Source organism: Clarias gariepinus, chromosome 14 (assembly GCF_024256425.1).
Source record: "Clarias gariepinus isolate MV-2021 ecotype Netherlands chromosome 14, CGAR_prim_01v2, whole genome shotgun sequence".
Taxonomy (NCBI): domain Eukaryota; kingdom Metazoa; phylum Chordata; class Actinopteri; order Siluriformes; family Clariidae; genus Clarias; species Clarias gariepinus.
Window position 1 is genome coordinate 1513564 of NC_071113.1, and position 72089 is coordinate 1585652.

At 39.5% G+C, this 72089-nt stretch overlaps 3 protein-coding genes and 1 pseudogene across 5 annotated transcripts; all 4 read right to left on the reverse strand.

Annotated features, from left to right (window-relative positions):
- Window positions 1-12621: 12621 nt before the first annotated feature.
- Window positions 12622-25883, reverse strand: LOC128541582 (protein phosphatase 1 regulatory subunit 1B-like). 3 transcript variants are annotated; one of them, XM_053512065.1, is made up of 6 exons: window positions 25548-25883; window positions 22204-22221; window positions 18979-19062; window positions 16326-16401; window positions 13685-13780; window positions 12622-13206 (listed from the first exon to the last, which is right to left on the reverse strand). In XM_053512065.1, exons 1-6 carry the CDS (start codon window positions 25635-25637, stop codon window positions 13067-13069), a joined length of 504 nt encoding a protein of 167 aa, XP_053368040.1. In that variant the 5' UTR covers window positions 25638-25883; the 3' UTR covers window positions 12622-13066. The 3 variants fall into 3 exon arrangements, with proteins under 3 accessions (XP_053368040.1, XP_053368041.1, XP_053368042.1); XM_053512066.1 differs by lacking the exon at window positions 22204-22221; XM_053512067.1 differs by lacking the exons at window positions 18979-19062; window positions 22204-22221.
- A 15201-nt stretch (window positions 25884-41084) lies between these two features.
- On the reverse strand, window positions 41085-47777 carry LOC128541243 (succinate receptor 1-like; annotated as a pseudogene).
- An 11839-nt stretch (window positions 47778-59616) lies between these two features.
- Window positions 59617-63696, reverse strand: LOC128541244 (succinate receptor 1-like). Its single transcript, XM_053511586.1, has 3 exons — window positions 63610-63696; window positions 63301-63489; window positions 59617-60546 (listed from the first exon to the last, which is right to left on the reverse strand). The coding sequence occupies exons 1-3, from the start codon at window positions 63694-63696 to the stop codon at window positions 59617-59619; spliced, it is 1206 nt and encodes a 401-aa protein (XP_053367561.1).
- A 1599-nt stretch (window positions 63697-65295) lies between these two features.
- LOC128541246 (succinate receptor 1-like) lies at window positions 65296-67594 on the reverse strand. Its single transcript, XM_053511589.1, has 2 exons — window positions 67499-67594; window positions 65296-66225 (listed from the first exon to the last, which is right to left on the reverse strand). The coding sequence occupies exons 1-2, from the start codon at window positions 67592-67594 to the stop codon at window positions 65296-65298; spliced, it is 1026 nt and encodes a 341-aa protein (XP_053367564.1).
- Window positions 67595-72089: the final 4495 nt, after the last annotated feature.

Sequence of the window (72089 nt, forward strand, 5' to 3'; positions counted from 1 at the left end):
ATCTTTAAAAATCTACAGAAGAATTCACAGAAGACGAAAAAGTCCAAGACACAGATGAGACTGCCCCAAAGAGAAGCACTTATGAATCTGCTGTAAATCAGTGCTCCTATTTGAAGTAATCTAATTGTGATTCCTGTTGAATTTGCTCAATGTTGGCCAAAATTAAATTGAATTATTAACTGACAAAATGGACAGTTCTTTGTTCAGGTCAACTCAAATCACCCCAACAAATAGCACTTACCAATTTATTTTAGAAGGTCAGCACCATTGTTGGGGTATCAGTTTTGACAATAAAACAGACTCCTTTGTAGATTCTTTTGCCTTATTTCCCACTGAATTGTGTCAAAATTTACCAGTAGACTTTGTCAAAAACTTTGCCCTGACCCTTAACCAGTTGTATACTAGTTCATTCTGAAGAATTATGGCTTACCAATGTTTCATTTAAATGCTCAGGGTCAACCCACATTTTGAGGTGGTTCACAGTCCAACCCACACCATTCACACAATAGAAGTGATGATGGGCTATTACTCCATGGTAAGGAACCAGGTGATTCACACATTGATACAGTTATTACTCTGGATTGGATGTAGTTCAATTTTGGTTTCTTTGTGGTATTGGCACACCAAAACTTTTACTAGTTTGATCATGCATTTTACTGACTAAATGTGGAATAGTTTATCCATGTTTTATAAACTTGTAATATGCTGTTCAAACCTAGGCAAGTAGCATGCCTGCAGATCCACACTTTGTCTTTTGCAGTGGAAATTCGTTGAAAGTTGCCCCAACTTGCTTGCACTTACAGTAAAAATGTAGTAAATGTGCAACAATTAGGGTAACATTCAGTGATACAATGTAGAACACACTTAATTTAGTAACATTTGAAACACAGATGATACTACCCAAAAGAGGACCATATCCTGATCTTGTGAAATATGAGCTTTACCTTAAAGGAATCTAAACCCATTGTATTGTGCAAAGCATTATAAGCCTGGCTCTGTAAAAGTTGTACATTTTTCATTCAGTTGCTTAAATCACTAAAAACTACCCCAACAAATATCACTTACCAAATTTTTCAGACAGGTCAGAACCATTGTTAGGGTATCAACTGTGATAATGATGCCAACTGCTAAATAGTTTTTTTTTTTGAAGTTTCACATTCAATGAGTAGCCTACAAAAAAAAAAGAAAAAAAAAAAAAAATATATATATATATACTCACCTAAAGGATTTTAAAAAAATTCTATGTTGAGCTAAGGTTGAATAAGATAATATCTTTGGGGCCAGGTGTAAGACTATGGTTCAGAAGATCCCAGGTTCAAACCCCACACCCAGCAAGTTGCCACTGTTGGCACAGCCCTTAACGCTTAGATGTGTAATGATATAAAAATGTAAGTCACTCTGGATAAGAGTGTCTGCCTAATGTAAAATAAACAAAGGAATATATTACTTAGAAAATCACTTTTCCCATGAAACCACCCACATTCATACTTCTATGGATAAACATGTTGTGTCATGGCATCTCTCCACCAGCAGAGGTCCCCCTCCCCCTTCTTAACTGTCACATTTATTGTAAGAAAGAAGATATAGATTTTTTTATAACAATGTAAATTAAATAATGTGTAATAACACATTCAATTAAAATAATTTAAAGACTAATTTAAAGGTTGCATTTAAATTAATATTGTTGCGTTTTTCACCGCTAAAAAGGAACTTGGAGAGACAAGTGAGCTTCCCTGCTGCCCAATGCAAATGGCTGGGAGTACTTTATTTTGCACAGCACTAGATAACATAAACAGCACATTCAATTTAGCCTCAGCACAAATCAACATTCAATAGAACACACACCTGAACACACACACACACACCCCTGGCCGAAGCCACTAACCCAAACACCTTTCCCCAACAGGGTGAACACACAACAACCCCTCCCGCAAAGCATGATGGTTGCCAGTCGAAACCCTGCCTACGCCACAATATGAATGCCAAGTTGGTGCCATACGTCTCTCTAGTTAAGTAAGAAATATTTTTATTTCTGTTAGGTTTTCTTTTATGTTTGCTTAACTAAAAGATTTAGATTAATAATTAAGTAATTCTGGGTTTTGTTTTGTTTTTTCAAACCAACATCCTTAAGATAAAATATGAAAATGAATTATTCTGCACATCACAAAGCCAATTATTTTAGCCCCTTAGCAATAACTTTGCTGTAGTCGGTATCATCATTTTGATATTAATATGACAATATAAAAAACAATTATTTACCTAATTGTTGCGTTAGACTTTTGGTGCACCTTTCTACCTAGGTTTTCTACCTAAATACAGTTAAAGTACAGGACATGTAATACAGTTATGTCTACATGTCTTTGGAGCAGGCCAGGTGCATAAAGTACTAAAAGTTATTTTAAAAAGTTCAGTGAGGTAATGAGGTAGTTTTACCAAAATATCAGATAAAAAAAACAGAAAAGCTCCAAACTGAGCACCTCAGAATTTTCCATGATTTGAAGCTCCTGTTGCATGTAATGAAAAGCACTGTACAATATAAACATAAAATGTTATTATTAAAATATTGAGTTGGCTGTTTGTGTCATGTCTATATCAGATTCACTGTTAAACTCCACTGTCCAGAGTACAACACAGCCTGTGAGCGTGGCTACTGTGGACTGTAACTATACTGTAGAGTAGATATACTGTATACATGTTCCAGATTCTCTCAACAGAATAAAGTCTAACTCTTCTTGCTATTTAACTGTTTAACTTTAAATATTCTAACATTTTAATATTCTAGCTAAACTATGAATGTGAACTTTTGATGTGTTATTTTCACCTGACCAGCAGCCAGTGAAGAAGCTGGAATGACCTTTCCTGTATATGCATTACTGTATTCTATTCTATCAGTTCTATGTACTTTTGCTATTTATCAATATTATTAAAAGACATTAAATACACTTTCTCTTGCAATTTCTTTTGTTTTTGTTTAGTCATTTATTTTATACATTCTACAACAATACTGGGGATTTCAAAACTATAAAATAACACATATGGAATTAGATATTATGTAACAACAACAACAGTAAGAGTCAGTGGTTATTTTAAGACACAAAGGTCTGCTGTTCTGAAACAGGTTTTATAAGAACAGTATTGTGTCGAGTGCGTTTGTAAATCCCATCAAGCTCCATGATGAAACTGTCTCTCATGAAGACCTTCCCAGGAAAGCGAGACCAAAACTGAGCTCTGCTGCAAAGGAGAAGTTCATTTAGAGTCACCAGCCTCAGAAATCACCAATAAACACCCAGAACCTCAGATTAGAGCCGTTATGAAGCTTTACAGAGCAGAAGTAGCAGATATACATCTCAATATCAACTGTTCAGAGGAGATTATTGTGTATTTTGGATAAACGCCTTTAGTATTGTTTAACAGTGTAAAAAGAAATATCAGTAAGATCAGGAACGTTCATGGAGTTAGAAAGTGATTTTAAACTTTCTTTTGAGTAGTACTGTATAATCCATTTATTTATAGTAAGTCAAGTCAAGTAGGCTTTTATTGTCATTTCAACCATATTTATCAGTATTTATATTGTATATAATATATTTATATATTGGATTTATCAATCCAGTCCCTTTGTGCTGAGGAGACGGATGGCTTGTGGGTAAAAACTGTTACAAAGTCTGGATGTGAGTGCCCAAATTCTTCGGTACCTTTTTCCAGATGGCAGGAGTGTGAAGTGTTGGAATTTGTGGAACAGCGTGGCAATGGTTTGCTTCTTACCTAGAAGATAGATCATATGAGGTAACATGGAGGGGATCTACATCTGCCCCACGTAGACTCTCTACTGGTGTCCCGCAGGGCTCAGTACTTGGTATTCTTCTGTTCTCCCTCTATACCCGGTCTCTTGGTAAGGTCATATCATCGCATGGATTTTCATACCATTGTTATGCAGATGACACCCAACTTACTCTTTCCTTTCCTCCCTCTGACACTCAGGTTTCCACCCGGATCTCAGCATGTCTGGCAGACATCTCATCCTGGATGGCTGCTCAACAGCTGAAGCTTAATCTCAGTAAAACCGAACTGTTGTTTATCCCTTGTGACTCATCCCCATGTCAAGACTTTGTGATATCCCTGGACAACAACCAAATCACTCCTTCAGCCACCGCCTGCAATCTTGGGGTAACCGTGGACAATCATCTGTCATTTTCCCCACACATCGCCAACCTTACTTGCTCTTATAGATTTCTTCTTTACAATATAAATATCAGAAAAATTCGCCCATTTCTTTTTTCACGGGCTACTCAGGTGCTTGTTCAGTCCCTTGTTATTTCAAGACTGGACTACTGCAACTCACTCCTGGCAGGCCTGCCTCTGTCCATGATTCGTCCTCTGCAACTGATCCAGAATGCAGCAGCACATCTCGTTTTTACCCTTTCCAAGTTCTCCCACACCACCCCACTTCTCCGCTCCCTGCACTGGCTTGCTGTAGCTGCCCGCATCAAATTCCAAACGCTGATGCTTGCCTACAAAGCTAAAAATGGCCCAGCACCCACTTGACTCTCTGCTCTAATCACACCATGCACTGCACCATGTTCCCTCCGATCCTCCAGCCCTGCTTGCCTCATCCCACCATCTCTCAGGGATCGAGGGCAGCATTCATCCAGGGTCTTTTCTGTTCTGGCACCTAGGTGGCGAAATGAACTTCCTCTTGATGTCCATACAGCAGAGACTTTGACTATCTTTAAACGATGACTTAAGACGCATCTGTTTCTCCAGTACTTGGACTAACCCCCACACAGGTCACACACACACACAAATAAACACACACAAAAAAAAAAAAAACTCTTTCCTGTTGTGTTGGACTAATGGCACTTAGTTATTAATCTAGTTAACCCAGTGTAAGTATGTATCCAATGATGTAAACATTAAAGCACTTTTTGTAAGTCGCTCTGGATAAGAGCGTCTGCCTAATGCCTAAATGTAAATGTAAGTGAATGTGAGAGGGGTGTGTCTGATCAGCCACAATGCTGGTGGCTTTGCGGATGCAGCGTGTGGTGTAGATGTTTGTGATAGAGGGGAGAGAAACCCCGATAATCTTCTCAGCTGTCCTCACTATCCGCTGTAGGGTCTTGCGGTCTGATATGGCACAATTCCCAAACCAGACAATGAAGCAGCTGCTCAGGATGCTCTCGTTTGTCCCTCTATAGAAGGTGGTGAGGATTTATGGCAGAAGCTGGGCCCTCCTCAGCCTTCTCGGGAAGAAAAGACGTTGTGCTTTCTTGTGCCGAGAGCTGGTGTTGAGAGACCAAGTGAGGTTCTCCTCCCGGTGGAGACCGAGAAATTTTGTGTTCTTGATGATCTCTACAGAAGAGCCGTTAATGCTGAGCGAAGAATGATCGCTCCGTGTTCTCCTGAAGTCAACAACCATCTCTTTTGTCTTATCGACGTTCAGAGACAGGTTGTTGTCTTCACACCAGTCCGTTAGCTTCTGCACTTCCTCTCTGCACACTGACTCATTTTTGCTGATGAGACCCACCACGGTGTCATCAGCAAACTTGATGATATGATTGGAGCTTTGTGTCACTACACAATCATGAGTCAGTAGCGTTAACAGCAGAGGACTGAGCAAACAGCCCTGGGGGGCCCCAGTGCTCAGTGTGGTGGTGCTGGAGGTATAGTTCCCAATCCGCACTGCCTGAGGTCTTTCTGTCAGAAAGTCTAGGATCCAGTTACAGAGGGATGTGTTCATGCCCAATAGGCTCAGCTTCCAGATCAGGTGTTGGGGGATGATTGTATTGAATGCTGCACTGAAATCTATGTACAGCATTCTGACATAAGTGTCCTTCCTGTCAAGGTGTATCAGTGCCAGGTGGAGTGTAGTGGAGATGGTACGCAAACTGCAGTGGGTCCAGTGAGGGGGCAGCAGGGTCGTGATGTGTCTCATGACGAGCCGCTCAAAGCACTTTATGATGATGGGTGTAAGTGCAACAGGGCAGTAGTCATTGAGACAGGACACAGAAGACTTCTTTGGCACAGGGATGATGGTGGTAGTCTTGAAGGATGTGGAAACGACAGCGCTGCTCAGAGAGATGTTCAAATTCAAATTCAGTCATACACAGTACGAAATGTAGTGAAATGCTTACACGACCGATAGTGACCTTAAAAAGAGAATTACAGCTTATAATAAGTAATAAATATGAATAAAAGAAATACGATAGAAAAATTAAATTAAAAAAATGTAACTAGGAAAAATAGAACTAAAAATAGAAACTGAAAATAGAAATATACTGTACAAATAGAAATATAATGGTGTGCAAATATGCATAGAAAAAGTGTCTTTGTGCAATGGTTATTAAAGTGTCTTTGTGCAATGGTCCAGAATGTAAATGTAAACATGTAGTGTAGATGTGAAGGTAGATGTGCGTGGAATTGTCCATAGTGTCCATAGATGTATAAAGATTAATTGATTGATTGTGAAAAGATTGTGTTATTTCTGCATAGTGGTGTGGTTGAGAGACCTTATCGCCTGAGGGAAGAAGCTCCTCCTCAGTCTCTCTGTGTTGGCCCTCAGGGAGCGGAATCGCTTCCCAGACTGCGACAGAGTGAACAGTCCATTGTTGGGGTGGCTGAGGTCCTTCACGACTTTCCTGGCCTTGGTCCAGCACCGCTTGGTGTAGATTGAGTGCAGGTCAGGGAGCTTGGTGCCGATGATGCGCTCAGCTGATCGCACCACCCTCTGTAGAGCTTGTCTGTCCTGCATGGTGCTGTTCCCGAACCAGGTTGTGATGTTTCCCGTCAGGATGCTCTCTATGGTGCAGGAGTAGAAATTTCTGAGCACCTTGGAGGGCAGTCTAAAGTCTCTCAAGCATCTGAGGTTGTACAGATGCTGCCGGGCCTTTTTTACCACGGTGTTGCTGTGACAGGACCATGCCAGGTCATGCGTGATGTGAACACCGAGGTATCTGAAGCGGTCCACTTTCTCCACTGGGCTCCTGTTGATGATGGGGGTCTGGTAGTTCCTCACCTGCTTTGTACTGAAGTCCACTATCAGCTCCTTTGTCTTGCTGACTTTCAGGAGGAGATTGTTTCTCTGGCACCAGTTCTCCAGATTTCCAACCTCCTCCAGGTAGGCCGTCTCATCGTTGTTGGTGATCAGGCCCACCACGACAGTGTCGTCAGCAAACTTGATGACGGTGGTGGAGTTGGTAGTGGCCACGCAGTCATAGGTGTACAGAGAGTACAGCAGGGGGCTCAGAACACAACCCTGGGGGGCTCCAGTACTGAGAGTGATGAAGGCTGAGACATGTCCGCCCATCCTTACTGCCTGTGGTCTGCCAGTCAGAAAATTGGAGATCCACTGACACATGGATGAGCTGAGTCCCAGGTGCTCCAGCTTGGTGGTAAGTGTGGAGGGAATTATGGTATTAAATGCAGAGCTGTAGTCGATGAAGAGCATTTTCACATAATTCCCCCTCCGAGTGTCCAGGTGAGTGAGAGATGTATGAAGGAGATGTGAGATTGCATCGTCCGTGGAACGGTTTGGACAGTATGCAAACTGTAGTGGGTCCATTGTGTCTGGTAGTGAAGAGATGATGAAGTCTCTGACCAGATGTTCAAAGCACTTCATCACTACTGAGGTGAGGGCTACAGGGCGATAATCATTGAGGGAAGCAGGATGAGGTTTCTTTGGGACAGGAACAATGATGGACTCTTTGAAGCATGTGGGGATCACCGACTGAGATAAAGAGATGTTGAATATCTCAGTGAACACAGGTGCTAGCTGGTCTGCGCAGGCTCTGAGGATACGACCTGAGATGCTGTCTGGTCCTGCTGCTTTCCTGGTGTTCACTCTCTTGAAGGCTCTCCACACGTCGTGCTCGGTGATGATGAACGCGTTTCCGGTGCTGGCAGTGTCATCCTGTCTGCAGCCGTTAGCGCCGCTAGCATTAGCATCACTAGCGTCTTTAGCTGCAGCCTCGAAGTGTTCAGCTCGTCTGCCAGAGTTGCGTCCACGCGAGATCTCAGAGCGTCGCGGATGGTTTTATCCACCCACGGCTTCTGGTTGGGAAACGTTCTAATAGTCTTTTTCTCCACGGTATCATCCGCTAGTTTCCCGATGAATCCCACAACCGCTTCCGTAAACACGTCATCGAGTGCGTCCTGTAACCAGCCACCGATTGGTTCGTCCAGCTTCCTCTGAACCGGAACTTCCTGTTTCAGCCTTTGTTTGTATTTTGGCATGAGGAAGATGGCGGCGTGGTCGGATTTACCAAACGGTGGGCAAGATTGTGGCTTGTAGCCGTCCTTGACTGTTGTATAACAATGATCCAGTGTCCTTTCGCCCCTGGTGGGGCAGGTGATGTGCTGATAAAAGTTTGGCGCTGCACGTTTGAGGTTGGCACTGTTAAAGTCCCCCGCTACAATAAGCGCAGCGTCCCGGTGTTGTGATTGTTGTTGTGTGAATGCCTCATGCTGCTCGCATAAGGCAGTGTCCGTGTTCGCTTGTGGTGGAATATAAACGGCGCTGATTATGACCGATGTAAACTCCCAAGGTAGATAAAAAGGACGACACATGATAGACAGTAGTTCCAGATTTGCTGTGCAGGAGAGTGAGAGGAACAACGCTCGCGCTGTTGCACCAGCTGCTGTTCACCATTAAACACACGCCGCCTCCGTTTGACTTCCCCGAGTCCCGTGTCCTGTCCATGCGGTGAACTGAGAAGAACTCGGCCGGCTGGATGGCGTGGTCCGGCACCGCTGGGTCTCGGTGAAGCAGAGGAGATTGCAGTCCCGTATGTCTCTCTGGAACTTTATCCTGGCCCTGAGGTCATCGAGCTTGTTCTCCAGTGACTGGGTGTTGGCGAGCAGGATGCTAGGCAGAGGTGTGCGGTGTGCACAGGCTCTTAGCCTGTTCCTGACGCTGACTCGTTTCCCTCGGGGCCGCCGCTTTGCGTTGCGTCCTTTGTTCTCCCTTAGGATCTCACTCGGCCAGCTCGGATCCGGAGTTAAAAACGTCGAATTGTGAGTACATTGTATACCAATAGGAACAAGACTGTCTCTATCATAACTAATGTACTCCATGGTGGTAATTTGACTGGTTTTAAAACGCTAAAAAATAACTTAAAGAACAAAAACAAAGAAAAGGTGGTTGGAGCAGTCGTGACGGCAGCCAACCTCACCGGCGCCATCTTGAATCAAGATGTTGAAAAATTAAATCAAGAAGAAAAAAAAAAAATCAAGATGTTGAAAAATTAATAGTTAGAGATACTATTAATATTTATTAATAGTAATTTCTATTAATAGACATTAATAATACAATCCTGTGCAAAGCCTAGAGTAGCCTAGAGGTTTATTGACTACAACACACTACCATCTGAAAGCTACTTGGGTTTATTTTTACACATGTGCACACCAGACCCATATTACACCCAAACGTACTTGCAGTATTGACACTATACTCATGTTTGCAGAATATATACTCTGTGCATTTTCTCCCAATCGATACCAAGCCTTGATTTCTGCATAGTGACCTGGTTTGAATTTTTTTCTGGTTTCCTCATATTGTCTTGCCCTTGCCTAGTTCATGATGTTTGAAGATTACCTGACTCTAACCTCCATTCTAACTATAATTAGACTATAGAATAACTATAAATCCATACCTACTTTGTACAGCTTTTTTCTTTTTGTTCTATATTTCTTTATATATTTTTTTATATTGTGTATTTTTGTTGTACAGCTACTTTATTTTAACTTAAATTTTATATTTCATTTTATTCTTCCTAGTTAAATTTACCTGTTATTTTATTTATCATATTTATTTCTTATTCATAGTCTTTTATTTTAAGATCACGAGTAGTTGTCTAAACATTTCACTCCATATCGTACTATGACTGTGTATGTGACAAATAAAATTAGAATTTGAATTTGAATTCTGAATTATTATTATTGTACTGTATTGTCTTAGCCACTTGCATCTGACCAGAGCAATTAGGATTTAAATTTGTGAGCTTTTCTTCAGGCAACAGAAAAGTCCCAGTGAGAGAATGACTGTTTCTATAAGACATGAGTGTTTCCACAGCTTTAAAGTTTCCCTTTGTTGGGCGTGGCTTTAATGTTGACACTTTCTCAGCCAGTTTTGCAAGCATATCAAGTTTCATTGCTTTCGACACACTGAGATCTCCCTGAGATGACAAAGTCTAGCCTCAGTGTCAACATAAACTGTGGGAATGTTTCATATTTTTGCCCACTAATGAGTTCTAGCTAAAGAGCAGTCTGATATGATATCAGTGTATCTAAGCTGCTTGTTTCAAGTAATTCAGTTGTCGCAGTTTTTGGTACAAGCTATATCACGCTTGGCTTTACAGATGCTTAAAGAGAGCCAAGGTTTCACAGTTTATGTTTAAAGTCAGGACTTTGGTACTGAAAGATGAGGCTGTAGATTGCTCTGAAAGTGCTTTTAAGCCAGGCAATCAAATATTCAGAATGTTCAGCTCATGTTCTCTTCATCCACTTTTTTGACACAAAAAGCTAAAGCTATCTGGGCAAAAAAAAAAAAAGATAATTAGCTATTTAGTGGGACTGATACCGACTTTAATTTGACAATTTAGTAAAAAAGATGATTCTTGGAAAATGTAAAAAAAATAATAATCTTATAATGATTTTCAAACAATGGAGATTTTGTACTTTATAAAACATTAGAAATCAAAAGTTGCTATAAACACAGGCTTAAAACATGTTTAAATAAACAAAGGTTCTGACCTTCTGATCTTTTTTTTTCAAGATGGCAGAACGTGTGAGTGCAGCAGCTTTTTTGCGTCTAAAAACATACCTTGTTCCACCATTATGTTCATTACATGGAGTATTTTGTTGTGTAGGCAAGCAGACTGGCAATCTCTGCTGTTTTACTTACCAACGTCTGCTCATCCCAGAATAAAGGATGATATCTGATAAAGACAAGCCACCCAATCATATTCACAGAAACATGGCTTCAGACAAACCTGATTTGCTTATGCAGCTTGCTAGATTAATATGTTTTCATGCTGATAGAAATGCTGAATTATGCACAAATGCTGCTACATCAGGTTTGAGTCTTTGTTTGCCACTGGAAGAGTTTTTTAGTAGTAAATTAAATGCTGACCGTTTAATCTACCATGGGAATTCATGGCTGCAGTTATTGTTGCAAACACTAAATGAATACTTGAAGAAATAAAGGAGTCTGTAAGTTCATTACTAAATGGCTTCTTTGTCATTGTTGGTGGCTTTATTCATTCGTCCTGCCTATGTTTCATAACAAGCAACTAAGAATATTTCCAAAGGATGCTACTTTAGCTGTATAATACTGACTGTAAAGCTGAAGATGTCACAGACTACATTAACAAATATAACCTGTGGTGGTAAGAGCCAAGCAGAGACCATGGCTCACATCTGAAGTGGGACATTTGCTTGGAGCTTGTGATGGTGCGGTCAGCTCAGGTGACGTGACATCATTCAGGACAGCAAGATCTCTTGTATGATCAGAGTGATAAGAGGATTTTGATACAAGCATGTTCTCCATTCCAAATCAAAGACTTAAACTTTTTAATCTTTATCGTTGGTTAACAATGACAACCAATAAAAGTAAAGGCTGAAAAAACTAAAGTCAAAATTATTTCGACTCACAACTTATTTCTTACTATATTATTACTTTGATTTAAGCAATTAAACAACTTCACAGCAATGTTTGCCATCACTTTGACCTCAGCCTTCATGCTGTTGACACCCTTGTCCACTCTTTCATCTCCTCTTTACCTGACATTCTCCTGTTTCTGTGCCAGACCTACCTGCTTTAGTTAATCCTTAATACAACCTACAGTTTTACCTTACACAGCACTAAATGCTCTTCCTGTGTTTTTTTATTTATTTATTTGTTTGTTTGTTCTTAATGTTATAAAGTGCCCTTGGGTAAGAGAAACACAGGAACCGCTATCCGAGGGTGTTGTGACCTCGCACACCTTGTGACCGTTCGGACACTTCTGCCCACACTGTGGACACTCTGCAAAAACTTGAGTTTGAGGTTTTAAATCATCCTCCCTATAGTGTTCATCTCACTCCATCTGACTTTCACCTGTTTGGTCCCCTGAAAGCAGCAATACAAGGACAAAGTTTCACTTCTGATGAAGAACTGAAGACAGAGTTACATTCGTGCTGACAGCTCAGATTTGTAATGAGGAAATATAAAAGCTTGTTGATGGATGAAGTGTATTGAAAAGCAAGGAGATTATTCTTTTTTTTTTAATCTGTATAATCTGTTATTTATTTATATAGCGCTTTTAACAATGCTCATTGTCTCAAAGCAGTTAATGTACAGTTAGTGTATAATCAATAATCAGTTTTTACTCTACAAAAAATCGTTTGTTACCTTTTTCTAAAAAGGGTACATTATAGACATCCTGTGTGTTATGTATTGACTGAATCTCATACCACAAAATCTCAGGAGGCTGAAGCCCAGCGCACTGCTTTAAGGCATAGACTAATGAGGACAGATCTATTTAGAATGAGTGTGAGGACCTGTTTCAAACTCTTAACATAGGATGAGGGGAACATATCGAGGCCATTGAAGTAATAAAACAGGTAACATAAAACTCTATGCCAAATTGATCAAGTTACTTATTAAGGACTTTATTAATGTCATAACATAAGTGGTTTATGGATAAAGACCTCAGGCATCGATGTGTAAAATAACATTCGAATGAAATAATCTCATAATACACAGTTTTTTTTGTGTGTAATAATCTGTTATATTCCTAATAAAATTAAAGTACCTCTTCACTTTTGAACCTGATGTACAAAAGGAAATAAATCAAGGCATTAATATACATTTTATTAACATGTGCATATTTTACAATAACCTTGATCCTTTATTGACACCATATTAACTTCTCTTTCATCACTTCCTCATATACTGACCTTCAAAAGGATCTTTTTCTCTTAATCTCTCCCTCTCGCTCTGTCTAAGATCATTTTAGCCTCATCTTATAAAAATATGTTTCTTCTCATAAAATCCTCATATAATTCTATGAAAGCTTCGTGTCTGATTTCTACCTCATTCGTCCCCTTTTCCCCCACTCTCCCCATTTTTCATGCTTTCTGCTCTTAAGTTCTCTGCATCCACTTTTCCTTTCTCCTCTTTGGCCGATCCTCCAGAGCATGATGGACATTCCAATTTGATTTCATTTGGTGGATCTGTAGACGAAACACACAAAATACACACAAACACAAAGGTAAAATTTGGCAAATTTTAGCCCCAGAACTCAGTGATGACCCTGAACACTATGTCTTCAATATAAATCTATACATTTTCAACATAACAAGTTCATGTTTAAGAGGACATGTTTAATTTTTTCCATTTTGTTGCAGACCAAGCTGCAATGTTCGATATGTTAGGCAGTAAGGCATAAAAAAAAACATGTAAGGTGTATTCCTCCGTTACAATATATTTAATATTACCTCACATCCTTCATCGTCACTGTTTAGTCCTCTGCCTTTGCTTGTAATTGCCATGTGGTTGACCACAGAGTTGTATTTAGAACTCAGCAGAAAGGCATTATTACTAGCCATTTAAAAGTCCGTTTAATATATTTTAATATATTGTTTGTTAGATTTTTGCAACACTGTTGCGACAAAATAAACTCACTATTTTAGATTTACCAAAAACTCTCACCTCCAGGAGCATCCAAGGAAACCTCTTCACTGTCTGATGATTCTAAAGAAGGAGTTTCTGAAGTTTTGATGTGAGCTTGTGCCATCTTTTGGACAGCTGCGAAATAAACAGAAAATATTTCATAAGTTACCATTACAGGGGGTTACATGCTGTTCTGGTGTTCATGTTGTAGTGTTCATCCCAAAAGTTGAAATATTTATCTCATACTTCACAGTGAACTCTGTGTATTAAAGTGCAGTAACTCAGCCTTTAAAAGATTTGAACCCAATCAGGCTTCATGTTAATTTGCATATCCCAAATTCTTATACTGGATGTAAATATTAATTTAGTTTCTTTATTGAGGGAAAAGCCCCTTAAAATGCTCCATCTCATTTTTGAGGGGGACCCTAAGATTAATATATATGCAAACTTAATATATATACAAACTCAGACGATCTCTTATAGTAAAACCATTCTTTCAAACTCACCAAATTTTCCTGAATTGCAATTTGTTTTTATGTGTGTGTAAAGGGAATTTTACTTATTGTATTGAAAGATTCACTTTGTAGCCAGCTTTCATTTCAACACCAAGCACCTGATATTCATAGCTATTTATATAACCAATTTGGGACCACCATTTAGCCTAATCTGCATATCTTTGGACTGTGGAGAAGACTGGAGTACCCAGAAGAAACCCACCAAGCACAAGTAGAACATGCAAACTCCATGCACACAGAGGTGGGAATCAAACCCAAACCCTGGTGGTGCAAGGCAACAATGCTAACCACTACACCACCATGCCGCCTTGCTTGCTAGGATAAACATTCAACTAGATTCTTCACAGAGTGAAAGAAAGCAGTGAACATTTAGTTATAAAGTCAAAATACCTATCTACCACATGAAGTGGTTCCATAAGCTCCAGATGAAAGATGTTGTTTCTACAAAGGACACAATTCCCTTATATAACTGGAATCCCCTGGAAAATATTAAAACAGCTCCTATTCAAATGGAAAGGAGTAAAAAGGAAGACTAAGTTGCATTCTAAGGATGTTAGAGATACAATTATTAAATTAAGAAATAAGGTGTATTGGTGTATGAGGTGAATGTGATATCCAAGATGTTGGACTACCCAGTGAGCATTTTTGGATCAATAGTAACAGGGTGGATACTGAACCACACCACTTAAACAATAAAAGACAAAACTATCACTTAATCCTCGGTGCAAAAACAAAACAGAGACTAGTGAGGAAAGCCACAGTGAGACTACGGACATTGTTAGTGGCTGAGATTGGAGTAAAGAGTCACACAACAACCGTTCCAAGAGCTCTGCATTACTGAAGACTACATTAAAGGTTAAGAAAAAGAAAATAAATCATCAAAAGGATAACACGAATGAGCACAAAGGAATCTGGAACTTTCAGGTTCCAAACTTGAGGCCAGAGCAAAACAAGACTGGTATAAAACCATGGTCCAGATTGTCCTATTGTCCTAGTGTTCAAAAACACTAGAAATGGCAGTGGTGAGTTCATCTTTTAAGATGAAGGAGGAGCACAGGGTGGCATACAGTATAAGAGTGTAGGAAGGTGCACACAGGTGAATTATATCCTCCTTTGCAGGGGATGCAATGTGAAATAGAGTAGAGACTGTAATGTGGAGAGAGGGGATGGTGTATCTAGAAAGCATAGGATGGTGGTCTGAAAGATGACTTTGGAGGTGAAGAAGAGGAAGAATGCTATGGTCTGTAATTCAGAGTGGAGAGTTTGTAGTCACTGAGTGGTGGTAAAGATGCGCTGGACACCTACTTTAGAAGTAGTGAGTAAGGAAACTAGGAAGGTACTTGGTGTGATATATGGATGGAGGAAGGAGGACAAAGTGACTTAGTGGTGGAATGCATGGATGGAAGCACAGGGAAGCAGAAAGGAAGAGGCTGGTCAAAAAGAATTGGAATTGTAAGAGTGGTGTAGAAAGTATCTGGAGGTATGAGGAGATACAAGGTGCACGGTGAAGAGAGAGGTGGGCAAGGCTATGTAAAAGCTGTATGGCATGCTTGACGAGAGGCTGGACACAAAGGAAGAAAAAAAGGACTTGTACTGATTAGCTGAGAGGAACCGAGCTTGGAAGGACATGGTGTTAGGGTGGATGATAAAGGATGCAGATGGAAATGAGCTGACAAAAAGTGTGTTGAGAAGCTGGATGGAGTATTTTGAGGAGCTGATGTGAAGAGGAGAGTGCAAGCAGGGTGGTGTGAATGGAGAAGAGTGGCAGGTTATGTGGACTATAAGCTATCTATAAGGTACATAAGTGTGTGTGTGTGTGTGTGTGTGTGTGTGTGTGTGTGTGTGTGTGTGTGTGTGTGTGTGTGTGTGCTTGTCTATCATCGCTTTCATTTAGAAAATCATCTTTATTTTCCTCTCAGTGAAAGGTCAGCTTTTTTCATCACCAGGTAATGAAAGAACAAAGATATCTCTGTGTCTATTTGTGTGTGTGTGTGTGTGTGTGTGTGTGTGTGTGTGTATGTGCTGTTAATATTTTAGCTACACTGCTGCCGTTGCCCCCAATCAGAGCCATTTTTATTAGTTTGAAACTAATAAATATATTATTTATTATAGTCATTTCATTCGTTTAATCATCACTGAAATGACATGAATAGATATTTTCTTACCTTGAAGTGAAGGTGGCTGATAAACATTTGTGTCCGCATTGTTGGCTTTTGAAACACCATTTTCACAAGCAAACAGCTAAAATATAAAAGGTAAAATAAAATGTATAAATATCACCTTGTTTCAATAGTGACTGTATTAATAATTACCATAATTAATTATTTGACACAAAAATAAAAAATCTACCACAATCTATATTTTAAACAATACTGAAGACTTCAAAAAGTATGAAGCAATATATATGCAAATAAGTGTAAATAAGTGACAGGCTGTTGTTACTTTAAATCATGAAGGTCAGTCCATGCAGAAAATTACAAGAACATGTGTAGCATATTCAACTGCAGCCGCATGCAAACATGGTGAAACTGACTAGGAAGAGGACCAAGACCTACTTCTAGATAGGATAAAGATATTTTTATATAGACGTTCATGTCTTAAAATAACAGCTGAATGTTTGTTTTTGTGACTTAATTATCAAATTCCATATGTTTTATATCCTAGTTTTTCTAAAAGGTAGAAAATAAATCCAAACGTGTGTACAAACTATTGAACACTAACATGTACTGGTATTGTACATCTATATAACTAGAAGTTTTAAAAGGTTGGTCAGAACTCGCTCTTTTAACGATATCTTTACATTTCATACATTGGAAGCCTTGGAGGTCTGTCTGTCTGTCTGTCTGTCTGTCCGGCCAATTTTGTCACAGCATCACGCAAAACTGGTTCGTAAGAATTTAATGAAACTTTGCCAGTCCTTTAGTATTTGTCTGAAGTTAAATCTGTGCTAAAGATAAATTAAATCAAAATGTTGAGTTAAAGGGACGTTATGAGCAGTTTTAGGCCAGATTATCTCACAGCAGCGAACACAATGCTTTTGCCCCTCAAAGTGGGCGTGGCTATGCGCGTCACTCAACAGAGCCAATCAACATAACAGTTATGGTAAATACACAGAGTATGAAGAACATAAAGAAACAACTGAAATGCCCCTACAAAGCACTCACATCCTCCTGAAACACAAACAAACGGACAACACAGCATGGCTGACTCCAAAATTAGCTTAAACTAGTTTCTTATTAGATAAAACATGGGGTCAGTAGAGTTTATTCAGCAGTCCGAGGTGAGGGCGGTTAAAATAACCAAACTGAAAGGGTTATGTGCTTAAATCGAGATGTTGAGGAAAAGTGATATGAATAGCAATGTGTCTGATGTAGTAATTTATTTTAGGAGTGTATTTGTCTGACAATTGAAGAAATATAACTTATTTTAAGCATAAAATACTCAACCACACAAAATTTTGTTTCTATGTATGTGGGCTTCAACCTGAATAATAATATCATCAGATTATTTTATCTTTACGGTTTTTACTATTTCTACAAAACCTTGACCCGTTAATGATGCATACTAGTCTTTAATAGAAGCCTCCAAATTTGAAGCACAAGGTTTTTTCATTCAGTTTGTTAATTGCTAACATAGAGTCAGAAATATACATACACTCACATTTAGCAGATGCCCTTATCTAGAGCAACTTACATTTCTACCTCATTATACATCTGAGCAGTTAAGGGCCTTGCTCTAGGACTCAACAGAGTCAACTTGGTGGTCATGGAATTTGACCCTGGGACTTTTCATACTGTAGTCCAATGCCTTCACCACTGAGTTACCCCAATGAGCTAGCACTTAAACTATTGCTGAAACTGGTGCTGAAAGACTTGAAATATCTTTTTTAGATTTTTGCCAATCCCAAGTCCTCTTGGTTTCCTTCTACTGGTGAATAACTATAGCTGGTAGCTTCTCTGTGCATAATAAAAAGGTTTTGTTTAATAGTACTTATTGAACTAACTGACACACAGTACAATGGTAAAGTCCAAGGAGCTCAGAGCAAATGTGAGAAAAATAATAGCTCTTGAAGCCATTTTTAAACTTTCACAAATTCCAATATTAGTTGTAATTAGGTATGATACCCACTTTGCTTAGGTCTGGACTAAACTGTCACTCTCAGCAACAACCCAGGAACCACCCAGAAAAAGGCATGCCATGAATTAGAAGCTGCTGAAACACCGGCGTCACTGTTTACATTCAAGCCAGTTTAACATCATCATGGACTCAAACGCTGCCATACAACATGCTCAAGCTCAACTAAAGTTTGCAGCTAACTACACAGATTTTATTAAACAAAAGCCTTCTGGAGGAAGGTGTTGATCAGAGGAATATTTAAATTAACAAATGTGAGGCATTCAACCCCAGTGTACTAATTGTTAACCGTGATGGTGACAGCATCATGCTTTGGGGCTGTTTTGTTGCCACTGGAACAGATAAATCTGGCTAACTTTAAGCTTTAGAAAAATCTCAACCATGTAGAAGATTTGTGGACCATAATGTGGGTCCATGCAAGGAAATCAACTAAATTAACTGAAAAGTATTAATTCTGCAAAGAGTGGTCCAACCATATCCAACCATGATTCTCCCAGAAGCTTCATGATGCTGCTTAGGTAAATCCAAAACTGTCTGCTTAGGCAAATTTGTGTAGGAACATTTATTCAAACATTCTGACAAGGATAATTAGACCATGTATGCTATTTATACTGCTGATAACTTTTTATTCAAACATTATGTAAATTTGCTGCTTTTTTTTTAGTGTGTGTGTGTCCATTTCACCAGCATGCTGGGGTGCTCTTCATCTGGAGATGGATGATCTGTCATGCGGAACAATGTGGCTGGTGTTGGTCTTCGGCGCCGAATCTGATTGTAAAACAGAAATCGTTTGCACCATTTCAAATTGTTAGTGCACACAAACAGTATGATATGATATGATATGATATGATATGATATGATATGATATGATATGATATAATATACAAGTGGTTGACATGCTCTTAAATTATGTATTTGACATATGTGCTACAATTAGCATCTATTTAAAAAAATGTACAGGCAGGATATTTTTAAATCATTATATGCACCTTTTAATGTTTTTTTTTTTTAAGAACTTCTCATTGTCTACGAAGACATTATGTGGGGTTCTATTTTCATCAGCAAAAAACAGACTTCCTTTTTTTAAACAGTTTTTCTTGTTTTTCTTTTTTAAATTGATGTTGTTCGTGACTTGGCTTGGCTTTAACTTGGCACAGAGTGGCACAGTGAGGAAGCAATGCAATAGAAGTTAGAGGGGATTAGCTGGAGTCTAAAATCCATCAAATATGCAAATGCAGATCCCGAGTAATCCAGAAAGAGTGGATGAAATCCAATCAACATGTTCGTACATCACATAAAAGGTTAGCAAGATATTAAAAATGAGAGTGATGCATTTAATCAGTGTTAAAATTTGTCCTAAATCCATAATGATGTCTTGTGTAACTACAGTGTCGGAAGAGAGAACAGAAGGATTACTTGGGCTGTTATTTCACTTCTGTGTGAGTTTAGACTCCGGATGACTTTCATTTGACATTGTCCCTTGGCTCCAGACGCTATTAAGCCTGGTGAAACAGAAAACCACTCTGGGTCTTATTAAACCTATCTGCTGGCTCTGTGCTTTAGACACGCTGTATTTAACGGCACATGTTGTTAACCAGGTTTTTAAAAAAAATAATAACTTTTAGTTCACACAAAGTTTAATCTTTTAGATTTTAAGACGTGGCTGCCAAGGGCAACACCAAGGCAACTACTTCTATTTAATATATCACTTATGTAATACACTGTTCTATGTATACGCTAACTCCTCTGCAACACATATTCTCACAATGAGCACCAAGCGCAGTGTCCATTTTTAGACACAGCCACAGCTCCTGTTCTATACCACTTAACGTGTTAGGTTCAAATAAGGATTTAGATTTTAAAAATTAGATTAAGCCCTTTTTTTTTTTTACTATCACAAATGAGTTAAGTGTAAACTCCTTAGAAACTCCACTTAAAACACCACAGTGCCCACACACAGGGACTTTAGTTTAAATCATAAATTATAAAGATGTCACGACCGACCTCAAACTGTACAGCAATGTGATTGTACAGTATGATACAATAAAAATAGACACAGATATACTGTGTGTGTGTGTGTGTGTGTGTGTGTGTGTGTGTGTGTGTGTGTGTGTGCGGACATGTTTATACAGTGATTCACACCACTGTAGGCAGTTTAGTGGTGAAAGACAAGTTGTTCTTGTGCTTTCCAGTAAAAAAACAAAATCCACTCAACTGTTTCTGGCAATAAAGTCCCAATTTTTAATTATTTTTTTTTAAAATGAAGATTAATACTTAGAAGTAGCAGTGATGGGGATTAGCAGTCATAAGGATTAGCAGTAATGAAGATTTGTTTTAATAGTGATTAGAGGCGATGAGAATTACTAGTTATTGGGATTAGTTGAATTGAGAAATAACAGAAATTGGGATTAGTGGCAATAAGTAATAAGTTTTGAGGAGGACTAGTTGAATTGGGACTGGTGATTAGTGGTAATTAGGATTAATAGTCATGGAGATTAGTTATTATGATTGACAGCAACAAATATTAGTTTTATTAAATATTAATTTCAAAATATGTAATCTGTTATTAAAACAGTATTCATAGGGATTAGTTGTACTTATTACTTTAAGTAAAACTGGGGATTATTGGTTATTATAATTATCAGTAATGGACATTTATTGTTGTTAGTCTTTCGGCTGTTGCCATCAAGGGGTCGCCACAGCGGACCATCCAATCCACACATCAACTTGGTACAGGTTTCACGCCAGATATCCTTCCAGATTCAACTCTCCCATTTTATCTGGACTTGGGACTGACACTGAATACAAAATACTACATGCCAGACCAGAAACCTACCACTGAGCAACCAGTGTGTGATGGACGTTTGAAGTCATAGGAAATAGTAGTAATAAGAATTAGTGATTAGAAGTACATTAGATCAGTTGCAGTGGCTTTCAGGAAGTACTGAGGATTACTAGCCATTATTCATACTGAGTAGGACTGTACAGTACTGTGGATTAGTAAGGATTGATATGAAGATTTTCTACAGTAATATCGTGTCGCCTCTGATCACTATTAATACAAACCTTCATTACGGCTAATCCTTATTGCTGACAATAGAGCGGTGTGATTAAATTGATTATGTAAATTTATTGATCTTTAGATTCAGAACATCTTAACTTAAATATGTTAAATATTCCAAAATTGACAAATTCCTTCCTTTTTTTTTTACTACAGATTTGGTAAAAACTATGAACCGTTTGCATCTTTTGCCAATTTTTGGCAAAATCCTCCAATTTTACAAGATTATCGCTGCTTCTTCTTTTTCATCTTCTTCTCTTGAGTAGGCACATAATGCATTACGACCACCTGCTGGACTGGAGTGTGGAGTAGAAGATTGGCAGAAATATTATTGCTCTTGTTTGAGGCATGACATTTAAACAATTAACAAAGCATCTTACATAGCATGCTAATGTTTATTAGTCACTTTTAGCTATTTTTAATATTCTAAAACCTGTAATAAATATAAGGTCTTGAGACAAATCGAACACCGAACAAACCAGCTAGTGAATCAAATTCTACTGAAAATAACAATGTCCAAAAATCTGCGTTTGGTTTACCGGACTAGAATGTACCGAGGTGAACTATTTGTTCTTCTTTATCCAAGAAATCAAATTGCCTAGAAAATATGACAACAGTCCTATAATCCTGAAGGTCATTACAAGGGCATGTGGAGGATACCTCAAGCTGACTGAATGTTACTAAAACCAAACCACCTTGTTAAGATCTCAGCATTCTAGGTAATGATACATAGAGAGGAAAGGTATAGTTTGCGAATTAGCTTTGTTAGCGATGTGTTATATGTTTAAACATAGCATTTATTAATGTTTATTAATGTTTATTAATGTTTATTAGATGAAATGTTATACCATTGCAACAATAATATGCTAAAGACGAACATGAATTACAATTTATGAGTTACACGTGTAAATTACAGTGTACAGAGTGTCTCACACACACACACACACACATACACACACACACCATTTAAAGATGCACTTAACTGTAAATGCATTTGTGCACTTCGGCCTTAAACTCATTAATATTAGCCGTGACATTTGAGACACATGAAGCTGCTGAAAGTGCATGGTGTATTCATCATGAACAATGTTTAAAGTTTGAGACCTCGCATCCAGGGGGGTCGGGGGCCCTCCAACTCCATATAAACACTCTTTTATTAGCATCCTCTTTGGCCAGGCCTATTTATATGGTAATGCTCCTTTTTGTCAAGCGGACACACACACACAGACACACACACACACACACACACACCATATACTCCTAATGTGGTATTTGGGTCACTTAGTACCTTAACAAATTCATTAATATTCACAAAACATCCACTTCGACACTAAACTCTAATGATGTGAAAATAAGTTGCTAATAAGTTTCGGACCGTTCCCTTATTTTTATTTTTTTCATTATCATCATCATTGTCGTCGTCATCATGATTAATTGTGTTTAATCAAGCACACACACACAGATTTTCTTAATCTTCTGCATTTATTTTTTTTTATTATGTAATCTCTCCAGCCTTATCTACCCTCCACTCATCCACCTTTTCTCTATTTATTCAGCATTCTATAATCCCACCATCCATTCCTTCCTTCATCTCCTTTGTTTATGTGTTCCTCTTCTCATCTCCCAGCTTATTGGGTCGTAACGTGACGCAGCACCTGATGCTGAACTAGTTTCTCCCCTCACACCCTTACACACACACACACACGCACACACACACATTACATAATCTGTTGTCAGGCAGACTGAGACATAACCCTCTCTTTCACTAGAGTTTAATAGGCACAATTCTACATTACATTTCTACATTATAGGGTTTAGGGAGTCTTATTACAACACATTTCTAACAATTACTTTAAAAAGACTTTAACAATTTGTAATAAAATTTTATGTTGTGGAATGTTTATGAAACATGAGAAGACAAAAGAAACACACACACACACACACCTTGTCATTTTGTTGAGAAATTGTGTATTACAATGTGCACCCTAAAACACTTTCAGATTCGTACTACAAATGTTTTTTTTTTTAATATATAAAATATATAACTCATGATAGATATATAGTTACTACAGGCAATAAATAAATATAACATACTTTAAGAGTATAAACACTAACAATGACATGATATAATTTTCCATTTAACTGAACGCAGAGTTTTTCAGTCAGGTTATATTTCAAATCAAACTACAGGGTCAGATTGTGTGGCTCTGTGCGGCAGAGTGAAATAATAGTAATAATGTTATAAATTTCCTGCTGACTTTAACCAACTAGTTACTATTTTAAAGCAGATGTTTAAAGCAGATGTGTTGGCTCTGTCAATCATCAGGTATGGTCTAAAAGCCAACACATCTGCTTGAAACATCTGCTTTAAAATGCACGGGAATGAGACTAAAGTAGATAGTAACTAGTTGGTCTCCTTTATGAGGTCACATGGATGAGGCATCTAATTGGCTTGTCCTGGCCAATACAAAAATTTAATATGCACAGAAAGCAAGGAAATACACACACACACACACACACACACACACACACACACACCAGAGACCTATGTGAAAGTCTAAAAATGACCAAGAACTAACGAATTAGTTTGTAATTCTTGTTGTAATTAAAATTGTAATAGTTTTGTAATTCATATTTTTATGATTAATAGTTATTTAGATGCCCTCAACAATCTTACTTAGAAATATATAATGTATATAATGGTTTTTACATGTACACAGTATAAATAGAGAGAGAACTTACTAAAGAGAACTAAGTACATTTACAGACTGAATTTACTGTTATTAAATAGATCTAACATATAGAAGCTATGTGTGTATAGGAGTGTACAGACCGGGTACCTAGTGGGGTGGAACTGGCTTATGACCAAATTTGTGGAGGCTGTGGTATCAGTAGCTATAAGTCAAAAACTGTTCGTATTCGTAATTTTTTTTCTCTTGACCTTTTTTTTTTCCTGGAGACAAACTTTTGCTTATATGATGGCATGATGGCTTAGTTGGCCTTGCACTTACAGGGTTGAGGGTTTAATTCTCGCCTCAGGTCAGTGTGCATGGAGTGTGCATGTTTTCCCCAAGCTTGGATTTCCTCTGGATACTCTGGTTTGGTCCCACAGTCCAAAGACATGCAGTTTGGGTTACTTGGTGTTCACAAAATTGCCCATTGTGTGTGTGCCTTGTGATGGATTGGCACTCTGTACAGGGTCTCCTGGGATAGGATCCAGGCCCCCCCACGACCCTGTACAGGATAAGCAGTATAGCAGATAAATAAATGAATGAATGAACTTTTGCTTATGCTGTCACGGACTACACTAGTACAATCCAGTGTATAGTACGATCTCAACAGAGATTGCCAGGAGAATAAGAACATGGCATTCCTCCTTTTTAATGAACCAATACAAGGGTAAGGCAATATAAAAAATCTCAAACATGTATTGTTCGTCAGACTATCAGGAAGATAGTAAATATGTTTAGTATAGATAGTTGGCCCATGCCTGTGTTTTAGTAGCTGGTAGTCCGACCAAAGTGATTTTTTTCTGTAGGGTTGAGCAGAAGGGTTAAGATGAGGGGCAGAGAGACCATCTGTGGCTTTTATAATGACTTTTTAAAATAAATAAATAAATTGCTCAAATGAATTCGTATGAAACAACATTGCATTGACTTTGGTAACTATGGTGAGATTTGCACTTGAATGCACTACCTAATGTTGAATTAATCCATCAAACCAATTTTAATTTATATCAACCTAAGCAATGTTAACTTTTAAAAGCGTAATTTTTAAGGACAAATGTAACACAAGGAATTAAATTAATATACAATACGCTCAAGATTTGTTCTTGTTATTGTTCTTGTTGGAATTAAATTAGTAATACTAAAAATGTAATAGAAATGACAAATAACAATGAAATCAAAATATAGAGACATTGAACATGGTTCTTTATAACAGAGAATCTGATCACAGATTTTGAGCCCAATGGATTTTCACATACAACATACATTTTCACACTCGCACAAGCGAATCTGCTGCTATTTTTATCCACTCTGTGCCGGTTGTAGTGTGAAGTGAGCTCTTTGTTTTTATATAACAGAAAATGTGCTGTCAGCTCACTTCCACCTCACGATGTGACACTGTTTTCATATCACAATTTCAGACTTGGTGTAATCTAAACCATTAGAGTAACTTATACTTTTCTTACCATCTCCACTTGTCTTGGGTCGAGCTGAATCGGACCTGCGGAGGGAACGGAAAACTGGATCTTCCTCCCTTCTTTTATCTCTCCCTCCATTTCAGATGGTAAAAAAAACCCAAATCTGGTTATATCCACTCTCCGATAAACAGGTCTTTCAATGACGTCCTGAGATCGAAAAGCTACTTTAGTCCTGTGTCTCTTCTCTCAGCACTTACAAACTTACAAACAGCCTAATGTTATTTTCTGTGGGCTCAGTAAGACCTCTTTTTCTCTCACTCTCTGACACACTCCAGGTTGTGGAGTAATATGCCTTTTTACTCCCCCATAGAGAGAGAGAGAGAGAGAGAGAGAGAGAGAGAGAGAGAGCTTAATAAAGGGATGCTGGGATAGAGGAAGAAAATGGGTGGGGTGACAGCGAGACAAACCAAAAGAGAGAGAGGCAAAAAAGAAGGGACAGAGAGAGGCAGGGGTGACAAATTGAGATTAAAAAAAAAGTAGCGAAAATGAGGGAGGGTGAAATGAGAGAAAGTCTGGGACTGATAATAAGATGCTGGTGGTTGTCCTCACAGTGTCCTAGATATCTTCACAAATGGGGGTGGGGAGTCTTGGGGAGGTGTCTTAATATCTTGGCTTGGATTAAATCTAAACATGGAATAAAGGAATATAGGATAATACCTGCTTTTGATAAAGAAACTGTAGCTTTTAAGTTTAATGTAGAAATATTTTGAAACATGTAGGAATATATCCTGCTTTAAGCTCCAAATTGCTTCACTTGCCACCACATGCCGACACACACCCAAACACAATATCTGCTCTGTGCAGTTCCTTTTGCACTGATGTGACACACAGTAGTAGTTTAGGAATACCACAGGCATACAGTATTTAAGTATTGGCTTATATTTTTTACTGCAGTATGTCCACTAGCACAGTGTGTACTGTATGAAAGCCATCATACAGCACCGTAATGGCACTCTTTCTCTTTGATCCAGGGAAAAAAGGAAAAGAAAGAAAAAATCTTTACTGACATTTAAACCAAAATGTCAGCAATAACACGGGTTCATTCTGGACACATTGCGAACGTAGCTGCATTTCTGAACATACAAAGCCTACAAAGCAGTGTAAGGATTGTTTTTCCGAATTCAATTATTGTAATTTTTAATTTAAAAAATATTTTGTGTATTATTTATATGGCACGGTTTATACATGTTTTACATTTTAAATTAAATCAACTGAAAGAAGGCGAACTAACTACAAAAGCTTTACGTAAAAAAAAAAAATCATAAAAACATAATTACAAACCCAAATTTCCAAATAAGTTGGGACATTGGATAAAACATAAATAATAACAGAATACAATGACATGCAAATTCTTGTTGACCCATATTCAACTGAAAAGACCACAAAGACAAGATATGCAATGTTCAAAATGATAAACATGATTGTCTCTTGCAAATTTTCAATCATTTTAAATTTTCTGATGGTCCAAAGGAGCTGGGACTGGGGTAACAAAAGACTGGGAAAGTTGAGGAATTATCCAAAAACACCAGTTTGGAACATTGCACAGGTGGACTAGTTAATTGAAAAAAGGTGAGCTTCATGGGGTATAAAAGGAGGATCCTTTAAAGGCTCAGTCACACAAACAAGGATGGGGTGCAGTTCACAACTGAGTGATCAAATAGTCCAACATTTAAGGAACAATGTTCCTCATAAGACAATTGCAAAGAATTTAGGTATTTCATTAACTACAGTCCATAATATCATCAGAAGATTAAGACAATCCAGAGAAATCTCTGTACGTAAGTGGCAAGGCCAAAAACCAACATTGAATGGTCATGGCACTGCATTAAAAATAGGCCTCATCAACATCTAAAAGTGCAAGTTAAAACTGTACCATGCAAAGCGCATGCCATACATCAACAACACCCAAAAACGTCACCAGCTTCTCTGGGCTCAGCTCATCTGAGATGGACTGATGCATAGTGGAGAAGCAAACTGTGATCTGACGAGTCCACATTTAAAATTGTTTTTCGAAATCATGGAAGTCGCATCCTTCAGGCTAAAGAAGAAAGGGAACATCTGGATTGCTATCGGTGCAAATTTCAAAATCCAGCATTTGTGATGATATGGGGGTGTGTTGATACCCAGGGCAAGGGTTAATTGCACATCAGTGAAGGCACTATTAATGCTGAAAGGTACCCTCAGGTTTTGTAGGAAAATATGCTGCCATCCAAGTGACGTCTTTTTTAAGGTTGTCCCTGGTAATTTCAAAAAGACAATACCAAGCCACAATCTGCATGTGTTACAACAGTATGGATTCATAGTAATAAGTAAAAAGGTGTGGGTACTAGAATGGGCTGCCTGGCGTCCAGACCTGTCTCCCATTGAAATTGTGTGGCACATTATAAAGCGCAAGTATGACAAAGCAGACCTTGAACTGTTAAGCAACTACTTAAGTTATAAATCCAGTGTCAAGAACTAACCTGAGGTGAGCAGAAGACGTAGCTTTAGCGGTTAGCTCTGTGTAGCGTGACTGGCAAACCCAAACGCGGAGTGACACGAATAGGCAGGATAATCACACTGTTAAGTCTAAGGACTCTCACGATTAGGAAATAAGGGAAAGACACAATCTAACCCGCATCCTATAAATACACACTCAGTAAGAAAGCTAAGCCAAGAAAGTGAGTACTCACAGTTTGATGACCGTAACCGAGGCGACATCGGGCAACTCAATGACTGAGCGTTGTACTGTGGTTTGTTTACTCCTTTTATACTTCCTGGTTTGCGACCGCATTACTTCCGGGTCCTAGTGCCGGTCGCGTCTTGAGTGTGCATGACAGTACCCCCCTGTCCAGGACCGGCTCCTGACGGTCCTGGGGTGGAGGATACCCGACGACGGTAGTCTCAAATGAGTTCGGGGTCGAGGATGAACCGGGCCGGAATCCAAGACCGTTCCTCATAAATCGAGGGTGATGCGGTATGGTCCTATGAAGCGAGGTGAAAGTTTCTTGGATTCCGTATGAAGATGAAGGTTCTTTGTGGATAACCATACCTTGTCACCTACTCTGTACAAGCGCCCCGGAGGGTGTCGACGACGGTGTTGAGTAGTGTATTAATGATTGGCCTGCTGGATCGCGAGGTTGGCTTGGTTCCAGAGCTGTTGACACCTACGGACCAACTGTTGGGCCAATGGTACGTCAACCTCCGGTTCTTGATGGGCAAACATCAGAGGTTGGAAACCATAGCATACCTCAAATTGGCTTAGGTTGGTGGCAGATGAGACATGCAGGTTGTGAGAAAGTTCTGCCCATATGAGGTAGCGGGCCCAGGAGCGCTGGCGATCAGCCACAAAACACCTTAGGTAGCACTCCAGTTGTTGGTTGGTCCGTTCCGTCTGACCATTAGTTTGAGGATGGTATCCAGATGACAGACTACTGGTGGAATTGATCAGACGGCAGAAGGCCTTCCAGAACCGGGCGGTGAACTGGGGCCCCCTGTCCGAGACGATGTCTTTGGGGAACCCATGCAGGCGGACTACGTGTTCCAGTGTTAGTTCAGCGGTGGTTTTGGCTGATAGGAGTCCGGTGAGGGCCACCACGTGCACTGCCTTGGAGAACCGGTCAACAATGGTGAGGATGGTGTCTTTCCCTTCGGAAACCGGCAGGCCCGTGATGAAATCCAGGGCGATGTACGTCCAGGGCCGTCGAGGAACGGGAAGTGGTTGGAGCTCTACCGAGGATGGTTGATCGATGTCCTTGGCCCTGGCACACACCGGGCACGCCTGAACGAACTCAATGACGTCCCTTCTCATTGAGGGCCACCAGAACGCCCGTTGGATGAATGAGAGGGTCCTCCGTGTCCCTTGGTGTCCGGCGACCAATGAGGAGTGGCCCCATTGGAGGACATCTGATCTTACATTCTGGGGTACGTAGAGTCGTCCAGGCAGCACGCCTGCCGGCCCGGTCTCTGCAGCCTGTGCCTGGCGGACCCTTGTCTCTAAGTTCCATTGAAGAGGTGCAATGATCCGGGAAGAGGGAATGACAGGCACGGGATCTGCCCGGTGAAGGTCTTCGTCGTACTGTCTTGATAGTGCGTCGGCCTTGGTGTTCTTGGACCCTGGGCGGTACGACAGATGGAAGTCGTACTGTTCAAAAAAGAGAGCCCACCGTGCCTGTCGTGGATTGACCTGCCTTAGGTTCCTGATGGTGATGAGGTTCTGGTGGTCAGTCCAGACGATAAACGGCTCACTGGCGCCCTGGAGCCAGTGACGCCATTCTCCATGGCCCACTTTATGCCCAGAAGTTCGCGGTCCCCTACCCCATATCGCTGCTGAGTGGGGTTGAATTTCTTGGAGAAGAAACCACACGGGTGTAGTTTCTGGACTGGACCTCATTGGGAGAGAACGTGCCGAAGCTCTGCCACCTCGCGGCGCAAGGCCGCGATGTCTTGGAAGCTCCGACGCAGAGTATCGAGCTCTCCGGTTAGCCGATTGATGAGCGTGGCATGCTGATCCACCACATCGCATAGGCGCGCATACTCCGCTGGGTTCACCGCGAAAGGCTCAGTCATTCTGTCAAGAACTAACCTGAGGTGACCAGAAGACGTAGCTTTAGCGGTTAGCCCTGTGTAGCGTGACTGGTAAACCCAAACGCGGAGTGACACGAATAGGCAGGATAATCACGCTGTTAAGTCTAAGGACTCTCACGATTGGGGAGTAAGGGAAAGACACAATCTAACTTGCGTCCTATAAATACACACTCAGTAAGAAAGCTAAGCCAAGAAAGTGAGTACTCACAGTTTGATGACCGTAACCGAGGCGACATCGGGCAACTCAATGACTGAGCGTTGTACTGTGGTTTGTTTACTCCTTTTATACCTTCTGGTTCGCGACCGCATTACTTCCGGGTCCTAGTGCCGGTCGCGTCTTGAGTGTGCATGACATCCAGCAAAAATAGAAAAGAATTCGATCTACTAAGCTTTAACAATAAATGTCCTCAGTTCCCAAACCCCTATTCTATCCATTACTCTAGGAACCATTGTATTCCAACAAGGGATCATGGAGGCCAATGGTGACCATTGTATTTATTCCCATTTGTATGACTATGGTAGGACGTCCGGTCAATACTCACACGCACATCCACACACTACTGGCAATTTAAGAACGCCAATTAGCCTAATGTGCATGTCTTTGGGTTGTGGGAGAAAACCGGAGTACCAGGAGGAAAGCCATCAAGCATGGGGAGAACATGCAAACTCCAGCACCTGGAGGTGCAAGGCAACAGTGCTAACCATTAAGCCCCCATATCCACATAAACACTTATTGAGTGTTGTTAATAGGAAAAGTGATGTAACACAGTGGTGAAAATACCCCTGTCCCAGCTCTTTTGGAATGTGTTGCAGGTATCAAATTCAAAATAAGTGAATATTTGCAAGAGACAATAAAGTTTGTCAGTGTGAACATTGTATATCTTGTCTTTGTGGTCTACATTAATAAATGAACATTATAAAAATATCTGTTTTTTTTGCAGGACTTGATTCTTCTGTTATTGCACATGTACTGACTTTTTATATATAATTCATAACATTTAGGCATTTGGCTGACAACATATTGTATACATTTTTATATATTTCCAACCATTGAAAGATTTCAGTCTCAGTCAATTCAATTCAAATGTTTGTATAATTTGTATAATGCTTTATCAATGGTCAGATAGAAGCTGTACAGAATTAAACAAAAAATATGGTAATGTGTATGAAATGTGTGAGAAAATATGTATGAAACAAATGAAATCACCAATAAAAGTTTGTGATCATTTGGTGCATCGTCCAGTTCATGAGTTGAAAAATATTTTGTTTTGTTTATAAATATGAAGGGTGTGGTTAAAAAAAAAAAAAAAAAAACTGCTGATGAGAATGAGACAGCTGTTTTTTTTTGCTGACTTGTCTTTTTTCACTAGGGGAAGATGATAAGGGATCTTCGTTCCCATGTCCTGTACGTTCATCGCCGTGTTATTGTAGTGTACATGTAAAAAAAAACATCAGCACTTTTTTTCCATTTAACAATATAAAACTTGAAATATTTTACATAGACGTTTTGGAGTGATAGAGTGTACCTTCAGCTGCCCACTCAACTTAAACTGGACTTAAATCTTGAAAGTGCTATTTTCCACATTTCACTGATAAAATACCAAAGTCTTACTGAATGACTAAAGGTCAGTACCGACATCATCTGTCATTTTATGTAACTTTATTTAAGTTATGTGGTCACCATAATGTGAATTTGTCACACAGGAACAACTCATTTAAAAATGCATAACAGTGATCTTAGAGACTACTTGAAATAAAAATAAAAATAGATTAATTAAAATTATGCAATAAATATAAGTAACTAAAAAAAACAAACACATACACAAAAGAAAACAGGAAATTCATATAATAAATGTAAAAAAATTGGAGGGAGGGGGGTTATAGGAGGGAGGGGACTTGGTGTATCATCAAATTCAAATTCAAATTTTATTTCTCACATACACAGTCACACACAGTACGAAATGTAGTGAAATGCTTACACGACCGCCAGTGACCTTAAAAAGAGACCTTAAAATGAGAAAGGTCTCTACAGCTTAAGAAAGGGAAGAAAGGGAAAAGTGGACAAGGAGAAAAGTGGACAAGGAGACTTGGTGGTGGAACAATGAAGTCCAGGAGTGTATACAGGGAAAGAGGCTAGCTAAGAAGAAGTGGGACACTGAGAGGACTGAAGAGAGTAGACACGAGTACAGGAAGGTGAAGGTAGAGGTGGCAAATGCCAAACAAAGAGCATATGAGGACTTGTATGCTACAGTAGATTGGACAGTAAGAAGGGAGAGGTGGATCTGTACAGGTTAGTGAGGCAGAAAGATAGGCAATGGGTATGGTTATGATTCTTTTCAAATAAAGATCAGCTGTTCTTTTTTATTAAATTTTTTAGATTTTTCTGGTCATCTTCAATGTTTCTTCACACTGCAGGTGCTTACAAAGTATGTACAGTATTGATTAGACAGGTATTAATCAAAAAAAGGTGTACAAAAGGCTTTCAGAAACATTAGATGTACCATAAAGCACTGTGGGGCAAAATAGATAAACTAAAGGCATTTTTTGTGGAAAAAAAAATGTAAGGAAAAAAAGAAGGAAAAAAAAAAAATATATATATATAAACATTTTTTTTTTTTTTTTTTAGCATGCAAGCCCAGCCAAAATGTGCTAAAATGGCTTATGGTCTAATGAAGTGACAATTGATCTTTTTGAGGCAGAATTTTGGAATAATTTGATTTAAAAATAAGATTGAATTAAGAATAAGAGAAATAAGAATAAGAAACAACACCCTGCATGGTGGTCACGACATTGTGCTATTATTCTGCTTTTCCTCAGTGTAGGTGCATGTTATTCACAAGTTCTGACGCGTGTCTTTAGTTACACAGTGTCACTGACGACATCAGACGTTTCGTTGATTTCTTTGTCTCTTGTTTATTTTCAACATCAAAAACAACGGTTGTTACAGTTTCTTGCATAAATCCACTGTAGTCACGACAAGTCGCTTGCTGTGTTCTGTAGCTTCGATAGATTACAGTTATAACAACTTATTTTACTGTATTCCTTTTAGCTTACTGTCTCACGGTCAAAAGCTTGTGTGCTCCACACCTTTCTGTATCCTTCCGTGTCTTAACAAGAACTACAACTAACGTGCGTGATAGACATGGAACTGCATAACTGTGGGATGATGTCACAGAACAACCCATGAAATGATGTCACAATACAAATTATATGTATGATACTTAATGCTTAATGCTTAACTAATAAACTGAAATAAGATAAACATAACAACAAATCACAAGAATGAAATATGGCCCTTACATTTCCAGCCCCTTCCTGACAGGCAGGAAGACTGGCAATTACACACATTTTTTGTTTTGTTGTTTTTTCTTTTTTTTACAATTGGGCCACGACATTTACTATTGGATTAAAATTTGAATTAACTTTCTTAACACTTTAGAATTAACTTTCTTAACACTTTAGACATTTGTTAACGGTTTAACTTAAGGTATTCATATCGCTGCGTACCAAATGAAAGGAACATGACTACTTTATAAGGTAATTAACAGTCCATTTCACATATGAGGCACAGCTTATCGATGGGTCTTTCCAGGGTACTGGTTTTAGTTTTGACCAGTACACGTCTCACAAGTCCTTTTTTATCAGGGAACACTTTCGTGATCCGTCCGACGACCCATGAATTTCTTGGAGAAGACTCATCAATTATTAGAACTACGTCTCCAATCGAGAGGTTTTTTCTCACCTGAGACCATTTTTGGCGCTCCTGAAGCAAGGGCAAGTATTCACGCACCCATCGCTTCCAGAATAGGTCGGCAAGGTACTGAATTTGCTTCCACTTGCGACGTGCGTAAATGTCCTCTTTTTTGAAAAGACCAGGAGGCAAGTTTGGCTGTTTTTTCATCAGCAGCAGGTGGTTGGGTGTCAGGGGCTCCAGGTCTGTGGGATCGTCTGTAGTGGTGGTAAGGGGACGGTCATTTATTATAGCTTCCACCTCACACAGGAATGTGTGCAAGCTCTCATCGTTTAGTGTTTGTTCTTTTAGTACGGACCTCAAGATTTTTTTAACTGACCTTATCTGCCTTTCCCATATTCCACCGAAGTGAGACCCAGCAGGAGGATTAAATATCCACTGTATCCCCTTTTGCATTAGGACGCCTTCAATTTTTGACTGATTCCACTGTTGGATTGCTTTACGCAATTCAGTCTCAGCGCCTATGAAGTTTGTTCCATTATCACTTCTCATAACTGACACCTGGCCTCTTCTGCACATGAAGCGTCGAATAGCATTTAAGCAGGAGTCTGTATCTAATGACTGCGCGACTTTAATGTGCACGGCTCTTGTTGTCAGACAAGTAAACAATACACCATATCTTTTAACATTACTTCTACCCCGTTTGACCTCGAAGGGTCCAAAATAGTCTACCCCTACGTTAGTGAACGGTGGGTGATCTGGTGTTATTCTATCGCGTAGCAGTTCTGACATTTTTTGTTCACTATTCTTCGCTCTGATCTTTCTGCATGTCACACAACTGGACAGAAACTTTCTCACAAGGGAATTTGCTGTCGGAATCCAGTATTTCTGCCGCAATTTTGAAAGCATATAATTCCGACCTGTTCGTGAGTGTTTCTTAAGATTAGGGTTGTAATGTGTGAGTCTTTGGGTATAATGACAGGGTGTTTTGCATGCTCAGGCATTGCAGACCTACCAAGACGTCCTCCAACTCTTAGCACTCCATCCTGCAGTACTGGATCTAGTTTGGAGAGACAACTGTTTCCTTTTACGGAAGCATTACCCTTTTGTAACATGGAAATTTCGTCTTTGAATTTTTGGTTTTGAACAAACTTAATGACTTCGTTTTCTGCCCTTGATAAGTCCTTAATTGTTAGAGACTTATGGTTTTCTGTTATTGAGTTGTTTGCCTGTCCCTTGATCCTTTTTGTTGTCTGTTTTAGCATATCTTTAACGCAAAGAATCCAGGCAACGGATCTTTTTAACTTATACCAGTCAGAGTGATAGTTAATCAGTTTACTCACGGCATCTGTGCTCTCTGTAGTTTTTACGAGATTCACTAAGGCTGAGTGTTTAATCTCAATGTCATCCTCTTTCGTCGACAGATCGTGAATGTTTTCAGGCCATTTACTCTCTGGTGTTTTAAGAAAGGGGGGACCATGGATCCAATTGTTGTTTTTCATGAATTTTTCACAGGAAACTCCTCTGGAAGCAGCGTCAGCTGGGTTTTTTGAAGTGTTGACGTACCTCCACTGCTGTGGCTTGGTTAACTCTCGTATGATGGAGATCCTGATAGCGACAAAGGTTTTAAAGCGAAGTTTTTCATTAACAATGTATCTCAAGACAGTTGTGCTGTCGGTCCAAAACACAGAGTCCAGCAGTTCTATTTCCAGTTGACCTTTCAACATTTTGTCGTTGTTTACGGCAACCACTGCCGCTGTCAGTTCCATTCGGGGGATAGTAGTTTGTTTCAAGGGCGCTACGCGAGAATTCCCCATCATGAATGCACAGTGTGTGAGTCCATCAGCATTTACTAACCTAATATACGAGACAACTCCATATCCCATTTCACTTGCATCTGAGAAGTGGTGAAGTTGTGCTGTAGTTGTGACTCCAAAGTCAACTGGTTTTACGCATCTTGCTACACTAAACTCAGACAATTGATGCAACTCGTGTAGCCAGGCTCTCCATCGTTTTATAAATTGTTCGGGAATGTCATCGTCCCAAGCGAGTCTCTCTTTACATAACTGCTGCATTAAGATCTTAGCTGGCAGTATGACTGGTGCAAGGAAGCCTAAGGGGTCATAAATTGAACTAGTGACTGACAAGATTCCTCTTCTAGTCACAGGCCGCTCTTTTAAACTAATCTTGAACTTGAGCGTGTCTGAATTAACACACCACAGCACCCCTAGAGCTCTCTCAACAGGGAGTACGTCTTTACTCAAATCTAAGTCCCTCATGTCTTTAATTCTCTCACCCTCAGGGATGGAAGCTAGCAATGTACGACTATTACTTGCCCACTTGGTAAGGTAAAACCCTCCACTTGCGCACAGTTTGGTGAGATTACTATATAGCGCAACTGCTTGGCTATGACTAGAGACAGACTTCAAGCAGTCGTCTACATAAAAGTTTTTAAGTACTGTGTTGACTGCCTCGGCAGATGCATTGCTGCAGTTTTCTTCTGCTGTTTTCCTAAGGGCGAAGTTAGCTACACTTGGAGATGATTTTGCACCAAACAAATGAACAACCATTTTATACTCAACCAAGTCCTGACTCATGTCTCCATTCGGCCACCACAGGAAACGCAACAAGTCTGTGTCCTTTTCCGGAACTCTGACCTGATAGTACATGGCTTCCACATCTGCCATCATGGCAACGTCTTCTTGTCTAAAGCGTGCGAGCACCCCAATGAGTGAGTTTGTCAGGTCGGGTCCCTGCAGAAGCTCGCTATTTAATGATATTCCCTGATAGCTGGCAGCACAGTCAAAGACTACCCTTAGCTTTTTCTTTTGAGGATGGTACACACCATGGTGAGGTATGTACCACACTTGCCCGTCTTGTCGACTTAGGTGGGGTGTGGGGACCTTGACTGCGTGACCCTTTTCAAACATGTCGTTCATGAAGTTTAGATACTCTTTGTGAAAGGAGCGGTTATGCTTAAACTTCCGTTTGAGGTTCAGTGTGCGCTGCATGGCTACGCTTCGGTTATTGGGCATTTGAATAGCTGCTTTCTTAAATGGGAGACCGATGTAGAAGTGATTATCGGTAAATTGCAGGGAGTTAGTTACAGAGTCTAAAAACTGATAGTCCTCTTGTGACAACTCAGCTTTGTCATCACAGTTCCGTTCAGGAAAATCATGGTTGTACTGTTGTATCAGCATTTGTTCCACACTTTCGATGGAGACTCTGTTGACTGCAACGCTCACTTGCTCATTGTCACATGTGCCTTCCTCGACTGACTCTCGAAGAGGTCCATTTATGGTCCATCCGAGAGCAGTCTTTACTGCATATGGCCCATTGTGCCTGCTGTTAATTACTCGCCATGGTTCTAGGAGCCTGTGCTCTTTGTTACCTATGAGAATTTCAACTCCAGCATTAATGTAAGGCAGTTTTACTTCGCTGAGGTATGGCCACTTATCAATGTCGTGCTGTTGTGGAATATTTTCCACTGAGACTGGGATACTCTTTTGTGTGAACACTTTGGGGAGTTCAACAAAGGTGTTTTCTTCCAGACTGCTAACCTCTAGGTCAGTAAGCACGTAACTTTCTACTTGTTTTCTCGCGTTCATGGTGCTTAACATGATGTCAATTTTTTTACCTTGTACGTTTAATCGCCTTGCTAATGACTCTGTACAAAAGGTAGCAGAGCTACCTGGGTCCATAAAGGCGTATACTTTTACTGTCTTGTTGCCTTTCTTGGACTTTATTTTAACAGGTACTATGGAGAGGATACAGTCATCTCCCGCCTCGATACACGCACTCGTTTCGTGACTCGCTGCAACAGGCAATGTTTGAACTGGTTCGGTTTCGTCAGCCTTTGCGATCGCTTGAGCTGTGTCTTTTGCTGCAATGTGTAGCATGCGAGGATGTTTCTTTGAGCACAACTGACATGTAATTTTCTTCGTGCAGTCTTTGCTTAAGTGTCCTTTTACTAAACAGCCAAAGCAGAATCCATTCTTTTTTAAAAAGTCCAATTTGACCTTATATGTCTCATTGTTAAATTGGTGGCATTCATCTAGGGTATGATCTTGCTCACAGGATGCACAAGGTTTAGTAAAGGCACTAATAACTAATGCACCACTACTCTTTACTGTAATTGAGTCTCTATGATTTTTACCAACCTGTTTTACGCCGGTCGCAAAGCTGCTGCCCCTCTTTTCTTCAATTTTTTGCTTAAATCCTGGAGCGGATTTGCTGCTGTGTTTTTTACCACTAGTCGAAACGTTCAGATCTCCAAAAAGTGGGTTGGACATTACCTTTGCTTCTCGTTCTACGAATTTCATCAGCTGCACAAACTTAGCTCTTTCCTGATTGCGCTCCTCGTACTTGTATACGTGGCTTCTCCATTTTTCACGCAATTTGTAGGGCAGTTTTGAGGCAACACCTCTCAAATTGGTAGCATTGTCTAGCTCATCCATGTAATCGATGCTTGACATGGTATTGTAACATTTTACTAGGAACAGGGAGAAAGTTTTTAGCGACTTTCCGTCCTCTGACTTTATTTCCGGCCAGTTGAGTGCCTTTTGCATCAGCGTTGTAGCGATTATTGTCTATTTCCGAAATTGTCATGTAACAGTTTCATAGCCTCTGCGTAACCACGATGTTCTGGCATGAGCTGGCAGCTTCTCACTAGGTCCTTAGGCTGTCCTTCAGTATACTGCTCGAGAAAGAACAGCCTTTCATGATTGCTATCAGTTTTGGTTTCGATGGCATGTTTAAAAGCTCTTACGAAGGACGTGAACTCAAGAGGGTCACCATAGAATGGAGGAACGTTGCACGGAGGTAAGGAATGTTGCCTCTGACTCTTTGCAAACATTTCTGTAAGATTTGCCTGAAGTGGCATCCTACCCTGAGGCTCCACTATGTCAGTGTTGTAAAGTGAGTGTTCGTTACCTTGGGTGGGCCGTTCCATTAGGGTGCTTGACATTATGGGTTTGGCACTTACTGGCATGCTTAAGTGGGTTGCTCGGAGGCGTGATGGCAGCTCGAGGTATTCCGTTGCCGAACTGTGGTTGCAGTGGTCGTTTTGCTCTGGTTCCGGGGGGCATGCACCACTCGTTTCGACGACCACGCTCCGTCTGGCAGGATGTTGTTTTTTGCGGTTCTGGTAAGAATTTAGTTCAGCATCGGCCATTGCAAGCGCCGTTTCCCTCTTCCTCAACCTTTAATCGTGCTTTCACCAGCTCCAGCGCCTGCCGATCTCTCAAAGTTGCTGCTTTAGCCAGCAAAGCTGCTCTGTTGGCTTCTGCCTTTTTTAGTCAAGCTTCGGATGCTGCTGACGTTAAGGACCTCTTGGATGCTGCTGACGTTACGCTTCCGTGCCTTTGGGGGGCGGGCGTCTTACGCTCCGCCATTGACACACTGTCGTTTGGCGAAACTCCATCGTCACCTGTTTGAGACAACTTAAAGCGATTACTAGTGTCCGCGATCCACGACTCCACTCTTACCATGAATTCTGGGCAGCGCGTTAATCTAGGGTGAAACCAGTGGTGCTGATCGGTTTCACGCTCTTCGTCCTTTGCGCACGATCGCACTGTTACATTACTTTCAATAAAGTCATTTAGCAGCGCTTTGTATTGGCGGCGCTTGGCTTTAACGTCATGCAAATTACAAGCATTGTCCATAAGCGCCTCTAGTTCATTGTATAATACAGTCAACTGACTCCACTTGCCTTCTCTGGCGCTCTTCAGTTCGTCGAGCACCATCACCTGCTCAGATTCGGCGATAGCGGCGTTGTCCTCGCCGTGTGACATGGTGAAGTTTAAGGCAGGCAAGTCCTCTTCTCGCTTTCGGTTTCGGTTGATGCGCGTTTTTGAAGTCGCACGCGCGCTCTTCAAAATCTTAAATCACTTATCTTCATTTCTGCGGCGGAGCCAAGCTTTTGACTTTAATGTAGGTGCATGTTATTCACAAGTTCTGACGCGTGTCTTTAGTTACACAGTGTCACTGACGACATCAGACGTTTCGTTGATTTCTTTGTCTCTTGTTTATTTTCAACATCAAAAACAACGGTTGTTACAGTTTCTAGCACAAATCCACTGTAGTCACGACAAGTCGCTTGCTGTGTTCTGTAGCTTCGATAGATTACAGTTATAACAACTTATTTTATTGTATTCCTTTTAGCTTACTGTCTCACGGTCAAAAGCTTGTGTGCTCCACACCTTTCTGTATCCTTCCGTGTCTTAACAAGAACTACAACTAACGTGCGTGATAGACATGGAACTGCATAACTGTGGGATGATGTCACAGAACAACCCATGAAATTATGTCACAATACAAATTATATGTATGATACTTAATGCTTAATGCTTAACTAATAAACTGAAATAAGATAAACATAACAACAAATCACAAGAATGAAATATGGCCCTTACACTCAGCTTCGATTGGGACTCTAGTCAAGACACAGATAGCTCCAAAAATCATTCTAGTGCATGGCTCAAAACGTGCAGGCCTGTGTTATATATCGGAAGGTGAATTCAAATGTTAGATTCCAATACCAACAACACAAAATAAAAGCTAATGCTTCTGTACACAAAGATCAGATTTTTTGAATGATCCAGTCAAAGCAAGGATCTAAATCTGGAGCACTTTTGAAAGTAAGAGTTGAATAAAATTACCAGATGAAATTTTCTAAATGGGTAAACACATACCTATAAATTTGTGTTGAAAAGAAAATAAGCTTCAAGAAAGTGTTAGAGAGTAATACTGACTGTTTGTCCTTATTCTCTCTGATACATTTTTCATTTGTTTTTCATTACAATTTTGGTGTTTTCTATTTCATATTACAAGCTGGTTAAAACCTTTGTTTGTTTATGATACCTCTTAATATCGTATCCAATGTCACTATGTGGCAAAAAGTATTTGGAAACCCATACATTCTTCATCAAAAATATAAGACAACTGGAGGGGGTGAGGAAAATTATCTAGAAATCCCACACACCATGTTATAAGGAATTGGGTAGAAAAATTGGTAGATTGTGGCTGTAATGATTCACAAGGGCAGCAGAAGAACTTTTTATGTACTGCTTCAGGTAGAAAGTGTTTTTCTTTTATTTTGAATTGGAAAAACAATCAGAACACATTTAACCAGGTAAGCAGGTAATTCAGAAGGTTTCACAAACTTGTAGAACTATAGTTCACTTCTTTATTATCCAATTATTACTAAATAATCACTAATTATCAAACAATGCTTTAGATAAATAATATATTTGCTTATTGGCATTTGTTTATGACAATCTTCTACATATTGTCAAGTATCCAAACTTCCTCCACTTTTCCTGTAGGACCTTTCTAAACCTTTCTGTCATTAGGACATAAAACACAGTGTTTATTAAACTGTGAGAAAATACTGTTGGCCATGATATTATGAACACTGCCTCGATGTAGACTTTTGTACACTGTCCCAATCCAGTACGTTGTGATGCAAGGAACGTATTCCTCATCACGCGATATGGCATGTAAAGCACTAACAACATGACAACTGCAAACTTCAAGATGTTCACTGTCCTTTGGAAGAATGTCCCAAGCACTTCCTCTCTCTTCCTGAACAAAGAAATCATCTTGCGTGTTAAAAGAAACAAGGTCAGTAATGGCAGCACATATGCTATGGTGATAAGTAACAAGCTGAAGTTTAGAAAAGCATGGGTGAGTTTATGTTGCCGAAATCATGGCACTTGGTCTAGTTAGTTGTACTTAGGTCATTCATAAAAAGCATGATTAGATTAATCTCAATTGTCACCCAAATCCAGTTCAGGAAACTGATGAACAATGAGGGAGGGGGGGGGAGATCAACTGCAGTTTAATTCCATGTACAAATATTTACAAACATGGTATTATCTTTAGGAGCCAACAATGCCAAAAATAATAAACCGAAGCCACTAACTAGAGTCACAAAAGTCTAAATAACCTAACAACAAAACATACCAAAATACATCAACTTATAACTCCCTAACTAGCATAACTAGGAGAAAGGGGGGGGCAAAAAGGGCGTTGACTCCCTACTTACCAATATATACAGAATGATAATTACACAGTATACAAAGTTTTGTACAAAGGGCAATAACAAAAATCGAGGTCGAAAAGGGCAGCAAAAGTTGATACACAATAAGTCCAATATAAACAAGCAAAACACCATAACAAGTCATGCAGTTGTCTTTCGAGCAGCAGGCAGGAACGCGTTTAAATACTGCTGCACAAAGTGCTAGTCCAATGGCAACACAGGAGGCGGGAGTAAGGCACACAGGTTCAGGAAGTGCTTGTCCAATGGAGGTACAAGAGGCTTGAGTAAGGCACACACCACTGACTGATCCTCCAATCAGCACCCCACTCCATGGTAGAGGCCAATTAACCAATTAAACCTGCTTTAAAAAAACACGGAAAATAATATAAAATGTATATATATATATATAGACGTAACACACCCAAAGCATGAAAAGAACACTGCTTTTGTAATATAAATCCTGATTTACCATTTTAATTCGATAACAGAGACATTCATACTATTATTTTTTTTAAATCAGGCTTCAGGGTGTAATACAGTAGTTGATCAATTGGAATGGTTATTACCGTCGCGCTCACCGCCGCGTAAAAACGTCAGCGGCCAAAATAAATCAGTTGAATTTCAAAGTCATTCGTAAAATGGCCGCCAGGTGGCGCAAAGTGACATTTTCGCTCGTTGCCGTAAATACAACAGTGACCGTTATACAGCGTATCTCTGTATCGGTTTATTGTTATTTAAATTCTGGATTATTTCAGGTACTTTAAACACATTGTTGGGTTACTCATGTTGGCTCATATGAGATGTAGTTTACAAATGAACACCAGGTTGGGTTATTTTGACCCAACAACTGGTTTATTCATTATTCTTTCCTTTCTCCAAATATCAGCCTGCAAAATGTTTGAAATATTACTGTTTATTGTGTCACAAGTGTAGTTTTAAGAGTTGTTTAGGCAGGAATGCGTGTGTATACAGCTCAAAACCTCCATCAGTTATTAAAGATAGCGGCTATTTAGAAAACATGCCCAGTGATTTCGGAGCTTCAGGAAATCTCCCGGCGCTCTGCGCATAACACCGGGCCAACTCATGTCGGAAAGAATTTATAAACGGTTTCTAAACGTGGGCTATTGTTTTTTTTACTTATAATATTTGTTAATTTAATTTAATTTAAATGAGGTTTGGGCTCAGGACTTCGATTCGGCATCGTGATTCTCCTCTTTAATTTACTCCATAGTTTTAATCAGCGCTCAGCCGCATGCATGGAGTTTTCCAGAGCGCACCGGCAGAAGTAGACTAATGATTATGAACGCGTCGGGAAAACAGCAAGCAGACTGACTCTGACCATTTAAAAAAAACGTTTGAGTTCATTTTCTGACGTGCTCAAGTTCACCAAAAACAATACAGAACAGCGCAGCTTACAACACTTACAAAATCACAACACTTACAAAATCACAACGTTTTTTCGTTATTGTGAGTGCGCTTAAATAAAAGTTGAGTCTTATAAAGGCATGTAGTCTTATATAGTTTTATTATATAGTTTTTGCACATTAATCTGACACAGTTTTTTCAGCCTGTCACGGCGTGCGCCCAAATCAATATCGCTCCTCGCTCACTAGTTAGGCGGCCTCCCCTTCAGACATGCGAAGCAGCGGGACCGCAGAATTACAGATGACTGGTGAGCTATCGTTGCTATCGTTGCCCGGGCTTGCACCCTGCGCTATAAAATACTCTGGGTTTGTTGGGCTACAGTGGATTTTACTACGCGCTGTGTATGCAGCGCGCGTGCAACAACGCGGAAGTGCGGCATGCAAGCAGGGCAAATGGAACCCGCCCCACGGACTTCAAAGGAGCGAGAGGTGGGAGGGGGGCGGTACGGCCATCCGCGGAGAGCAGAGTCAGCGCGAGCAGACGGATGGCCATTGCACCATCACCAGCCGTGCCTTATTCCGTCATGTCATGTGGGCATTATAAGCTTTGTATTGAAAACTTCTAACTAAAAAGTGGCAGCAGGCACGCCTAAAAATAGACGCAGGTTATTTTTTTAATAGTCTAAATAAAAACCCTCCGATTTAATTTCCTATAGTCTAACCAGCGCTCAACCGCACGCATAGTTTTCCCGAGCGCTAGGAATTTTTTTGTGCTAAATAATGTTTATGCAGTATAAGAATTCCTATTAATCCTGGGTTGTTCTTCTAGTGTCACTATAGTGCTTTACAATGCCAGACAACATTCAAATACAAATTATTCACCCTCCCCAGGTGTGAATCGGCTGTTCTCACCTATACGTTCAGAGGAACTGAAATGCACTTCTCCCCACTTTAAAAACCTCTTGAATCTGAGGCTGACTTTCAGTGATTTCAATTTGTGTAATTTTAATCTCCTGGATTCTAGATTCTAAAGTTGACATTGTTACCTTTTTTAATCATTGGAATGGAAGAACTTGTTATTTTCCTTATGATAGCATAAATTGCATTGTTTTTAATCAGTCTATACACAATAATATTCTTTGGTATTTTTATTTATTATTATTTTTTTAAACGGGTATGGGGGCTATCTTGGTTCAATAATCTCCGTGCCTGGTTTAGGTTTAGTATTTAGTGCGCATCTGTTATATTACAACTATCATAACAATCAAATACCTTTTATTGGGGGTTAAGTGACTGATGTGCCTAACATTTTTCAGCTGAGCCTTTGTTTCACTGAAAACGACCGCGACACCCCTCTCTCTCTCTCACACACACACACACACACACAGAGCCGACCAAATCATTAGCACGTCCCTCCCCCAAACAGCACAGACATTTACTTTATATCCATTTACTTACACCTGAACTGAGTTGTTTGAGTAACATGGGTCGAACCCGTTACAAATCATAACAGTCTCCTGCATTTCATTCTTATAATAACGCAAAAACACAAGCGGGGCTGAAAGACCGACATCTGCTGACGCAGTAGAACGTCCTAACACTGTTTTAATTTTATGGTCATTTATTTCAGTTAATAAATCTACTATAAATTTAAAGAACACAAGAAATAGGATGACACAAATCCATACACGCTTTTTTTTCTAATTACAAGTGATAAAATCTAAAGGCTCACTGTGTTAACATTTATTGTGCTTAAATTTGATCCTAATAAGATTTGATTTAATTTGAATTTTAGAACAGTGGCAGCTGGAACACCTAAAATAGATGCAGGATTATTTTTTTATAATCTAAATAAAAATGCTTTTTTAAACGTGGGCTATTGTTATTTACATGCAATATTTGTTACTTTAATTTAAATGGGGTTTGGTCTCCGGAATGTTGAGCCTCAGGATCCTCTTCTTTACTTTCCTACGTAGAATCAGCGCTTAATCGCACGCATTAAGTTTTGTAAATTCGTTTAATGTTTAATAGTAAATAATGACCCCCGTTGCGCTGTACCACCGCTCGGAAAACCTTATGAAATACAAGTTTAGGACAATTATGATGATCTGCCACGGCGTGCGCGTGTGATGGGTGTACGCCCAAATCTACTATAACTACTCCCTCACTCCGTAGGCTCCCTGAATAGGCGGCAAAAGGAACGGGGCCGCCTATTTGTGCCGGCTGGCGATAATTAACGTTAATATGATCTCGGGCTTGCTCCGCATTATAAAAGCAAGGCGCGGAGGTTTGTCTGAGGTCTGGGAAGTACGTGATGTAATAAAGAATATAAAAAAAAGCATGTCAGTGGGGAGATGTGACGCGGGCCCAGGCGCTTTAAACAAGGACACTAGAATTCCGCCCTTTGATCTCCGCGCTGAGGACAGTGCGAGAAAAAGCTGCGCGAGCTCCCGCGGCATCTTCACTCCCGCACCGTGCCCGCCCTCGCAGCCCCGCTGCCGAAGAGGAAAAGTGTGGTTAGGTTTTTGCGTCAGCGAGAACTCGCGCCGGCCATCGACAGCGGGAGAAGCGCCGTCACGAGGGAGCGTGCAGGAGCGCTGCCTCCGCGTGCTCAGTTCTGCCACTCGCACCAACACTTAGCATCAGCTGTGTGCCCGCATGCCAGTGTGGCACAGCCCCCGGAACTGCACATGCACAACCTTTATCCCATTCTTTCCATTCTCCCTCCTTCAACACTTTCCTTCTCCATTTTACCTAAATAAATTACCCTTTTCCCGTAAGACCTCGCCTCGTGTCCGTGCTTTATGGTGCCGCCCGTGCAACATGGGTCGAACCTGTTACAGATCATAACAGTCTACTGCATTTCATTCTTATAATAACGCACAAACACAAGCGGGGCTGAATGACCAACATCAGCTGACGCAGTAGAACGTCCTGACAATGTTATAATTTTATGGTCATTTATTTCAGTTAATAAATCTACTATAAATTTAAAGAACACAAGATATAAGATGACACAAAACCCTACACGCGTCTTTTCTAATTACACGTGATAAAATCCAAAGGCTCACTGTATTAACATTTATTTTGTTTAAATTTGATCCTAATAAGATTTAATTTAATTTAAATTCTACATTTGTATCGTCATTTTAGTTCTGTGATTATAAATTTGTTTAACTACAATGTTTTACTTGATTTTATCCGCTACTACGTGCAGTTCTAAAACTCCGTGTCTCATTAATCCAGCAGAGAATGAACTAAGGCATGAGGCGTCAGTCTGTAGTTATATAGCGCCACTTAACGGTAAAAGCCAGCAAACGCACAAAGCCAAACGGTACCGCCGAGCGCGGCGACGGTAGGACCTACATTCCGATTGATTAACCACTGTATGTGTAATGGGTGCTGTGTGTGGGCTTTGAGAAACGTATAGCGACAGATGTGATCAGGTGGGAAAAGGTCTTTTAATAAAGGAAGGTAGAACAAACACTTACATGAGGTAAATAAGGGATAGCAACACGGGATCTAAACTGTACAATAACTAAACTAAGGCAGGGAGCTACACTAAGGCAGGGAGCTACACTAAGGCAGGGGCCTACACTAAACACAACCGGCTAAACATGAACTAAACAAAACAGACTAAACATGAACTCAACACAGGCTAGGAAATAACATGACAAACTAGGAACAAAACATGACAGTACATAAACAAAACTAAACCAAGAACACAAACCAGGAGCTAGGGAAGTGGCATGACACCAAGAACATGGAAAGATAACACCCACTTAACTTAACTGAAGTTAATACAACAGATGCCAAACAAAGGAAACTAAACTCAGAGACTATTTATAACAAACGTAATTAACTAACCTCGGTTCAGGTGTGCTCCCATCACCTGACCGAGGTGCACTCTGGGAACTGAAGTTTCAATGACAAACAAAGGAAAAACAAAAGAAAACAAAATGGAGTCTGGGAGCATTGCGCCCTCTGGTGGCTAACCGTGACATTACCCCCCCTCCAAGGGCGCTACACAGGGCACCCTCCCCAAAGTCTGTTGTCGGTCCTCCCGACAGAGAGGCTGCAGCCCGAGTTCCCTGGGCAGGGTGGCAGGGTGGGCATTGAAGCTGTGTCGTGGCCAGGTCCGGGCGGAGACGGAGGCGGAGCTGGGTCGCCGGGCGGAGCCGGAGCTGGGTCGCCGGGCAGAGGTCGTCAGCAAAACAGGGAGGTGACTCGACGTCGACGCAAGGCGGAGGAGAAACAGCTGGATTGCATGACAAAGGCTCGCCGCTGTCGAGGCCGACGACGCAGGGCAGAGGCGGCAGTACGATGTCGTCCAGGCCGACGAAGTAGGGCAGCGGGGGAAGCTTGCCGAAGCTGGACAGAGGCGGCTCTGGTTCATGCCTGTCGGGGTTCTCGAAGCCCTCCACTGGGCTCTCTGGGAGACTGGAGCCCTCCACTGGGCTCTCTGGGAGACTCGCTCCCCTCGCTCCTGCGTGCTCCACACTGTTCCATCGGATGGCAAGCCGACTACCCACGAGGTCAGCTTGCCCCGACGTCATGATCATAGCCCCCCCCCCCAAAAAAAAAATTATCCAGGGGAGGCCCCTCCGCTATACTACTTTTTTGGTCTGGCATTCTGTAACGGGTGCTGTGTGTGGGCTTTGAGAAACCTATAGCGACAGAGGTGATCAGGTGGGAAAAGGTCTTTTAATAAAGGAAGATAGAACAAACACTTACATGAGGTAAATAAGGGATAGCAACACGGGATCTAAACTGTACAATAACTAAACTAAGGCAGGGAGCTACACTAAGACAGGGAGCTACACTAAGACAGGGAGCTACACTAAGACAGGTGACAATATGCTAATCCAGTGACAATATGCTAATCCAGCCATACCTGTGTATGATCAAGCGCATTTGTGACGGTAGCATTACTGTTGCTCTGGACTGCACAGTGATTGGGTAGAGTAGAGTAGAGCTACACAAAAAGAGTAAAGAACATTTGCAATATTCTATCTATATATACATATAAAAATATATATATATATTCGCGTTCCTGCTGCCAAAGAGGAAAAGGCAGTGAGGAGGACTGCGTTAAGGCCCCGATCCCAGTCAGGAAAGCCGCCAAGCCAATGGACGTGCCCGCTCAGTGAGAAGAACCGTTTAGGGAGTGTGCAGGAGCGCTGCCTCCGCGTGCTCCATTCTGCCACTCTGCCTACTGCTACCGTTCGCCAGCTGCGTGCTCACATGCCAGCTAGCCACTGCCATGGACCTGCACCTTTTCACTTCTTTCCTATTTTTTCTTTCCATCCTCCCTCCTTTAACTCTTGTCTTCCCCATAAATTCTAAATAAAATTATCCTTTTTTTCATTACGACCTCGCCTCATGTCCATGCTTCATTGTGCCATCCGTGCACATAGGGTCGAACCCGTTACAATACATTACAGCAATTTTTAACTGTGTTACAAATACATGAGTAATATATTATGAATATACAGTATTCTTATTGAAGAATTCCAAATGCTAAAGAGTACACTTGGTGGTTAAACGTACAAACGTACTTTATTATATCATAAAGTACACAAAGTCTTCTATACTACTCTATTGCAAATGTGTTACCAGTACACTAAAGATGTTTAGGACCATTTACAAATACTAAACGCATTTTCTACACTATAACATGTTTTTAAAACACTTTACATCAGTAATATAGAGGCAGATTTTATCCATAAGTTCATCAACTTTAATTTGGAAGGTTGCAAAATAAAAAAAATAAAAAACAGTCCTATGATTTCTTTATGTTCAACAAAACTTTAGGTTGTCTCACAAACACTCAAACAGAATTATAAACTGTTTGAACAAAGACAGATAGTAGTATTAGAGTATACTGTATTAGTTTAAACCTGGTGTTGATTCTACAGTAGCTGTTACACAGAGACTCAGGCTGAGAGTTATGGAGCATTATACTAGAAGTAAAGTACATAAGATTTAGTTATAACACATTAGACAATACATTATATAGTTCAAATTATGTAGTTAATTACTAACTACCTAATGAAAACCATGAAATTTACCTTAAGATACGTTAAGATAACGATATAAACTAACGTACACAATAATGCAGCTCAAGCCGTGAAATTCAAATTAGAAGTGTGCCTGTCTCTAGTTTGATTGCCTGCTATCGCCCCTACTCTGTCAGGAAAATTCTGGTTGGCTGGAATAGTTGCATAGTTCTCACACTGCTGCAGTTCGTGCAAGCAGCTTTATAATATTGAGCCCACATAAGAGAGTTCAAACACACAAATTATCTTAAACGCGCAAAAGTGAGATTCAGTGTGCAAAAACAAGTCTGAAAGCACGCACACGCAAGAGGGTAAGTAGTGCACTAAATATAAGCATGAATTAGTACATTCAAATTTTACTGAAAATATACTGAGACTACCTTATATTATACTTATTACCCAATATTTATATAAAAATAATTAATACAAAATATAAAGTAAAATATATATTTTACTTATACATCATATATTTGCATGATGTCAGTATATATATATATATATATATATATATATATATATATATATATATATATACTGACATCATGCAAAGTATGTCTGTGCACCAGTTCTTGTTCTGAAAATGCAAATGAGTTTTTAATTCTGTGTCACTGAAATACGGTTAAACACATACACGCATTTCCTAAAAGGAACAAATGTCTATAAATAATGTATTATTCAGTGTTTGGACAAGATTTGTATTTATTTACTTATTAGTTTATTTTAAAGAACCAACTAAACAAACAGAACATTGTGGTGTAATATATATTAAATTATAAACAATTTACCATACCAAAAACAATAGTGGTTTATGCATTTTATTAGCATTTAATTCCTAGTAATTAAATCATTTCCACATGGACTATGATAATACACCATACATCACTGGGAGGTTAGGTTAAGTTTGGTTACTTTTTATATACCAGCATCTTGATTTATTTTATTTTTTTTCAGCAAAACGATAGCAGTCAGTTATTCTGGAGAATTAAAAAATGCACAAAAACAAAATAAAACACAACAAAACAATAACATGATACAAGTGCTCAAGGCTCCACCAGTCAGGACATATCATAAATTTAATTATAACAAAATATATAACAAACCCTATAATATACCCTCCCGCGCAAAAGTTGGGGATCAGTTGCAAAAGTCTTGTTTTTGTTTAGTGATTTATTTTCTAAATTCTACAACAATACTGGGGATTTCAAAACTATAAAATAACACATATGGAATTAGGTAATTACATAACAACAACAAAAACAACAGTTAGTTGTTATTTTAAGACACAGAGGTCGGCCTTTCTGTAATAGTTCTTGCAAGAACAGTATTGTGTCAAGTGCATTTGCAAAACCCGTCAAGCACCATAATGAAACTGTCTCTCATGAAGACCTTCCCAGGAAAGCGAGACTCAAACTGAGCTCTGCTGCAGAGGAGAAGTTCATTTAGAGTCACCAGCCTCAGAAATCACCAATTAACAACTACCTCAGATTAGAGCCGTTATGAAGCTTTACAGAGCAGAAGTAGCAGATATACATCTCAATATCAACTGTTCAGAGGAGATTATTGTGTGTATTTTGGATAAACACCTTCAGTATTGTTTTACAGTGTAGAAAGAAATTAAAATTAAGTTAGAAAGTGATCCCAAACGTTTGAGTGGTAGTGTAAATGAAAAATACTCTAAATAAATGGATAAATAATTAAATACCTAAATGGCTAAAAATTAATAATAGAACTACATGTTATTCAACACTGTTAAAACAGAGAAAACTGCTGTTTTTATATCGCTTTGTTCTGTGCCTTGGGACTAAAAACCTTTATTTCTTTTCTTGACTAATTTCTTGCTTTTACAGATGCATGACCAACCCATGCCACAAAAGAAATTGACAGACTGATTCATTAAGAGGGAGATAAAAACATGGTCATGGTCAATATGTGTGAGAGTTCCTTTAAACAATACAAGCGCTGGTAAACCCCTTTTACACCCAGATTTACAATTAGCTTCAAAGTTCAGTTTCTTAGTATTTAATAAGGGTTAGAAAGAAAAAAGGCCAGAAAAAACATTGCCCTTACCATCCAACATGCGATGTTGGAAATAATGTGCTGCTCAAATCATGTGTTTGCCTGTATTCAAATCTCATCATAACGTTTGCTGTGCCCCGTGTCTCTATTTATGCAAAATAATTTCCCTTGAGGAAACAACCCTAAAATAACCTCTGTCTTTTTCTGTCATTCTGGACAAGAAGAACAAATTATCAATTAAACAACAATAGTAACATCAACTTAAAAAACAACCATCATTATAGTTAGAAGGGGAAAGAATTATGCAGCTATAAATTTGCTGAATTTTTATTTCTGTATCACAGTTTTAACAATATCTATTGTTTTAATTATTATACATAAATATTTATTTAACTAGATTAAATCAGTATTCAACACATATAGTGGGATGTAAAATCTATTTGTCAATAAAAAGATATGTTTACGTTAATCGTGCTTTTACATGAAAGGAGCTCATAAATGATATGTTTAGACAAAAATATAATACATACAATAAAAAAACATCAGAATCAGAAAGAGTTTTATTGCCAAGTATGCTTGCACGTACAAGGAATTTGTTTTAGTGACAGAGCTTCCACAACAAAAAACAAATGACAAGACAAAACAGCACGACACCAAAAAAAAAAAAAAAAAAAAAAAGTTTGACATCAAATGGAGTAGGGTGTGACATACTTTTTTAAATAAGTTGTATAAATATCTGAAATCTGTGGTATTATACAATATATTGCACTGTGGTACTGTACACAATATTGCACATATATTTATTGACAGTTGATGTTTAACTGTTCATGAGGGAAATTGCCTGGGGAAAAAAACTGTTTTTGTGCCTGACTGTCCTAGTGTTAGGTGCTCTATAGCGTCGACCCGACGGCAAAACATGTATAAACACTACCGTTTAAAAGTTTGGGGTCACTTGCAAATTTCTTTGTTTTTGTTTAGTGATTTATTTTATACATTCTACAACAATACTGGGGATTTCAAAACTATAAAATAACACATATGGAATTAGGTAATTACGTAACAACAACAAAAACAACAGTTAGTTGTTATTTTAAGACACAGAGGTCAGCCTTTCTGTAATAGTTCTTGCAAAAACAGTATTGTCAAGTGCATTTGCAAAATCCCTCAAGCACCATAATGAAACTGGCTCTCATGAAGGCCATCCCAGGAGGGCGAGACCAAAACCTACCTCTGCCACAGACGAGAAGTTCATTTAGAGTTATCAGCCTGAAAAATGACCAATTAACAGCACCTCAGATTAGAGGCGTTATGAAGTCTTTACAGAGCAGAAGTAGCAGAAGATTAATGCATTTTTTGGACGCCTTCAGCATTCCTTTACAATATAGAAAGAAACAAAAATCAGGAACGACCATGGAGTTAGAAAGGGACCCCAAACTTTTGAACTGTAGTGTGTATATATATATATATATATATAATGTTTTTTTTTATCCTGTATGGTGTGTAACTTGGTAATTAACAAACATTTTGTATCCTGTAGGTGACTCCTACTGTATGTTTTTTAAAACGTAACAGTAAAGATGCAACTTTGAAACAGTGGTGGAAATAATAAATTAAAGCTCTTAAAGCGTAGGCAGATTTATACATTTCCCCAACACACAGCGTGAAATCAACGGAAAACAATCTGCATTCCTTATCCATGGTATACACATGAAAGAATTACATTTATTTATTTATTTTAAATATTTATATTGTTTAAGTTTGCACAACTTCTTTTTTTCTTTGAGATTCTCTGTTATGACCATCACTTCATTAACACTGCATGCTCTCAGTGTCGTAAAAAGTGACGTCACACACTTTCCTTGGAGCAGTCCTACTCCTCTCTAAAAGAAAGAGTTGGAAAGTTAATTAAGAACTTTTATTTCTTACTCTGAGCTAGGAATATTCGCAGTCCTAAATGAACTTTGAGCCCTCTCAGAAGTAATTCTGAGACTCGGATTTTCTGTAACTACATTAAACATGGACAGTTTTATCTTTGATGGTGTATATTTTCTTCTAATGGTATGGAATACAAACAACAATCTTTAAAGAATCTTTAATGAATCTCCATTTGCATGTGGCTGGGCTGTAAACAAATGTAAAAAGCCTCTGGGTGCTCTGTCATACCGGGCTTTCAGTTTAGGCATCTAACACACCCTCAGCTTGGACTGCTGCAGAAACTTTTAATGACCAATGTTTTGTCTCATTGTGGTGCTTTACATTACTGCTTTATATTAGCATTAGCACTAGTATCAGAAAATATGAGACAAACTGGTTTTAAACTTCCTGAAGGAAGAATGAACATATGTACATTGATCCGTCCATACATCTTAGAAGGTTTAGTTTTACTTAAGTCTACTTTCTTTTTTTTTGGAATGAGCCATGGTGTGTTGCACTTTTATATTGGTTTCTAAAATTGACTTTATATATGTATATCATATCACCCAAATGAGGATGTTTTCTCTGTTAAGTCCTGTTGAGTTTCTTGCCAAACATCTCCCTAAGTTTGCTCATCTGGGGCAATTTGATAATTATAATTTAGACATATTCTCTCCCATTTTTCTTCTGTGAGGAAACTTCTTTCCATAATGCTTTTGATGCTGTAAAGCTGCTGTGCGACAATGACTTGTTATTAGCGCTGTATAAATAAAATTGTCTTGAGTTTATTGTTTTCTTTTTTCTTGCTTTTTTTATGTTTATAGGCTACAACCAATTGTTGTAACGTCTGCAATGTACTTAAAATTCATATGATCCAGACTTTATATTCCTTCTAGCCAAACACGTGGTACCAGAGCAAAGAGTATGTACTATATATAGGGATAAAGTCCAAGAGGTCAAAAAAGGGTTCTAGAACATATAACTGTGCTTGTAACCAAATAGGAATAATCCTGTGGAAATTTGAATTTTTTTTTATTTCTGTTTTGCCAGGTTTTACTTACTTATTTACTTATTTTTAATGAAAACTAGCCAGGAAGGTTAATAAAGTATTTGGTTGGAAGTTAACCATTTCACAACTACTGTTATTAATTATTGTTACAAATATAAAAAAAAAAAAAAAGAAATTAAAGGAAAAAATCCTTCAGGATATTGATAGTTCACTTTAGAAAATGTGTCTCACAATATCTCCTGGATGTCACTCAGCACCCATCAGATATTTGTAAAGTTTTATTTTGAAGCTTCATGATCTCCTGATTCACAGTCTTTGTTCAAATGTGTTTGGAATTCTTTTGATCAGTTCATTAAAACATCATTTAAGTTCATCATTATGCTTGGTCTTGCATCTGCTTATTGTTTATATTACTATTCTTTGTCTGTCCAGTTCTTGATCTTTTGTTCATGCGTTGTCTATATTTATTGTATGCTGTGCAAACTCTTATACAATATTATACAACTCTGAACATATTCTGTGGGGCCCCTGAAAGGCAAGGTACCCAAAAGCCAGGTTTCATCGTGGCACAGACTGACCTTTCGATATCAGATTAAAGGTTGTAAAAACTCTATATACCACAAACTATATATATATACAACCAAATGTATTTGGAGGAATGATCTAGAATTGCCACTCACCTTGTTGTTATGAATTGGGTAAGAAATGCGTAGACTGCAACCATGGGGAGACGCATGTGGTCAGAAGAATTAAACTGTTTGTGTAGTACTTTAGGTGGAAAGTGTTTTTATTTTATTTAACTTGAAAAAACGTCTCGGATTACTTTGCTGTAACCCTGTTCCCTGAAAAGGCGGAAACGAGATGCTGCGTGAAAACGCTATGGGAACATCTTGTCATTTTGTGAAGCATGTGTGTATCAAACACGCCAAACTTTGGCTTATATAACCTCGGTGGGGTGACGTCATCTGATGAGACGCACCTGCAGGTTATAAATAGGAGTAAGCCAGAAACATTCCTCAGATTGATTTGTCTGAACGGACGTCCGGTCACGTAGGCAGTGCGGCATTGGAACGCAGTATCTCGTTCCCGCCTTTTCAGAGAACTGTGTTACAGCAAAGTAACCCGAGACGTTCCCTTTCAAAGGCTACACTTAATGCTGTGTGAAAACGCTATGGGAACGAGAGTACCAACGTCGCCGCACTGCAAGTGTCGGGACCCCAAGGTTGTGTAGCATGTGCGCACAAGGCTGGGAAGGTCTCAGAACTATGCCTGGGCAGCTAACTCGGGGACCTGGAGTAGCATGAAAATCCAGACTATAAATGTAACAAATGTGTGCGGAGAGAACCAACACTTCGCGTCACACACTTGCTGCAGGGAAATACCTCTTGCTAGTGCAATAAATGAGGCGATCCCCCTGGTTGAATAAGCCCTGAATCCTAGAGGCGAAGTGAGCCCGCACGCCTTGTAGGAGAGGGCAATAGCATCTCTCACCCAGTGTATTGGCGGCCGCCCCCCACGGTCCCAAAACGTGTAAAGCTGCTCTGACTTACGCCACTGGCTGATGCAGTAGACGTAAATCTAAAGATTACGTACTGGACACAGTAAGTGAAGTCTCTCCTGCTCTGAAGCTGTAAAAGGCAGAGGACAGAAGGCTTTAAAACAATAGGGTGCATGTTGAGAATGGAACTTTTGGAAGATAGTTCAGTGAGGATGCAAAATGGCTCTGCCTAGCCCAGGGGCGAAGTCTAGGCAGGATGGGGAGACTGCCAGCTCTTCAATCCTCTTAGCGAGGTATTGGCCATTAGAAAAAACATCTTAAGGGTCAGAAACCTGAGGCGCTGACTCTAGTGGTTCAAAAGGGGTCTTAATTGGACCTTTGAGCACGATAGATAAAACCCACAAAAGGGCCCGTGGCTCTAGTGGGTGGCCTCAACCGTTTAGCTCCATGAATGGAACGGGTAACTAAAAGGGTGTTTTTCCACAGTAACCCCATCGATCAGGACGTGGCAGGCTGAAATAGCAGTTACGTACATCTTGAAAGTACTATGGCACAAGCCCGAAGACAACTTTTCCTGCAGAGGCTCCAGCACTAAACCATTCGGCATGCTTTGTCATGCACCAACTTTCAAATACATTTCTTTTGAGGGCATAAACTCTTCTAGGGGAGGGAGCCCTAGCACTTAGAATAGTCTTAATTATGCTGGCTGGAAGATCAGCTTGACTTAACGTGAAGGTTCCAAAGCTCGGACCGGGGATGAAATATCGTCGCCTGCGCATGAGCGCCAAGACTCCCAGGAGCAGAGCTATCAGGAAAAATGTATAAAGGCGTACCTGGGCCACGTATGGGCCAAGGTGTCCAGACCTAGGGGGGCTGGAAGAGTCAGAGAGTAGCAAAGTGGACATTTGCTGATCTTACGAGGCAAAGAGGTTCACCTCTGCTACATGAAATCTCTCCAGATTGACTGACTACTTCGGGGAGGGGTTTCCATTCCCCGTGTGTCAGAGATTGACTGGACCGTACAACTGCTCCCACATTCATATGCCCTGGGATGTAAATCGCTGAGGGAGAGGAACCTGGTGCGCTAGCTAACTAGCGGCGCGAGCACAGTCCGCCCTGGTACGAAGCACCTGGCGCGTAACCCTTATTGGGGATTGGCCCTAGAGTAAAATCCCCTGGCTTAGCCACAACTGAAATGCTCTCTTGTGCAGAAGGCCCAAAGGTGTCACCATGAATACAGCTGCCATGAGAGCTAAGATCTCTGAAAGTGATGGTTACTTCCTGGTCTATCCTGATTTCCTTAAGGGTGTTGAGGATGGATTCGACCTTTTGTGTTTCAATCCTAGAAACAAAGATGGGCTAGGACGACATGCTGATGTCGACGCGCTAGCTACTGAGACTGGGCCAGCCAGTCGTGAGAGAGCTGGACCAAATGGAAGGACCCGATACTGGTAAGCTTCACCCCCGAAAGCGAACCTCAGGAACCTCCTGTGTTGTGTCAATATTTCTATATGAAAGTAAGCGTCCTTCAATCGATTGTCACAAATCAATCGCTTGGTAGGATTTGAGAGCAATCACTTTGACAGTCAACATTTTGAAGCTGTATTTATTTATTTTAGATAGCGGCGCCCCCGTTCCTCTTGGAACCAAGAAATACCAACTGTAGTAGCATGACTCACTGTCTGGTAGGGGAACATGTTCCATGGCCCCATTTCACCAGAAACTTCTGTCAGAAGATGCGCACTTTCCGGTTTCATGGAAATTGAATCCTGTAGCCTTTATCTACAGTCCTTAACACCCAGAGTGATATGCCTGGCAGTAGCTTCCACGCTGCCAGCTTCTCCGAAAGGGTTGTGTGTGTTGGGGGGGGGTGTGTGTTAGTGATTCGGCATCCTGGAAGATAGCAGGATATGACCGAAGGACTAACTCGTCATTAGAGACCGGTGTTGTCCGAAACATTAAAGGCGGTAGAAACTAAACACCGATCCCCTGGGGTGCCCGGGAGTGCATGCTCTTATGGAAAAGAATGTTACATGCCACTCCCTGGGTCACCCCCACGGTCCTGGGTGCGTAAGCCTTCAGGACTTCTTCTTTGAAAAGAAGGCGGCGCAGCGAGCTGAACTTTTAGAGGCGGCCTGTGAAGGGCGGCGAGCCGTACCCCTGTCCTTACGGGGGGTGCCCGGCTACTAACGCTCTCCTTCTGCGCCTCTGGCCTGGCAAGAATCAGATCTGGTCGAGGCTGGGTGGCCGACGGCCTTGACTCTTGAGCACAGCGTGGGAGAAATTTCCCAAAAGCCTGTTCATACAGCCTAGCCTCTCGAAACCTGGTGGCGACGGAATTAACAGCGTCGCCAAATAGGCCGGAGGGTGAGACCGGGGCATCAAGGAGGAACGTTCGATCCTTATCCTTGATGCCTGTCAAATTTAGCCATAGGTGTCTCTCAGCGGACACCAAGGAGGCCATAGAACGGCCCATAGCATGGGCTGTTTGTTTAGTCATGCGTAGGGACATCAGTAGCCCGGCGTAATTCTGTAAATGCTTCCTGATTCACAGTGCCGCTCGTGCTCAAATCATTCAGCAGATCAGCCTGGTACGCCTGCAAAACCACCATGGTGTGCAAGGAAGCGCCGGCCTGACCTGCTGCTTGGAACGCCTTCCCTACCAGGGTAGAAGAAGTTCTACAAGGCTTGGAGGAAAGGGTTGGCTTCTTTAATGAGGATGATGTTCCAGAAGAGAGATAGCCCGCAAGCGTTTCTTCTATCTGGGCCATCACCACATAACCTCGTGCTTTTGCATCAACAATGTTCGAATAGAACGAAGTCGATGGTACAAAAATACGGGCTGAGAAAGGTTTATTCCAAGAACGAGATAATTCGTTATGGAGGTCATCAAAAAAGGGGAGAGAGCGGCGTTGTGGTACCTTCTCCTGGCCACCCGACAGAAATCTGTCGTCTAATTTTGATTGTTTTGGGTGAGCTTGCTCCTGTGGCCAATCAATGTGCAGTCGTTTGACTGCATGTGTTATAACTTCAAGCAACTCCTCATACTCTCTATCATCTTTAGAGGAGCATTCTGAGGTAGCTACTTCCATTTCTACAGAAGCAGGAGAACGAATCTCTTCTGTACACCCACGAGAAGCACCGAAGTGTGCTCGTGAAGTGGAAGGAGAGATTTCGTGATCGGGGGAGAGGGCAAGAGAAAGGAGGGGCTCTGTCTCTCGTGCCTCGGCCAGATCAACTTGTGATCCCCAAGAGTGCAGCGCAGCTCGTGGTTCCTTAAAGAACGCAAGGCGCGCGCGAAGCACCTTCATCGGAAGATCATCACAGTGCTCACACTCTCCTCTAAGTTCTTCGAGAGCGTGGCTCTCACCCAAACATTTGAAGCAGAGAATATGTGAATCGCCCTCCGAAAGGAAATTTTCACAAGGAGGGGGACATCTAGCTATAAACTCCGCCATTATTTCTGGTGAGTTTTATGTTTTTATCTCCTTTTAAATGTATTTTTAATGTATTTTATGCTGACACGCACAAGCTCACAATGTCAGTGAAGACAAAAAATCTGAGAAATTTTTCCGGCTCACTCCTATTTATAACCTGCCGGTGCGTCTCATCAGATGACGTTACCCGACTGAGGTTATATAAGCCAAAATTTGGCGTGTTTGATACACACATGCTTCACAACCAGCAACATGACAAGATGTTCCCATAGCGTTTTCACGCAGCATTGAATGTAGCCTTTAAAAGGGAACAATCAGAACAAATTCAACCAGGTAATTTAGAAGGTTTCACAAACTTGTGCAACTATTAGTTTATTTCTTTACCATTTAATTATTACAAAATATTCACTAATTAGCAAACGATGATTTAGATAACTAATATCTTTGCTTAATGGCATTTGTTTATGACAATCTTCTACATATTGTCAAGTATCCAAACTTTCTCCACTTGTCCTGCAGGATCTCTCTAAACCTTTCTGTCATTAGCACATAAAACACAGGGTTTATGAGACTGTGAGAAAATGCCATCGGCCTTGTTATTATGTACACAGCATGGATGTAGACTTTTGTACAATCTTCCAATTCAGTAGAGCGTGAAGCGAGGGCCATGGTTCTCATCAGATGAACTGGCATGTGAAGCACCAGCCCCATTACAGTCACAGTCTTCAAGATGTTCACTGGCCTTTGGAAGGATGTCCCAAGCACGTGCTCTCTCTCCTTGAGCAGAGAAATCATCTTACTTGTTAAAAGAAACAAGGTCAGTAGTGGGAGCACGTATGCTACAGTGGTGAGTAACAAGCTGTAGTTTAGAACATGGATGGGTGGATTCATGCTAGCGAAATCATTGCACTTGGTCCCGTTAGTGCTCGTTAGGTCATTAATAACAAATATGATTAGAGGAGTGATCTCAATTGTCACCCAAATCCAGTTCAGGAAGCTGATGAACAACGAGGCCTTGCAAGACAAAAGGAAGTGATTGCGTTGTGGGTACCACAGCAGTAATAATCGGTCCACATCCACCCACACCATGAAGAGGATGCTGGCATACAGGTTAACATGGAGGATGTAACGAGTAACCACACAGCCTACAAAGGGTAACGCTTTGTTGTGCATGTAGTTGTAGCTCAGCACTGGTAAGGTGCACTGGAAGATAAGGTCAGAAATAGCCAAATTAAACATGTACACATTTATAGATTTCCAAGAAGGCAGCCAGAAAGCATAGAACAGGACCACAAACAGGTTGCAGGGGAAGCCAATGGCAAACTCCAAAGCATACAGGGGTGAGAGGTAGTGTTTGTGTAGTCGATCGGTGATATTGTGACAGTTGGTTGCCTGCAATTAGAAAGATTGTCACATAGACACCTGTTATTACTGCAAATAAAATAATATAATTACTGGTAATTAAGGTTGTACTCAAACATATTATATTTTAGCAGGTATTTTTCTATGTGGTCAACAAATATAAATGTATGTCATCTTACCCAAAGAATAATAAAGATTTAGCACTGCTTTTGTAATATGAATCCTGATTTGCTTTTCCCGGCCAGGCCATTTATAAGCAAATCTACTGCCAGGAATTAAGGTGTATGACGGAGGACAAACAGCTAAAAAAACAAAAACTGTGGCACGCAGATATCAAACTTTTTGATACCCCTTGTATAATCATAAACAGAACCTTCTCCCAGAGCAAAATGTTTATAGTCCTGCTATCAAGCAGATGCTACAAGAGTGTAAATCACAAGAAGCACATGGCTAAAATCTCTAAAATCATATATTCTTATGAACTATGGGTTCGAACAAATCTCCCTATTTCTATGAATTCTGCAGTTTGTAAACATTGGGGGCAGTGATCATAGTTTTCTACAGCCTCCTTAGGAAGTTGGTACAACTGCTGCTTAATTCTTAAAAACAATTTAAGGCATTTTTGAGAAAAAAAGTTGCCTTTCTACAGCCTACATAAGTCGATCCCTTAAAGGTTTTTTTTTTGTCTTAAGGTAGTTTTCCAGCACCCAACTTATGGCACTCTTAAATAGTTCGTAAAAACATCTCCTGTCTGTTGGTATATTTTGTCAAAGTATATAAAGTGGTGGCTATTCACTATGAATGTTGTGGTGTGTTTGTATGAATGCCATACGAATATCAATTCATACTGTAGGAACGCAATAAGATACTCATATGAACAACTTAATGTGTTCTTGTGGCATACCTACAGCCAACGTAGGGCTATGGGCTTCTGTAAATTTATTTTGTATGTTGTTGTTAGGTTGTTCCTAATGCACTTCTAAGGTGGCTCTACAAAGAGTGGATTTCACGCCACGTTTGTAGAAAATCTTGGAAAAGACCATCGACTTCGCTACAAACTTACGACCAGGCTAGAAGATAAGATAGGATAGGTCTTTAGATAGAAGTGATGAATTCTTATAAGGCCACCTTAAAAAGACAGTAGGAAATGCTTGAAAAATTGTTTGTGCGGTGTTAGTAGCAGTTCATATGGATATTTGTGACCGCTGCTTAAGAAACAGCTTTATGCCATCAGGCTTGTCATGACTCTTACCCCCTCATGGGTCCTTTTATTGTACATGCTCACTTCCACCTGCACTTTTAACAGGTATTTATACAAACACACACACACACACACACACACACACAAAAGCGTGCGGACATTGCCTGGGGAGCAAAAGTAGCAGTGCACTCTTTACATACATCTAATTATCATAAAGAGTTTTTAATGCTGTGTGTCATGAAAACATTGTTAAATACACACATACTGTAAATTTTTACACATACATCCTAAAAATGTGTAAAAATTTACACATTTTTAGGATGTATGTGTAAATTGGATAAAAAATAATGTTCAAAAATAATTGAACATTATTTTTTATTTATATTCAAGATTGTAATTGTACTTTCAAATACAATCTTGAACATAAATAAAAAATAAAAAAATAGATAAATATGAATAATGTATTGTTCAGTTATTAGGCCAGATTTTTTTATACTAAAGAATCAACTAAACAAACAAAATATCGTGGATAATATATCAACTTATAAACAATACACTTCATATAAACTTAGTAAAAGCAATAGTGATTCATGGTTAACACAATTAGCATTTAATTCCTAATAATCAAATGTATTTTACATGGAATATGATAATACACCTTACGTCATTAAGCAGTAGATTACTACTAAACAATGGTTAGTATAATACATTTAAGTATTTAAATCCTAAAAAGCAGAACATAGGTAGAACATAAAAAGCTTTGCCCTTACCATTCTCAGTAACTCAGTGTGCGATTTTACCAGACAGGTGCTGTTGGAAGAATGTGATGCTGGAAGCATGCGTGTTTGATTGTATATAATCATATTGCGTGATATCTCCCCACATCTTTATTCATGCAAATGATTTCGCTTGAGGAAACAACACTGAAATAACCTCTGTCTCTTTGTCATCATGTCCTCTGGCGCTATTATTCTACAGGTTCCTTGGTAGAGCTTTAATAGTACACAGTATATATCATAATACTCCCCTTTTTTTACTTTTTCTCGGTTAAAGTATATTGATTTCATCCAAAATTTAGATTAATTATTAATAAGAGTTAGATTAATAAAACCATTTACAAACATCTATATATGGTATGATATATCTATATATTTTAATTTATTTTACTTACTCACTTGAATGTCTATTAGCTACAGTACTACTTAATGAGTAACTACTTTTCATTGAGCTCTTTCAAGTGACTAATTAGATTAATTGATATAAATAGCCTGTTTAAGTTCAGTTTAACGTGTAGCATTTGTTATTGTTATTTTGATGTTGGTTGTTGCTTAGTTTAAAATACAATGATATATTAAATTTCTCGGAGGGCTCTAGGAAAAGAGCGTTGTTTTTTCAGTTTTTTTCCTTAATATATCAACAAAAAAGACTATCTTGAACCATCATCTTGCCTCTGCACTCATGCCACGCAAACGCCGACATCCAGATCATGACAGAATGCTACACCCTTATAGTGGCAAAGCAGGGGCCTCTCCCCTAGATGTTTTTGGGGGGGAGCAATAACCATCTCGACCGAGCTAGCGGACTTGCTGGGCGGCTTCGAGGAGCAAGGTGAGCGAGAGGCGCTTCAGAGCTGGGAAGGCTGCACGCTTGCCATCCGGCGAATGCCGTTTAGAGCTGAGGCAGCTGGGGGAGACGGAATCCCATGCACCGACAGAGAGGTACGGGCCAGGGAGGTCAGGTACGACGGTGGCGAGAGGGAAGAGGACCCCTGACTAAACAACAATAAAGGAAGAATGGAATAAGAAATATCTGCACGTTTTGGGCGGAGCAGAGTGAGGAGCGCATTCGAAACAACTCCAAAATCTGCTCGTCCTGGTTTGTGAGAGCCACACTGCATGTCGCACTTCCTCAGCTGGACAGCGAGAACGACGCGCTTCCTCCGCCACCGCCTCCTCTGCTTGATACAGAGGAGACAGCATTTCCTACACCTCAGCCTCAGCTCGACATAGAGGAATACGTGCCTCGGCGCGACATCGAAGATACATTGATCCGTCCATACATCCTAGAAGGTTCAGTCTACCTCAATCTACTTTCTTTTTTTTGGAGTGAGCCATGGTGTGTTGCACTTTTATATTGGTTTCTGAAATTGACTTTACATATGTATATCATATCACCCAAATGAGGATGTTTTCTCTGTTAAGTCCAGTTGAGTTTCTTGCCACCGTCTCCCTAAGTTTGCTCATCAGGGACAATTCGATAATTAGAATTTAGACATATCTCCTCCCATTTTTTCTTCTGTGAGAAAACTTCTTTCCATAATGCTTTTGATGCTGTAAAGCTGCTGTGCGACAATGACTTGTTATAAGCGCTGTATAAATAAAATTGTCTTGAGTTTATTGTTTTCTTTTTTCTTGCCTTTTTATGTTTATAGGCTAGAACCAATTGTTGTAACGTCTGCATTGTACTTAAAATTCATATAATCCAGACTTTATATTCCTTCTAGCCAAACACGTGGTACCAGAGCAAACAGTATGTACTGTATATAGGGATAAAGTCCAAGAGGTCAAAAAAGGGTTCTAGAATATATAACTGTGTTTGTAACCACATAGGAATAATTCAGTGGAAATTAGATTTTTTGTTGTTGTTGTTTGTTTCTGTTTTGCCAGGTTTTATTTACTTATTTTTAATGAAAACTAGCCAGGAAGGTTAATAAAGTATTTGGTTGGAGGTTAACCATTTTACAACTACTGTTATTAATTATTGTTACAAATATAAATTAAAAAAAAGTAATTAAATGAAAAAATCCTTCAGGATATTGATAGTTCACTTTAGAAAATGTGTCTCACAATATCTCCTGGATGTCACTCGGCACCCATCAGATATTTGTTTTATTTTGAAGCTGTTTCACGATCTCCTGATTCACAGTCTTTGTTTAAATGTGTTTGGAATTCTTTTGATCAGTTCATTAAAACATCATTTAAGTTCATCATTATGCTTGGTCTTGCATCTGCTTATTGTTTATATTACTGTTCTTTGTCTGTCCAGTTCCTCATCTTTTGTTCATGTGTTGTCTATATTTATTGTATGCTGTGCAAACTCTTATACAATATTATACAACTCTGAACATATTCTGTGGGGCCCCTGAAAGGCAAGGTACCCAAAAGCCAAGTTTCACAGTGGCACAGACTGACCTTTCTATATCAGATTAAAGGTTGTAAAAACTCTATATGCCACAAACTATATATATATACAACCAAATGTATTTGGAGAAATGATCTAGAATTGCCACTCACCTTATTGTTATGAATTGGGTAAGAAATGCGTAGACCGCAACCATGGGAAGACGCATGAGGTCAAAAAAATTAAACTGTTTGTGTAGTACTTTAGTTGGAAAGTGTTTTCATTTTATTTTGACTTGAAAAAACAATCAGGACAAATTCAACCAGCTAACCAGGTAATTCAGAAGGTTTCACAAACTTGTGATTTTTTTATTTCTTTACCATTTAATTATTACAAAATATTTACTAATTAGCAAACAATGCTTTAAATAAATAATATATTTGCTTATTGGCATTTGTTTATGATAATCTTCCACATATTGTCAAGTATCCAAACTTTCTCCACTTGTCCTGCAGGATCTCTCGAAACCTTTCTGTCATTAGCACATAAAACACAGGGTTTATGAGACTGTGAGAAAATGCAATCGGCCTTGTTATTATGTACACAGCATGGATGTAGTCTTTTGTACAATCTTCCAATTCAGTAGAGTGTGAAGCGAGGACCATGGTTCTCATTAGATGAATTGGCAAGTAAAGCACCAGCCCCAGTACAGTCACAGTCTTTAAGATGTTCACTGGCCTTTGGAAGGATGTCCCAAGCACGTGCTCTCTCTCCTTGAGCAGAGAAATCATCTTACTTGTTAAAAGAAACAACGTCAGTAGTGGCAGCACGTATGCTACAGCGGTGAGTAACAAGCAGTAGTCTAGAACAGGGATGGGTGGTTTCATGCTAGCGAAATCATTGCACTTGGTCCAGTTAGTGCTCTTGTGGTCTTTAATAACAAATATGATTAGAGGAGTGATCTCAATAGTCACCCAGATCCAGTTCAGGAAGCTGATGAACAACGAGGCCTTGCAAGACAAAAGGAAGTGATTGCGTTGTGGGTACCACAGCAGTAATAATCGGTCCACACCCACCCACACCATGAAAAGGATGCTGGCATACAGGTTAACATGGAGGATGTAGCGGGTAACCACACAGCCTACAGGTGCAAATTGTTGGCCATTTGCGTAGTTGTAGCTCAGCGCTGGTAAGGTGCATAAGAGTATGAGATCAGAAATTGCCAAATTAAACATGTACACATTTATAGATTTCCAAGAAGGCAGCCAGAACACATAGAACAGGACCACAAACAGGTTGCAGGGGAAGCCAATGGCAAACTCCAAAGCATACAGGGGTGAAAGGTAGTGTTTGTGTAGTAGATCGGAGATATTGTGACAGCTGGATGTCTGCAATTAGAAAGATACATAGACACCTGTTATTACTGCAAATAAAATAATATAATTACTGTTAATTAAGTTGTACTCAAACAACCCAGAACAAAATGTTTACAATCCCGCTATCAGGCAGATGCTACAAGAGTGTAAAGTCAAGAAGCACATGGCTAAAATCTCGGTCACAAATATTCTTATGAACTATGGGTTCGAACGAATCTCCCTATTCCTATGAATTCTGCAGTTTGTAAACATTGGTGGCAGTGATCATAGTTTTCTACAGCCTCATTAGGAAGTTGGTACTTTCTACAGCCTACATACTTAAGTCTATCTTATGAATATCTTTTTTGTCTTAAGGTGGTTTTCCAGCACCCAACTTATGGCACTCTTAAATATCTCCTGTCTGTCGGCACATTTTGTTAAAGTATATAAAGTGGTGGCTATTCACTCTCTCTGCTGCTACACAATTTGTAAAAATTATAAATTTTCGTGATGGCATTAATTCAGAGAAGACTTAATTTTCACCTTCTGCAGCTGCAGTTGCAAGACGAAGAAGAAGATCTTGTAGTTGTAGCTGCTGCGTTGGTTCAGTTACCAGCAATGCTGGTGTATGCGGCCACGGATAGACCATAAGAACATCATAAACATACTGCCACTTGGAAAATTGTTTGTGCGGTGTTAGTAGCAGTTCATATGGATATTTGTGACCGCTGCTTAAGAAACAGCTTTTAGGCCATCAGAATTGACATGACTCACACACACACACACATACACACACACAAGCGTGCAGACACTGCCTGGCAAAAAAAAGTAGCAGTGCAACAATGTTTTGCACTCTTTACATACATCTAATTATCATAAGGAGTTTTTAATGCTGTGTCATGAAAACATTGTTAAATACACACATACTGTACATTTTTACACATACATCCCAAAAAAACAACAACTTTCAAATAAGAACATAAATATGAGACTATAAATAATGTATCATTTTGTATTAGGCCAGATTTTTTTTACTAAAGAATCAAATGAACAAACTGAACATTGCGTTGAAACATATAAACTTATAAACAATACACTTCACATAAACTTAGTAAAAGCAATAGTGATTCATGGTTAGCACAATTAGCATTTGATTCCTAATAATCAAATGTTTTTACATGGAATATGATAATACACCTTACGTCATTAAGGAATTAGATTACTACTAGATAATGGTTAGAATAATACCTTTAAGTATTCAAATCCTAAAAAGCAGAAGGTAGAACATAAAAAGCTTTGCCCTTACCATTCTCAGTAACTCAGTGTGCGATTTTACCAGACAGTTGCTGTTGGAAGAATGTGATGCTGGAAGCATGCGTGTTTGCTTGTATTCAAAGCTCATCATAACGTGTGATGTGTCCACACGTCTTTATTCATGCAAATGATTTAACTTGAGGAAACAACACTGAAATAACCTCTGTCTCTTTAATAATAAAATGTATCTTAAATAATAATGGAAACCAAGCTCAAAACACAAATCTCTCCCGTCGCCTTGAAACAGGGGTGTACTTAGGTGACCGAAATATTAAAATATAATATATACTGATGTATAATATTTTCAAATATAATAAAATATAATGATTATTTAAGCGACATGCTTTCTTACCTGGTGCTACCTAACAAGCATGAATCACCTGCCAGTTTCTGAGGGTTTAAGTGGATGTGTGGCACGTCCACGCGTGGCTGCAAAAAGACAAAGTGCAACAAAAAATACAAAAATGTATAATAAGCCTAAAACAATATTGTTTTATTGTGTTTATGTGCTTTAAATATACACTGACCAATAAACACTGCCTGGTGCAAAGTGAAAGTAAGTTCGCTTGCAGGCTTTTTGATCAAAGGGCTGATAAACACGTGCGTAGATATGATCAGATTTATCGATAAAACAACAGACATACTCCCTGTACGGGCATGTTATTCCACAAGTTCTGACGTGTATCTTTCTTGTTGCATTGTTACTCACGACACGTTTTGTCTCGTTTTATTTTTTTAGCATCAAAGATTCAACACTTCATACAGTTGTCTTGAGTAAATCCACTGTGGTTACAACTACCTATTCACTGTATCTCATTACGATTTTCTTAAGTTTACAACAACCTATTTGCTGTATCCTGTAGAATACATTCTTAGCTTACGGTCAATGGCTTGTGTTCTCCACAACTTCCGTATCCTAACTGACTCTTTACCGTACAATAGTCATGTAACTACGTGCAATAGTGGAATGATGTCACAGACCAACTTACGATTGTCATGAATGAATGCTTAACTAACAGACTTAATGCTTAATTAATAAAATAAAAAAAATAATGAATAAAAAAAAAAAAATCTTTTTTTTTTGTGAAGCTGCTTTGGGACAATGACCATTGTTAAAAGCGCTATATAAATAAAATTGAAATTGAAATTAAAATAAAATGAAATAAACACAACAAATTCCTAAAGTAACATATGTCTCTTACATTTCCCCATACAGTACATACAAAGAAAACTATCAAATCCAACTAGATGAAATAAAATATAGGCAGAGACGTCCGCTCTGTCTTGTTAATTCATCTAACCCCATCTACAGTATTTGCCAACAGCACACACAGTTTGATAAATTTACACCTATCGTGAATGAAAGGTGAGAAGAGATTCCACAGAATCTTCTGACACAGTGCTTGCTCTGAAGGACTATACTCGACAAGAATATAGAGAATTAAATCATTTTAATAATAAGATAATTAATTAAATAATAAAATTATATTAAATAAGAACTTTATCTAAAAGCCAGACAGACCAAATTTCTCATTTACTACTGAAGTAGTTAAATATGCTTATACTGTAGATACGTAGGTGACATTTTAAAAGTACAATTGCAAGTTAATTACAAACTGAATGTAATGTTGTAAAATATGAATAAAACAGTATTAGACACAAATATATTGTAGCGGTTTACCGCCGGAAAGGATGTTGGAGAGACGATGATGTTTCTATATATTTTAATTTCTTTCACTTACTCACTTGAATGTCTATTAGCAACAGTACTACTTAATGAGTAACTACATTTCATTGAGTTCTTTCAAGTGACCGATACGTTTAAAAAAAATCAAGAATAAACCAATCAATCAACAATAGCAAAACCAACCTAAAGAAAACCATCATTACTGTACATAGGAAGGAAAAACTGATATTGTTACAGATTGTAAGGGTTAACCCCTAGAAGGCGCCAAAGCACCCAAACTCTCTGTTTTGTGTTGTGTTTAAGTTGTAGTTTAGTTTGACTTTGACTTCATTTCCCATGGAGCACCTCAGTCAGGTGAGGGGAGCACGCACCTGAGCCGAGGTGACTAATTAGATTAATTATTATAAATAGCCTGTTTTAGTTCAGTTTAACATGTAACCTGAAACTGGAAGGACTGGATCTGCAATTGTTATAAGTAACCAGGGAAATGAAGAAAGCAAACAAACATTGAATAATCTGAGTGTGTATACAGTTGAACTGTATGCTATCAAGATGGCATTAGAATGGATTGGGAAGGAGGAAAAAATAAGCAAATACTTAATTGGAAGTGATTCATTATCTGCACTGATCAGTCTTAGATCAGGGGTATCCAATAGCCGTCAGGATTTGGTATATACAATATTGATAACATATATGAGAATAAAAGAAAAAGGTAAAGAGATTCAGCTTATTTGGACGCCAGCCCACATAGGTATATTGGGAAACGAGGGGGTGAATAAATTAGCCAAGCAAGCAATTAAAAAAGATAAAATTAAAATAATATAAAAATGTCCAGGGGCGGAAGGGAAATGCATAGTTTGGAAAGAAGCTGTCAGAGAATGGCAACAGCAGTGGGATAGAGAAATTAAAGGGAGACATTTATATGGCATTCAAAATAAAGTTGGTACTGAGAGGAACTGGGGATGGACTAGAAGAGAGGAAACAATAATGACAAGATTAAGAATTGGACACAGCAACCTGAATAGTACACTATACATTATAGGGAAGCATTCCACAGGTTTTTGTAAGGTTTGTCAGACTCTTGAAACCATAGAACATGTACTTATAAATTGCAGAAGATATAAAGAACAAAGGAGAAAAATGATGGAAGAACTAAGAAAAGGTGGATTGGTTGAGACAGAGATAAAAGAGGTATTGAAAAGTGGGATGATTGGAATACACACCATAGCTGTCAGCGACCATGCTCCTGTATCTTTAACTTTAAAAAACAAGAAGGACACTCCACCAAGTAAAAACTGGAGATTTAATACATCATTGCTTAAAGATGAAGATTTAATTAATTATTTTAAGAAAGAATGGGCTTTATATCTAGACTATAACGACCAGCCTGGAACTTCAGCATCTGTTCTCTGGGAAGCAGGCAAAGCTGAGATGAGAGGTAGAATAATCTCATTCTCATCACATAAAAAGAAAAGAGAAAATAAATATATTCAGGAATTAGAAGAAACAATCAAATCTCTAAAAGAAGCTTATGTATCCTCTCAGGAGAAGGAAATATTGAAGAAAATATGTAAAGCAAAACTAGAATTAAATGAAATTATTGATAAAAATACTCAGTTCTTAGAACAAAGACTCCGCTGGCAAAACTTTGAATATGGTAACAAATCTGGTAAATTCTTAGCTAACCAGTTAAAAATAAAGAAAGAAAAAACAACTATATATGCTGTTAAAAACTCAACTGGGGACACAGTATATGACCCTGAAAGAATAAACAATACTTTTAGGGACTTTTATGAATCTATTTATTCACCACAGATGAACCCATCTAAAGAAGAAGTTGACCAGTTTCTTGATCATATAACTCTTCCGAAATTATCGGACAACCAAGCGATGGCATTGGATTCTCCACTGACATCAGATGAACTCCAGGAAGCCTTGAACAGTATGCCCAATAAAAAGGCTCCAGGTCCAGATGGCTTCCCAGCGGAATTCTATAAAGAATTCTGGACAATTCTGGCACCAACATTCAACAGAATGTTGCAGGAAACTAAGGAAAATGGTAGACTCCCGCCAAATATGAATTCTGCTAACATTAGTCTCTTACTAAAACCAGGTAAAGACCCGGTACTGCCTAACAGCTACCGTCCAATATCCCTTATTAATGTTGACATTAAAATAATCTGCAAAGCGCTCTCAAAAAGAATAGAGAAGGTAACCCCTCTCATAATCCATCCAGACCAAACTGGTTTCATAAAAGGAAGGCACTCCTCAACAAATACGCACAGATTACTTAACCTGATAGACTATTCATGTAATAAAAACCTTCAAATTACAATATTGTCTCTAGATGCAGAAAAGGCTTTTGATAGGGTTAATTGGAATTTTTTATTTGCAACTTTACACAAATTTGGTTTTGGAAACTCCTTCATAAACTGGTTAAAAATATTATATAATTCTCCAACAGCATGTGCCAGGACAAATGACCAAACATCCTCCAGCTTCCATCTTAAGAGGGGCACCAGGCAGGGATGCCCTCTCTCCCCTTCACTTTTTGCAATTTTTATTGAACCACTAGCAGCAGCTATTAGACAGACTATAGCGATTAAAGGCATTAAATGCAAGAATATAGAACATAAAGTTAGTCTTTACGCAGATGATGTGTTACTTTTACTCCAGCATTCACAAACCACTCTCTCTGAGGTAATTACATTAATAAACTCTTTCTCAAGAATCTCAGATTATTCAATAAACTGGTTAAAATCTACTGTTCTTCCGATTAACTGCTCCTTTAGTCCTCCTCCTCCACTCCACTACAATCTGGAAATATTAAGTATTTAGGTATTAATGTCTCACCTAGGCTCGCAGATTTAACAAAATTAAACCACATCCCACTTTC

What these genes read in the sequence shown, in the direction of transcription:
- LOC128541582 (XM_053512065.1), bottom strand. Translation starts at nt 25,637, where the DNA reads ATGGAGGGAGAGATAAAAGAAGGGAGGAAGATCCAGTTTTCCGTTCCC. An exon ending in AAGAGCACCCCAGCATGCTG is followed by an intron (nt 16,402 to 18,978) that starts GTGAAATGGACA and finishes TTTATATTTTAG; the next exon opens with CTGTTTGCTTGTGAAAATGG. An exon ending in TTCCTTGGATGCTCCTGGAG is followed by an intron (nt 13,207 to 13,684) that starts GTGAGAGTTTTT and finishes TTTCGTCTACAG; the next exon opens with ATCCACCAAATGAAATCAAA.
- LOC128541244 (XM_053511586.1), bottom strand. Translation starts at nt 63,696, where the DNA reads ATGCTGTCTCCTCTGTATCAAGCAGAGGAGGCGGTGGCGGAGGAAGCG. An exon ending in CTGAGGAAGTGCGACATGCA is followed by an intron (nt 63,490 to 63,609) that starts GTGTGGCTCTCA and finishes ATTGTTGTTTAG; the next exon opens with TCAGGGGTCCTCTTCCCTCT. An exon ending in TCCTCGAAGCCGCCCAGCAA is followed by an intron (nt 60,547 to 63,300) that starts GTCCGCTAGCTC and finishes TTCTAATTGCAG; the next exon opens with GCAACCAACTGTCACAATAT.
- LOC128541246 (XM_053511589.1), bottom strand. Translation starts at nt 67,594, where the DNA reads ATGAGCTTTGAATACAAGCAAACACGCATGCTTCCAGCATCACATTCT. An exon ending in ACACTGAGTTACTGAGAATG is followed by an intron (nt 66,226 to 67,498) that starts GTAAGGGCAAAG and finishes TTCTAATTGCAG; the next exon opens with ACATCCAGCTGTCACAATAT.